Source organism: Miniopterus natalensis, chromosome 1 (assembly GCF_054644295.1).
Source record: "Miniopterus natalensis isolate mMinNat1 chromosome 1, mMinNat1.hap1, whole genome shotgun sequence".
Taxonomy (NCBI): Eukaryota; Metazoa; Chordata; class Mammalia; order Chiroptera; family Miniopteridae; genus Miniopterus; species Miniopterus natalensis.
Window position 1 is genome coordinate 102,907,105 of NC_142081.1, and position 72,089 is coordinate 102,979,193.

The following is a 72,089-nucleotide window of genomic DNA, read 5'->3' on the forward strand; positions in this document are numbered from 1 at the left end:
CCCTTCTGACTGCCCTTGGTGGGTGTGCAATGCAGCACCAATCCATGTCTGCTTGTGCTCACACACTGAGCTGACCTACCTGTGACTGCAGCTTGGGAATTTCCATCAGCTGGTCATAGGAAACCTCCCCATGAGGTAAGAGGAAGGCATCAGAGAGCAACAGTGGTGGGTGACATGGAGATCTGGGACGCTTGTTAATGCAGCTTATGTGTGACCTATGAATCAGCTGGATCTTAAATGAACACTCCTTTTTTCTAAAAAAAATTTTTTATTGATTTTTAGAGAGAAAAAGGGAGAGGGATAGAAATATTGATGAGAGACATAATCAATCGACTGCCTCATGCATGCCCCCTACTGGTGATCAAACCTGCAATGTGGGCATTTGCCCTGACCAAGAATTGAACTGTTGACCTCCTGGTTCATGGGTCAACGTTCAACCACTGAGCCACACCAGCCAGGCTGTACCACTTCCTTTTATTATAAATTGCTACTTGGTCCACTGGACCTTATGGTAAGTTGAATAAAGATTGGAAGAAAGTGATGAGTAAGCCATGTGGCTGTCTAGGAGAAAATCATTGCAGTTGTCAAAAAGCAATGAAGAAGCTATATTGCTATTGGAAAGGTCTGCAAGATGCTTAGTTAAGTGAAAAAAGCAAGGAGTAAATATAAACTGTTTAAAGCTGATAAATGAAGAAATAGGCATAATTTACCATTTAGCCATATGGCGGTAACCACCAAAGGAACTAAAAACAGAAACTGGTAGAAGTGAGTTTATCTGAGAGGAGGGATTTGTAGGTCAAAAATGTCCAGGAACGGCTGCCTTTCATTCAGTTTTCTTTTTCTTTTTCCTGTAGATACGGAGCCAGAGGAAAGTGTTATAGGGACTGAGGGAGAAAGGAGCAGGGGGTGAGATAATTTTGGAGAATGTTCCAGGTCAGTTCCTGGTGGGCTTCTCTGATGCTCATGCTCCCATTACTGGTCCTGACCTTTCATTTCAGGTTGGCTATTCTTCCAATGTCTCGTCATCACAGTTAGGATCTATGGTAGTCTCTGGCATCTCATTCTCGATCCATTACCCACACAGTAGCATGGATGTTAGCAGGTTAAAGTCTCAGTGCAAGCACTTCCTTTGATTTGCCCTGTTGGGAGAGTAAGCAATCATGCATTTACAAATCCTTTTATGCTACCTAGCGCAGTGTGGAAGCATCACACAGTAGGGCATACTGCCAGAATGTGGAAGTGGCACCTCCATTGACACAAATGTAAAGCATTGTCCACATCAGGGTATTTGAACCCTCTTCTGCCTGGGATGCTTTTCCTGCAGCCTTTGCTGGGCTAGCTCCACCTTATCCTTTAGGCCTCAGCCTTCATTGACACTGACAGAAGCTGGCTTGCCATTCCCCTCCTCTTGCCTGCTAAGCTCTATCTCAGCCCTTTATTGCCTTCAAAGTATCTTCATTTATACTTATTTATCTGTTTACTTATATTTTATCAATCTCTTCCAATAGAATCTAAGATTCACTTCAAGTTTATCGTTTACTTAATATTTATTGAATGTGAACTTGAACAAATTACTTAATTTTTTGGTGCCTTCCATTTCACTAATCAGTGAAATGCAATAATTTTAAAAGCATTAGAAACCTTTGTATAAATGATTAAATGCTGAACTCTTTTAGCATTACTTATATTTGATACAGCACACTCATAGCAGTTAATGCTTTAAACAAATCACAATAAATATGTTCTAAAAAGATTTTGAAAGTGAAACTGAAGTAATTTAAAGAGCTAGAAAGAACAAATTTTATGTGTGGTTGAAAATGTGCATATGTATGCTTTAGGATTAGACTTGGTTGAAAGTGACAGTAAACCCCAAATAATAGTTTCAACTTATAAAAATTTTTAAAAAATTTATCTTTATTGTTGAAAGTATTATAGGTATCCCCTTTTCCCCCATTGACCCCTTCTACCCTGCACCCGCTTCCCGCCCCAGGCCTTCACCACACTATTATCTGTGTCCATGGGTTATGCATATATGCATATAAGTTTTTAGGTGAACTTTTCCACCTCCACTGACACTCCCACCCCCACCTTCCCTCTGAGAGTCATCAGTCTGATCCATGTTTCTATGTCACTGAATCTATTTTGTTCATCAGTTTATTATGTTCTTTAGGTTCCACATATAAGCGAGATCAGGTGATGTTTGTCTTTCTCTGACTGGCTTATTTTGCTTAGCATAATTTTCTCCAGGCCCATCTATGCTATCCCGAAGGGTAAGAGGTCCTTCTTCTTTAGAGCTGCATAGTATTCCATGGTGTAAATGTGTCATAGTTTTTTTATCCACTCATTTACTGATGGGCACTTAAGCTGTTTCCAGATCTTAGCTATTGGAAACTGCACTGCTATGAACATAGAGGTGCATATATTCTTTCTGATTAGTGTTTCTGGATTCTTAGGATATATTCCTAGAAGTGGGATCACTGAGTCAAAAGGCTGTTCCATTATTAATTTTCTGAGGAACCTCCATACTGTTTTCTGTAGTGGCTGCACCAGTCTGCATTCCCACCAGCAGTGTACTAGGGTTCCCCTTTCTCCACATCCTCACCAGCACATGTTGTTGATTTGTTGATTGTAGTCATTCTGACAGGTATGAAGTGATACCTCATTGTGGTTTTAATTTGCATCTCTGATGATTAGTGATGAGCATTTTTTTGTATGTCTCTTGGCCATCTGTATTCCTTTTTGAAAAAGTGTCTATTCAGGTCCTTTGCCCATTTTTTAATTGGATTGTTTGTCTTCCTCTTGTTGAGTAGTATGAGTTTTTTGTACACTTTGGAAATTAGCCCCTTATCAGATGTATCCTTGGCAAATATGTTCTCCCATACTGTGGGGTTCCTTTGTGTTTTGAGGCTGATTTGTTTTGCTATGAAGAAGCTTTTTAGTTTGATATAGCCCCTTTTGTTTATTTTTCCATTGTTTCTCTTGCCCTAGGAGATGTGTCAGTAAAAATTCCACTATGCCAGATGTTTATTACTTTACTGCCTATGTTTTGTTCCAGGGTTTTTGTGGTTTCATGACTTATATTTAAGTCTTCTATCCACTTTGAATTTATTCTTGTGTATGGGATAAGTTGGTGATCTAGTTTCATTTTTTTGCATGTATCTGTCCAATTTTCTCAGCACCACTTATTAAAGAGACTATCTTTACTCCATTGTATGTGCTTGCCTCCTTTGCCAAATATTAATTGACCATAATGGCATGAGTCAATTTCTGGGGTCTCTGTTCTGTTTCAACTTATTTAATTTTTATGTTAAAATTTAAAGGCAAGTGGTTCAGGAACTTACTCCATGGTTTTAGACATCCAGGCCTTGTACATCTTGTTTCTTTGTTATGCATTTGGCCTCCCTTCTTAAGGCCATCTCGTACTCGAGGACAATGCTCTAGTCTCAACCATTGCTTTTGCCCTCTAGCCAGCAGGAAGGAGGAAGGGAAAGTGGAAGGTCTTGTTTCCTTCCTTTAAGGACATTTCCTGGAAGTTGCACCCAATATTCTCCCTTACACCTTATCATTCAGAATTTAAGTCATATTGGTGCATCTATCTTCAATAGAAATATAGTCCTTATTCTTGGCTGCTAGGTACTCAATTAAAAATAAGTGTTCTATTACTATAAAAGAAGTATAGAATGGTTTTTGAGGGACAGCTAGCAGTATGTGCCATATATGCTTTACAATCATCTTTTTAGCAGTATCTTTTATTTTTTATGCAACAAGTTTTGAGCTCATTGGAAATTCTTTTTTTTTTTTTTTAAATATATCTTTATTGATTTCAGAGAGAGGAAAGAAGAGGGAGAGAGAGAGATAGAAATATCAATGATGAGAGAGTCATTGATCAAGCCCATAACCCAGGCATGTGACCTGACAGGGAATCAAACCCTGATCGCGTGGATCCCAGGTCTAGGCTCAACTGCTGAGCCACGCCCAGCCAGGCTCATTGGAAATTCTTTATGGGTACTCTTCTACATAAAAGGTAAATACTGTAAGAACATTGAAATTTCCATATGTACTTTACCAGGTAGCTTTCCTATATTTCCTGCTTTGTGATTTTATTTTATATTGTGTTTGACAACACACACTGTAGATGTAATATCTGTCAAAGTATAGTTGAACAATTTTTAGTCTTGGCATTTCATATTGTATAAACGATTGTTTTTCAGCTTGTTTGTAAGCTTAAGAATGCTAATCAGGGTAAGCTTACATCCTGTCTATACCAATTGTTTTGTTTTTATTATAAAAATCATATTGCTACTTCACTTTCTATTACACACTATAGAGTTACTATAGTTACTACAGTTACAAACTCAGTCTTCTCATGTTATGAAAATAAGTATGAAGATAACCTAGTTTAATTGTATCTCTCTGTAATTTGTCTTTATTTGAGCATGTTAACTATGGTTTCTAACAGTACATTTCACTCTCACTGGGAAAATTGAAACAATCTGAAGTAATTACTAGTGTGCCAGCAAGGAATAATGAATAATGCCTTGTTATTGAGAGCAGCTTCTACTTTTTATAAGGTAGATAGCAATTCTCAGCTCATGATATATGACTCCCTGAGGGGTGTGTCCTAGGAAATCTGGGGTGGAGTTTGTAAAAGCATATTTATCAGAATAGAGTTCTTCAATTTTCTGTGTGGGGAACTCTATTTTAAAAATACTATGAAAGATGAAGTACCACAAAATATTTCTTTGGTGTGTGAGGATAGTTGGGAGATAGTGTCTTTTTCCCTGTTAGTGATTTCTACTAGTGATTTGAGATTTTATATTATGTAAAGAGGAATGACCTAAGAGTTTAAAAAGGGACTAAATTAGTTTTTGGTTATCTTGATGTTGATTCAAAAAATTACTCATCCCTGTAAAAGTGTTTTTGTACTATCCCCAAACCAAAAGCTTTTAAAAAACATTTTTAGTTTTATCTATGTCATCAAGAGTAATATTCTTTGCAGTTGCCTACTTATATGTTATTAGCTTTTGGAATTGACAGTGGTAAAGGTGTGAGTTATTTACTGTCTGTGGAAGAGGGGTCACCTCTGTCAGAACTTTTCCCTTGGGTAGTGTTTCCAAAACATGTCTTTCATGCCATCTTCATGGTTTTTCTGTCATCTGTACTATTCTTTTTCTTTAAATGCATTAAAAATTTTTTTAAATTTATTTAAAAGCAAACATTATATTATTACTTACAAGTTAAAGCTAGTTTAAATCATCACAAATAAAAGATAACTATAACAATAAAATGAAAGAACAAAACACTCCACACTGTCATTAAATACAAAGAAAACCAGTAATATCCAGTTATAAATATAATTTATTTACAAAATACATACCTAAAAGTAAGTTCCTTGAGAAGAATGGAGTTTTTTGAGCAGTCATTAATAAGGGGGATGGATAGTAGGTTTAATGTCACTTCATTTAAAACAAAGTTGAAGTTCTACTTCAATAGTATTGATACCATTGCAATTAACCTGCATGAAATAAGGAAGGTATTTGTCTGTCAGTCACACCTGGGAACAGGTCATTGGCCAGAATACATGTGGCCCCTGCAAGCAAGGGAAGTTTTAAGGTACTTAAATTCCTAAACAGAGTTCTTTCTCTTGCCTCTTGAGCTCCTGTCTACGGGACTCTCAAGCTTCTGCATTTGCCCACATGGCTCACAGCCATGTGGACCCCACACAATGGACTGATGGACTGGAACTAACGTGATGCTATACTGGACTCAGCTCCACCATGGAATGGAAACTCTGGACACTGGCTTTGCTTCTAGCTCTGCTGAATTCCCAGACACACCTATTCCAGAAAACAAATTCCATGCAAATAAAAATCACTCATCCTCCCAGTGTGAGTCTCAGAAAATTCTTTTTCTCAAGATATCATAAGGACCCTGCCCCCAGCACTCAGTAGGGACAGGGATACCTTATTTCCACTGGTGAACACCCTACTTCCACCAATAACAGTACTAGTTTTTGATTTTAGTGTCACTTAGCACTGAGAGTATCACAAGCATTTGTGGTCAGAAGGAGCCAAGGGTAATCATTTGCATTTTCTGATAAAATTATATGTGCTTATAGGTGCAAGAACTCAGTAATGTGTATGGAAATATGGTATGTGAGGATCTACATTAGACATCTAGGTCATCGTAATTAATAATGCTTTCATTCAGTTAAGAACATCAGTTACTAAAGATCTGGGTTTGTTTTTAAGTGCTGGTAGATCTGCTAGGACTCAGTTTTTTTGGAGGGTCTCTGGTACAGGCCAATGTCAGATGCAGTTTGTGACTGGCCCTGAGTACCCTCAGGTTGTTTGGGGCTATCAACAACCCCAGGCTTGAGATCTTCATTGCTGGGGCTGGGTGTGTTTGGACAGGGTCAAGATGCACACCAAAGTCTGTTTTCTTAGGCCCAGGTCCCAAAACAGATAAGGCAAAGACTCAAAGCACCCTGAGGTCTGCCTCTGCCTGCAGACTTATTAATCTGATTCTCTTAATGAGCCTCAGTCTGTAGAAGCTCCACAGGATGGGGTGACTGGTTGTTATCAGTCTCTTGATAACATTGATATTTGACAAGGCAGTGGAAGTTATTCCAGGAAGTAACTGAGAAACTCTGTTATTGGGTATTACATTTTATACAAATAAACCATTACTAACCCAGAATTAAGGATCTAGCTGATTTTCTAGATGGTATTAGTTTTCTGAGGGCACAAAAAAGACTTCAAAACTCTCTAATTTGCAATTAATAATAACTATTAGTAGAAAAACAGCTGCTTTGAAATTCTACTGTAAAGGCTGGAAATGACAAACCTTCTTTCAACTCTCTTAAGATATTATAAGAAATCACTTGGCTTTATCATTTCTAACAATAAATGACCTTCCAGTTGATACTGTTGTAATTAACCCAGTTATTAATTTATTAATAGGAAAGCAAAGGGAAGGCCAGGTATTATGGGCATGCCATTTGTGTCAGGAAGCTGCAGTTTAACACTCTCTAGGTCTGTTCCCCACAGATCCTGGGGAAGGGACTGGGCAAATAAAGAATAGATGCATACGCAGTAAGGTCTGAGTGACATAGGTGTGTCAGTCACACCTGGAAGCAGGTCACTGGCCAGAATAGGCCTGGCCACTGCAAAGGCACAAAATCTGAGATACATAAGCTCCTGAACAAAGGGAATTCTCTCTCTTGACCTTCTTGCTCTCTTGGAACTCTTGTTGCAGGGGGTGGGCTCTCATGCTCTGCACTCACCCACATGGCCCACAGCCATGTGGACCCCACAAAATGGACTGATAGACTGGGAACTAGCCTGATGCTGTACCATGGAATGGAAACTCTGGACACTGGCTTGGCTTTTAGCTCTGCTGAACCCCTTTTTCAGGACTGGTTTAAGGGAAATGGGACTTTGGAAACTGAGGGATATAATTTCACATGAATAAACCTTTCTACCACATCTCATTCTCCTGTGTGAATCTTAGAAAATTCTTTTTCTCAAGATAGCATAAAAATCCGACTTCCAATAGCAATAGAGAAATCCAACCCACACAATTCTCCAATAATACAGTAAGCATGGTTAAAATACAGAATTAAAATCTAAAAGCTATAAGGAACTGGCTTAATAGATTTCATGGTTGGAAATATTTTTACTTAGAAAGAATCACAATTTTTTTTCCCACCAGTAAAATATATTTTGGATGTACTCTCTAAAGATTTTTTTGAACTCTCTAATTCTTATAATTTTAAGATTTCAAGTTCTAAGCTATTTCCATTGCCAATTCTGCCAATGGATAAGGGAACAGAAATGAGTAAAGATATTTATCTTAAGTTATCAGTTAGGGATATAAAGATGCTTTTTCTAACGAATTCAACAATCATCTTTTGGAGGTGATACTAGTATCACCATCTGGCTTTTGCCTTAGAGATGTTTGCTTTCAAATGAAGGAGGCAGGCATTTACATAATGTAAACCAAATTGTGGTAAGTAACTGATAGGTATTTAAAGTGGGAAAGTGTGGGAAAGAAGAGGGAATGATTAAATCTTGGTGGGGGACAGTTTTAGAGAAGTAACATTTCAGCTGAACTTTTAAAAATAAAGAGTTTGCCTGATGGAAAGTGAGAGAAAAGCATTTCAGGTAGAATGAGCTGCTCAAACAAAAGCATGGTGATTTGATGGAAATTGGATGAGTCACCCTATGGTTTGGGGTGGGTGGTATTAGGAGTGAGGGGAAAAGAAACCTGGTGTGTGTTGGAATCACTTGGGAAGTTGTTTGAATTCCACACTGGGGAGTTTAGATATTTTGTAGAAGGTGATGAGCCATTGGGAACTCAAATAGTGGACTGATACCATTCATATTTTTAAAAAAATATTTTTATTGATTTTTACAGTGAGAGGAAGGGAGAAGGAGAAAGAGAAACATTGATGTGAAAGCAGAACATCAGCTTCCTCCTACATGCCACCTACCCGGGATCAAGCCTGAACCTCGGGCAAGTGCCCTGACCTGGAACTGAACCAGCAACCTTTTGGTGCGTGGGATGGTGCCCAACCAACTGAGCCACAGCAGCCAAGGCTCAAATGATTTTAAAAAGATAACTGGGAGCAGTCTGGACGGAGGCAGGATTGAAGCAGAAAATTATCAAGGAACTTATGTGGTCACCTGGTTGAGAAATGATAATGAGCTAGTATGGGGAAATGAGAAGGAGGGACGTCCGTGAGACAGATTTAATTTGGATCAATAGGACTTAGATATTGATGGATATGTAAATAAATATAATTCAGTGTTATTAGTCTTGTAATAAAGGCATGTATATGGTAACGTAAAAGGTCAAAAAAGCTTCATAGATGAGAGGGCATTTAAGAAAAGTGGAGATTTACCAAGTGCTAAGAACTTATAAGCAGAAAAAACAATTATATGATATGATTGATCTGGCAACCATATGACAGGGGTTCACAGTTGGGTTCCAGATTAGAATTACCTGGGAAGGTTTACAAAAATTTATCGCGTTTGAAAAACCTGATAGATTTTTAGTAACTCTTTCTCATATCTGTGTGACCAGAAGTAGTTTTACAACTTGGAGCAAAGTGTTAGATGTAGATAGGCTACTACCTTCCCATAGAGACTGAGAACAGGGGCACCAACTTCTTTGATGACAACCTTTCAAAGAGATGGTTCCCAGGCTCTGGAGGAACACTGTCTTGGGATGTAAAACTGTTAATAGTCTTTTTTTTTTTTTAAATTTATCTTTATTGGTGAAAGTATTACAGATATCCCACCTTTTTTCCCCCATTGATCTCCTCCACCCCACAGCGCCCCTCCCCATATCTTCACCACACTATTGTCTGTGTCCATGGGTTATGCATACATGCATATAAGTTCTTTGATTAATCTCTCCCACCCACTCCCCCACCCCCACCTTCCCTCTGAGATTCATTGGTCTAGTCTAATCCATGCTTCTATGTCTCTGGATCTATTTTGTTCCTCAGTCTATTTTGTTTATTAGATTCTACATATAAGTGAGATCATGTAAAACAAATTCAGGAAGAATCAGAAAACCTGAGTAGGCTAATAACAACTGATGAAATCAAAGCAGTAATAAAAAAACTCCAAGCAAACAAGAGTCCTGGTCCTGATGGCTTCATAGTGGAGCTTTCTAATTCTTTACGTTGTAGGGTTAGATAGTTAACTAACATTTTATTACTTTTTGAGGTAAGTTTGCAGTGCTATGAACTTCCCTCTTAGGACTGCTTTTGCCATGTCTCATAGATTTTGGGCTGTTGTGTGTTCATTTTCATTTGTTTCCAAGAAGTTTTTGATTTCTTTCTTGATCTGATTGATAACCCATTCATTGTTATTTAAAATGTTATTTAGCATCCATGTGTTTGAATGTTTTTGAGTGTTTTTAACTGTAGTTGATTTCTAATTTCATGTCACTGTGATCTGAGATGCTTGATATGATTTCAATCTTCTTGAACTTGTAGAGACTTGTTTTGTGTCCTAACATGTGGTCTATTTTTGAGAATGACCCATGTGCACTTGAGAGGAATGTGTGTTCTTCGGTTTTGGTGTGAAATGTTCTGTAATTATCAGTGAAATCCATCTGATCTGGTGTGGCATTTAGAATCACTGTCCAGTGAAGTCAGTGGGGTGTTAAAGTCCCTGACTATGACTGTGTTGCTGTTGGTCTCTCCCTTAAAGTCCTTAAGGTTATTATTGATAGGTCCATATTTATTGCCATTTTAATTCTTCATACCTATGTTCCTCTATCATTTTCTTATTATTACAGCAGTCCCTTTAACATTTCTTGCATTACTTCTATTTCTATTTCTAATTACAGCAATCCCTTTAATATTTCCTGCAATGCTGGCTTGGTGGTGATAAACTCCTTTAGCCTTTTTTTGTCTGGGGTGCTATTTATTTCACCATCTATTTTGAATGATAGCCTTGCTGGATAGAGGAGTCTTGATTTCAGATTCTTGCTTTTCATTACCTTGAATACTTCATGCCATTCCCTTCTGGCCTGTAGAGTTTCTGATGAGAAGTCAGCTGATAGCCTTATGGGAGCTCCTTTGTAGGTAACAAATTGCTTTTCTCTTTTTGTCTTGAATTTTTGGCATCTTAATTATGTGTCTGGGTGTGGGGCTCTTTGAATTCTCCTTGCTTGGGACTCTCTGTGCCTCCTGAACTTGTGTGACTTTCTCTTTCACCAGGTTAGGGAAGTTTTCTGGTATTATTTTTTTAAACAGGCTTTCTAACCCTTGCTTACTTTTGACCTCCTCTGGCCCTCCTATGATGAGAATATTGTTATGTTTCATGCTGTCCCAGAGCTTCCTTAGACTATCCTCCTGTTTTTTAATTTTGTTTTTGGATCTCTGATTGAGGATTTTTTTCTACCTTGTCTTCTAATTCACTGATGCTATCCTCAGCTTCCTGTAATCTGCTGTTTATCCCTTCCAATGTATTATTTATTTCTGCTATGTCATTCTTAATTTTTTTCATAGTTTCCATATCTTTTTTTCATGCTGTTGAGCATCCTTACAATCAGTATTCTGAACTTTATATCTGATAGATTGCTTATGTCCATTTCACTTCACTCTTTTTCTGGAGGCTTCTCTTGTTCTTTCATTTGGGGCTTGTTTTTTGTTTCCCCATTTTGGCTATCTATTTGGGTTTGTTTCTATGTATTAGGTAGGCCTACTAGGACTTTCAGTCTTTTTTGATGGTCTCTGGTGCAGGCCAGTGTCAGACGCTGCTGGTTACTGACCTTGAGTACCCTGTTTAGAGCTATCAACAACCCATGGCTTGAGGTCCCCTCTGTTGAAGCTGGGTGCATTTGGACAGGACCAAGATGCATACCAAAGTCTGCTTTTCCAAAGCCTGGGTCCAGAAACAGATCATGTAAAGCCTCAAAACACTCTAAAATCTGCCTCTGCTTGCAGGCTGATTAATCAGATTTCTCAGTGAGCCTCAGGCTGTAGAAACTCCACAGAGGAGGGTGAGAGGTTTTCCAGCAAGGTGGAGCAATTGCTTCCCCCTCAGGCAAAAGCTGATTTGGAGGTAAATGTCTGCCTGTGCAATCTGGGGAAGTGACTCAGCACAGGAATCCAGAGGAATGCCCTCTGAGCCCTATCTTCAGAGCCCACAATCCTAGATTCTCCTCACACAGCTGCAATCCACTCTCTCCTCCCTCTGCTGGAGCCCAAGGTGAGTGGCTACACATGAAACTTTGTTCGTTGGCTCTTTAAGAGGGTGCCTGCATTTCCAGGTGTCTCTCTCAGGCAAACAGAAACCCAGCTGCTTTTCACAGCAGATTAGTCTTGTGGGCCTTTCTTAGTACTGATGGTCTTTGTCTGGAAGCCCAGCCTGTGGTTTAGGCTCCAGAGTCCTCAGTGAGAACCCCGCACAGCTCAGATATCCCTCTGGACCTTCACGTGCTGCCTGTGGGAGCCCACCCAGCCCTCTCTTGCCTCTACACTTTCTACAAGTCTCTATGTGGTCTTCACTTTCCCCCATTGGTTATGAGGGTGCTCTCCAGCTCATTTTCAGTTGCAGTTGACTATTTAGGATGGCTTTACTATATTTTAGTTGTAATTCCAGTTTGGTCCCGGGAGATTGTCAGTGTAGCTTCAACTCAGTCCACCACCATCTTTAATTTTCACTTTTAATAGTCTTTAAAATAACTTACATACACTCAAGGGGGCTGAAATAGAATTTACAATGACAAGTTTTCTAAAGAAAATGTTCTAAGAAAAAGAGGTCAGCGTCTAGAGTCAGAAAGAACCTGCCTGAGTTTCAAAACAGCAGAAGGGAGAGCTAAGGACATATTGGTCCTTGGACCTGGATGTCAGGATTGAAGGAAGGAAAGAGTTGAGGATGACTCTTTGGTCCTGAGTGGATGTTGATGCTATTTACTGCCACAGAAAACAGGGAGAAGAATAGAAGTTTGGTCAAAGGATAAATTATGTGTTGGAGAAATTGAGTTTGCAGTGCTTGTAAGATATTCAGGTTGAGTTGGCTGTATGGGTTTGTGACCCAGAGGAGATGTGGGTTGGAAGTTAGGTTGAGAATGATGGACATAGAGAGCTAGTGTTAGCTCACTCATTGTACCATTTATGTTTAGGTGAAACTAGCATTATACTTCCCCAGGCCCAGCTGAGGGAGAGTTGATGTGGATTAAAAGAATTTTATGAAACAGTGAGATGCACCCAGCAAGTGCCCGATACTTTTGGTTAATCTTGTTGTTATGGTTAGAAAGACCCTAATGTAATTCAGAATAAGAACATCAAATGGTCATCTGGTGAGAATTACTATAAAACTTTAATTTTCATTGTATTCTAGTGGCTGTGTCCTCTCAGAGACAAGTGGTTATTTACCAGAAATGCATTTTCCTTAGAATTAGCAAACAAACAAACAAGCAGAAACAGAGTTCTCCAGAGTTCACTTTCTGAATTTTTGCCAGATAACTTTTCAGTCAGTGGGGCCGCTCAGAGATGAAACATGACTCCAGGAGTAAAGGCATCTGGGAAATGCTCGACTCTGTTTAATTATCTGTGACTGTTTAACTCTCTGTATCCTCAGACTTGGGTGACTACCCAGAAAGCTGAATGCCGCCCAAAGATAAACATCAGGCCCCAAGAAGGAGAATAATAAATGTATATAGTGTGAATAACTGCCTGATGCTATCTGTTAACTTAGAAATGCATTGTTCTTTCTGGTGGTCTGTGTGACTACCCACCATATGCTTCTACTATTCCCTATAAAAAAGAGGTCCTGACCTGGGAGGATGTGTATTTCTTCCCAGCTGGCCACCACTGGTAATGCAGCTGCTTTGCCCCTGTTTGTGTTTCTACTACTAAAGCTCTTATGAATTTGAATAAGTTTATGTATCTGTTCTTTGGAATTGATCCTTAATTTAGATTTTTGGGGCTTTCCCCCACACAGTCGATAGAGGATTTGGCCCTGGCTGGGTGACTCAGTTGGCTGGAGTATCATCCTGTACACCAAAATGTGGCAGCTTCAATTCCCAGTCAGGGCACATATCTAGGTTGCCAGTTAGATCCTCAGGGCATATAGGAGGCAACAGAATGATGTTTTTCTCTTTCTCTCTTGCTCTTCTCTCTAAAACCAATGAACATATTCTTGGGTGAAGATAAAAAATTTGAGGATTTAGAATTTCCTTGAAAAGGCAAGAGAAAAGAAAAACCTCCAATAAAACTCAAACTCAAACTCAAAGCTGTTTGTTTTGGACCAAATGGTGAAAAATTGAAAATCACACTGGGTCTTTGACCCAATTTCTACCTACTTTTTCTAGGGCTTTAAGGTCTGTTTTTTTGGTTAAAAAAAAAAATTAAAGTGGCAGATGGAAAAAAAAAAAGGATGCAAGCCTGATGGTGTCTTCCCCTGTGTGTTCACAGAGCTTCAGATGCATATGGGGAACCAGGAGCAGTGGCTTAACTGCATGAAGTTTTGAAAGATGGGGACCATGGATATTTTTGTGTTATGAATGGACAACAGCAGCTAAGAGCTGAGTTTAGCTGTGACAGCTGCCAGTATTTTTTGTTCAGTAGTAGCTATTTCTGAGATATCAATGGTGAGGCATGGAAGTGAGTGAACCCTCAAACTTTAAGTTGCCCTTGACTTCAGGGGCTGGCACAAGGGCATTTCTTATTACTTGGAATTTGGCATTGGAGTTTGTTTACAGCTAATGAAACATTCCTGTTACTAAGAGCCACATTTAAATTGGTGTTCCAAGACTCCTCCAAAGGTTTTCACATGCATTCTGAAGCGCCCTTTGAACATCAAATGGTGCTCACAAAAGGAGGCTTTTTATCAACTGGATGTTAAGGGGAACATGATTCAAAGGAAAAAAATCCCACCATTGGCTTTTTCTTAGGTAAACCATGAACAGAGAGCTCTGGGTAGAAAAATTGCTTTCATTTAAGTTTATTATTGGACAAAGACTGTAGGGTTCTTATCTTCTCCCCCAAATATACTGGGGTCCTTGAAAAAGGTAATTTTAGCTGGCCCTGAAAAATTCTTAATGTCTTTCAGAGTTTTGGTGTATTTTAGTGGCTGCACCCTTTCTGAAACAAGTGGGTATTGAAGTTTATTTTCTTCAAGGTTAGTGAACAAACCCTGAACAAGCAAAGAGGTTGACTTCTTCCCCAGACGCCGTTTTCTGAACTCTGCAAGCCAATGCTGAATCAGCCAGGAATAGCACATCTCCTAGAAAAGTAAAAACCAACAACTAAAAAACCCCAAAAATAAAATCCCAAAGAACCAAACAAAAATTCCGCTGTGTTGAGTATCATTTTCAGCAGGAGAGGAGTAGCAGCTGAGGATAGCTGAGAGGTAAAGCTGGCTAAATGGATCTTCGCTGCTGGGACTGTTGGAAGGAGCTGTCAGACATCAACATGATGTATTATCCTTTTCAGACAAAAAAAGATATTTAAAAATAAATAGCAATCAATGTCAAGATTCCACAATGCTAGTTGACACATGCAAGCACAAACCTCACAGATAGGTTAGTCTGCCATGCCCCCTGTATCAAGTGATGATGAGAACCAGCATGATACAGAGAGGAGGAGGGGCAGGAGGAGGAGGAGGGGGGTAAGAAGAGGAGGGGAAGGAGAGGGGAGAGAGGAAATGAAGATCAGGTGCTGTCTAATCACCCTAGATGCTCTTGATGCAGCTGTGGAGGGTGTAGAAACTCATGGTCAAATATCAGGCATTTTTGGAAGATGGAGTCTATTTTAAAACAATTGACTCAAGGAATATGGTTTTGAAGTTGAGCTAGAGTGCTTGGGACTGACTTGGAGCTTCAACAGTTGTTTTAAAACAGATGATGCAGCTATTTCTAACATTGCACTGAGTAGAAGTCCTGTCAACTGAGGTCTGAGTAAAATTATTCAAAAAGGGCAACCATTTTCAGGTGGTCTTTCAATTTTGCCCATGGCCAATCCCCACAGATTTTTAGTTCAGTATCATTTTGTTATTAGATCCCAAAATCTTCCCTCAAGGGACCTTTTAATGTGTGGATTTTCAAGATACACATTACTGTGAATGGCTGGGTTAATCTCTTGAGTGATGAGAACCAATTCTTTGTCTCTCGGGTTCCTAAATACAGAAATTCACCTTACCCTTTAAAAAAGGGTTGACTATGTAATTTAAAAACTCACTACAAATGATCAGAATGAGTTTCTAAAAAAATATTTTCTGTTCTCAAATCATTCCGTATTTTGTGATCTGTGTCCTAAAGAATATGAGGGTAGGCAAATTAATTTGAGACTCTCTGGCTAAACAAAGCCACCTGCTTTGTGTGTGTGTGTGTGTGTGTGTGTGTGTGTGTGTGTTTAAAATGCAGAATTGTTCAGAACCTTGTCTTCTCAGTATGCATTGGACTCTTCTGTTTAAAATATGTTTTTATTGATTTCAGAGAGAAGAAGGGAGAGAGAGAGATAGAAACATCAATGATGACAAAGTCATTGATCATCTGCCTCCTGTACACCCTCTAGTGGGGACTGAGCCCACAACCCAGGCATGTGCCCTTACTGGGAATTGAACTGTGACCTCCTGGTTCATAGATCGATGCTCAACCACTGAGCCACACAAGCTGGGTTGTGTTGGACTCTTGAAGGGAGTCAGAGATGCAGTGCTTTTCAAATTGATTTAACCATGGAATGTCCAAGGAACTTAGCTTGAGAAACAGTATTCTGGAAAAATGTATCTATTTTTTTAATGGAGCTTTTTTTTTTTTAATGGTTTTTACAGAAGAATCACTATAACATAATTCTTGTAACCTTAGGTTGTTTATACTTGTAATACTGTAAATGTTTTGAATAAAATTAAAGACTCTGTAAGAATGTAATAGATTATTCTTTTGCCCCAGACAGCACCTGGGCTACGAAGGAAGCACACTAATTTTCTAATACTCTATGTAAATGTTAAGCTTCATATTGCCACCAGGTAGATTGATTTGTATTTTGTCTTCATTTCTAGCCTAAATTCTTAAACTCCAACTTTCCTCTTATTCTATTTTCAGTTCAATAACAATTGAATTCTTAAAAATTCAAAAATATATTTTTTATTAAAAATGATTTATTTTTTTATTGTAGGAAATATAGAAAAAGCATAAAAAACAAAATGGAAGAAATAAAAATCACCTGAAATCCCGAGACCCAGAAATAACCACTATGGACATTCTGTATAAATTACAGCTGCTAACGGTAGTTTGTAGATGTGTTTTATTTGGCTGTGCAATATTTACTTTTATTTATTTATTTTATTATTTTTTATTTTCCCTCAGCCTTTAAAAAAAAAAAATTATCTTTATTGTTGAAAGTATTATAGATATCCCATGTTTTTATCCCCCAATGATGCCCTCCACACATCTGTCCCCCCCACCCCCCAGGCCTTCACCACACTATTGTCTGTGTCCATGGGTTATGCATATATGCATATAAATTCTTTGATTAACCTCTCCCACCCACTCCCCCACCCCCACCTTCCCTCTGAGATTCATCAGTCTTTTCCATGCTTCTATGTCTCTGGATCTATTTTGTTCCTCAGTCTACTTTGTTTATTATATTCTACATATGAGTGAGATCATGTAGAACAGATTCAGTAAGAATCAGAAAACCTGAGTAGGCTAATAACAACTGATGAAATTGAAAGAATAGTAAAAAAAACTCCCAGCAAATAAAAGCCCTGGTCCTGATGGCTTCATAGTAGAGCTTTCTAATTCTTTAAGTTGTAGGGTTAGATAATTTACTAAAAATTTTTCTTGCTTTTTGAGGTAAGTTTGCAGTGTTATGAACTTCCCTTTTAGGACTACTTTTGCTGTGTCCCATAGATTTTGGGTTGTTGTGGGTTCATTTTCATTTGTTTCCAGGAAGTTTTTGATTTCTCTCTTGAGCTTATTGGTAACCCATTCATTGTTTAATAGCGTGCTATTTGCCTCCATGTGCTTGAATGTTTTTGAGTGTTTTTACTGTAGTTGATTTCTAATTTCATGTCACTGTGATCTGAGATGCTTGATATGATTTCAGTCTTCTTGAACTTGTAGAGACTTGTTTTGTGTCTTAATATGTGGTTTATCTTTGAGAACGACCCATGTGTAGTTGAGAGGAATGTATATTCTTTGGTTTTGGTGTGAAATGATCCATAAATATCAATTAAATTCATCTGATCTAGTGTGCCATTTAGAGTCATTGTTTCTGTTTTGAGCTTTTTGTCTGAAAGATCTATCCAGTGAAGTCAGGGGGGTGTTAAAGTACAGGACTATGACTGTGTTACTGTTGGTCTCTCTCTTTAAGTCCTTAAGGTTATTATTGATAAGTCCTTATTTATTGCCATTTTAATTCTTTATGCCTATGTTTCTATTTCTTCTTATTATTATAGCAGTCCCTTTAACATTTCTTGCATTACTTCTATTTCTATTTCTAATTACAGCAGTTCCTTTAACATTTCTTGCAATGCTGGCTTGGTGGTGATAAACTCTTTTAGCCTTTTTTTGTCTGGGGTGCTATTTATTTCACCATCTATTCTGAATGATAGCCTTGCTGGATAGAGGAGTCTTGATTTCAGATCCTTGCTTTTCATTACTTTGAATACTTCATGCCATTCTCCTATGGCCTGTAGGGTTTCTGGTGAGAAGTCATCTGACAACATTTTGGGAGCTCCTTCATAGATAATAGATTACTTTTCTCTTGCTGCCTTTAATATTTTCTCTTTGTTTAAATTTTTAGCATTTTAATTATGATGTATCTGGGCATAAGCCTCTTTGGATTCTTCTTTCTTGGGACTCTCTGTGCCTCCTGACTTGTGTGACCTTTTCCTTGACCAGGTTAGGGAAGTTTTCTGCCATTTTTTCTTTTTTTCATTTTAAAAATATATCTTTATTGATTTCAGAGAGGAAGGGAGAGGGAGAGAGAGAGAGAAATATCAATGATGAGACATTCATTGATTGGCTGCTTCCTGCATGCCCCCGACTGAGGATCAAGTTGGCAACCTGGGCATGTGCCCTGACTGGGAATTCAACCAAGACCTCCTGGATCCTAGGTAGGTGTTCAACCACTGAGCCATGACTGGCTAGGCATGTGCCATTATATTTTCAAGTGGGTTCTCTAACCCTTGCTTACTTTCGAGCTCCTCTGGCCCTCCTATGATGAGAATATTGTTACATTTCATGCTGTCCCAGAGCTTCCTTAGACTGCCCTCCTGTTTTTTAATTCTTTTTTCTTTTTGGATCTTTGATTGAGTGATTTTTTTTCTACCTTGTCTTCTAATTTACTGATCTGATCCTTAGCACCCTCTAATCTGCTGTTATTCTTTCCTATGTATTCTATATTTCTGCTATGTCATTCTTCATTTCTGACTGGTCATTTTTCATAGTTTCCATATCTTTTTTCATGCTGTTGAGCATCTTTAAAATCAGTATTCTGAACTCCATATCTGAGAGATTGCTTATCTCCATTTCATTTAGCTCTTTTTCTAGACACTTCTCTTGTTCTTTCATTTGAGGCTTATTTTTTGTCTCCCCATTTTGGCTGCCTATTTGGGTTTGTTTCTATGTATTAGGTGGGCCTGCTAGGACTCAGTATTTTTGGAAGGTCTTTGGTGCAGGCCAATGTCAGAAACTGCCTGTCACTTGCCTTGAGTACCCTGTTTGGAGCTATCAACAACCCATGGCTTGAGGTCCCCTCTGTTGAGGCTGGGTACATTTGGACAGAACCAAGATGCATACCAAAGTCTGCTTTTCCAAGGCCTGGGTCCAGAAGCAGATCAGGAAAAGACTCAGAGCACTCTAAAATCTGCCTCTACTTACAAACTGATTAATCTGATTCTCTTAATGAGCTTCAGGCTGTAGAAACTCCACAGAGGAGGGTGAGAGGTTTTCCAGCAAGGTGGAGCAATTGCCTCCCCCTCAGGCAAAAACTGATTTGAAGGTAAATGTCTGCCTGTGCAGTCTGAAGGAATGACTCAGCACAGGAATCCAGAGGAATGCCCTCTGAGCTCTATCTTCAGAGCCCACAATCCTAGATTCTCCTCACACAGCTGCAGTCCACCCTGCTCTCCCTCTGCTGGAGCCCAAAGTGAGTGGCTGCACACAAAACCTTCTTCATGGTCTCTTTAAGAGGGTACCTGCATTTCTAGCCATTTCTCTCTGGCAAACAGAAACCTGGCTCCTTTTCACAGTGAGATGTTATATGGGCACTTTTCTCAGTTCTGGTGCTATTGGCTGGGAAGCCCAGCCTGGGGGTTAGGCCCCAGAGTCCTCACTGGGAACCACCCACAGCTCAGATATCCCTCTGGACCTTCAGCTGCTGCCTGTGGCAGCCTAACCAGCCCTCTCTTGCCTCTTCACTTTCTACCAGTCTCTACGTGGTCTTCACTTTTCTCCCTTGATTATGAAGGTGCTCTCCAGCTTGTCTTCAGTTGCAGTTGATTATTCAAGATTGTTTTTCTATATTTTAGTTGTATTTCCAATTTGGTCCTGGGAGAGTGTCAGTGTAGCTTTCACTCAGCCTATCACTATTTTTAATCTCCAATAGTAATTTTGTCTGTAATATTTACTTGAAAAAAAATTAGAGTGAAACATATAAAAGTTGTGTGATTTTTAAAATAAATACCCATATTTCTAGCTTCCTCTGAAATTCTGAAGATTGGCATTATGTCAGGACTTAGAGCTGAGTACCTTGAGGTTGAGGTATTTTCATCTGAAACCCAAGTTAGAAGTCCTCTAGGTCTTTTCACTCTTGGATAATATTTAATTTTAAAGTGTATTATCTTTTCATATTCAGGTATAGCTTTTTCCTTTTAATATTTTATTAACCTTGTACCATGTCATTAAATGCTCTCTATTACTGCTTTTGTCTGTATGATATTCTATTATATGGATGTGCTGCACTTTATATAACTGACTCCTTACTCTGTTGGGTTTTTATGTGATTCCTTGTTTAATCTATTATATATACAACACAGAGAGTAAACATTTTTGTAGCAAAATCTGGGTACCATTCCATGATTATTTAAAATAAACTTTTATACTTGAAATTGCTGAGTCAAAGAATATAAATATTTATAGACTTTTGAGACTCATTGCTAAATATACTCAACTATACTTTCACATACTTGATGGTAGTCTCTTCAGCACTGTTACTAGGTTAATGTGTCTTTCTAGGAATGTGGCCCTGGGCAGTATTTCCTACACTTTAACACAGAACCCTTTTCTCATGTACCTCTTAATAGCTCATGAAATGGTAATATTCTGTGAAGAGAGCCTTGAAACTTCAAGCTCAATCGATTGTTGTAAGTGCTAAATGACAGAGGGCATTCAAAAATGTTGCCTTTACTTCACAATTCTGCTTAGCTATCAACTAGGCCTAATGCTTATCTGTATTATAGTATGAATTCCTACTCAAAGAACAGTCTTGAAAAGCCTGCAAGCTTCTCAGGGCAGGGGCTCTTATTATCCATTCCCTTACTAGCATCCTCCATTCTCCCTTCTTTCTTCCTTCTTCCTCACCAGTGCTTCCCTCATCATACCTGATTGTTTTCCTGCTTATGTGTGAAGAAAAATGGAGCCACTTTAAATTCTTTTTAGAACACAAATGTAAACAAACTGACAAAGAAGTAGACTCACTGTAGAAATTTGGGAAAAACTACATGTTTTGTGGTCTGAAGCATAAGCAGTTTAATGTCTAGAGTATTGAGGGTGAAGGTGAAGGGGAAGACAGAGGGAGGTAATCTTAGAAGCCCTGTGGAGAACAGATTTGAGCAGGGCAAGAGTGAAGAAGAGAGAAGTGTAGAGGTCCTCTGAGTGGTTCCAGTGAAAGATTATGGAAGTCTTAATGGTGAGGGTCTTGACCTTCAGCTGTGGTGGTAAAAATGGAGAAGGACCTTAGTTACTGGTGTTAATCATTGACTAGGAAAAGGGGTAGATCACTAGGCAGAGAGCTCATGTTTTTCTGCAAGTCAGAGGCCTCTGTATTAATTGGAAGCAAGTTGGGGGGAGTTCTAGCCTTCAACACAGGGGAAGGGGACTGTTCTGTAAGGGGATATGAGGTTTTAAACTGCAGCAGTATAGATGTCTACCTCCCAATTCTTAGGAACCTACCCAGCCAGAACTCCGATCTTGGCACATAGACCTGTCATGGTTGAAAATTTGACCTTCGGTTGAGCTCTGTCCTTCTCGTAGTTAGGTCCTGAGACTAATTCTTAGCCTTTTCCTATCTTTTGGCTGTAGGAGATAAAAATGTTTTTATGTGTTATCAACTAGGACCTTTGATTTTCATAATTCACCTTGAATTAGTGATTACTCACCCTTAGTTTTCATTGTCTTTCTTTAAAGCACTGATGGCACTCATCAATAACCATCCAGTTTCATTGCTCTTATAATCACTACTCCTCAAATGCCTGAGATACATGCCTGTTAGCACATTTCATTCTGCTAGTATCCCATACTGCTTACTACCAGTGAAAAATTTAACAATTGCACTCCTTCCAAATGCCAGGGGCTACCATCAGTGATGGGGTCTTTATTGCCAGCCAACTAGCAAGTAGACAAGCTTCAAAATTCCATTTTATATTTTGCCTTCTCAGCTGATCCTGGCACCAAGCCTCTTAGGTCAGGTTTCTTGGGAAGCAGACTCTGAGACAGATTTGTATGCATTGAAGTTCACTGGGGTGTGGTCTTGGGAACGAAAAATACCTGTGAAGAAGTGAAAGAAGCAGGTTTGGGCAGAAGGAGAAGATGAGCTACAACAAAGTCACAGAAATAGCCGCAGCCAACCCCACAGGGAACTCTGGTGTGGGATGGCCCTTCAAAGTAGTTCCAGATCACAGCAATGGGGCCAGGCCATTGTACCCCTGCATCAACCAATCATTAGATGTGGGCCACCCTCAAGAAGAGGGTATAACCTTGGACAGGGCAGTTTCTTTGGGCCAAGTGCAGTTTCCAGGAAGGAAATCAGTTATGAGCCTTCAGTAGCCATCATTCCTGGTATGGTAGTTGAGGGAATTAGTACCTTGTTCTTGACCAGGAATTGGGTAGCACACCACAGCATCCACTATAGTGTGGTCTGAGATCGCTATTTGGGTGTCTAATAGACATCACAGGCTTAACATAGCTAAAGCACAGACCTTATGCTTTTCTTTTCCCTGAGCCTATTTTTCAGTCTTTTTTTTGGGTAAATACTATTATAATGAATCTATTAGGTTTAGACCACAGCTTTTGATTTATTTCTTTCTTGCCTTGACTCCCAACTGTATGTCAGCAAGTCCTCCCAGCAATAACTCCAAAAATATATTTTGAGTTCATTCACCTCTCTACCTTTTTACTGCTGCTATCCTAGTAAAACCACTCTCATCTCTTGCCTATTCTATTACCTCTCCTAATTAAAGTCCTGTCCTCTTGCCTTCTATGATTTAATTTTCACATGGCACAACAGAAATTTCTTAAAGATGTAAATAAGACCATAACACACTTTCACTTACACACTTCATGACTTTACACTGCATTCAGAAACAATCTAAACTCTATCTCTCTTTTTTTTTTGTCAATCCTCACTCGAGGATATTTTTTCCGTTGCTCTTTTAGAGAGAGTGGAAGGGAGGGAGGGAGAGAGGGAAAGTGAGAGGGAGGGAGGAAGGAGGAGGAAGAACAAGAGGGGGAAAGAATGAGAGAGAGAGAGAGATGTGAGAGAGACACATTGATGGGTTGCTTCCCACATGTGCCCCAACTGGGGCAGCGATCAAACCTGCAACCCAGGTACATGCCCTTGACTTGGAATTGAACCTGCAATGCTTCAATGCACATGCTAACACTCTAACCACTGAGACACACTTCCCAGGGCTAGAAACAATCTAAACTCTTTATCATGGTTTACAAGACCCAGTATTATCCATTCCTTCACAATTTCTCTGACTTCATATTTACTTCTCCCCCTCATCAAGACAGTCACTATTATGGTCTAACTGTCATTTTCTCCTCTTCTTACCAACAGCATTTTGATTTTTTCAGGTGTCAATTCCCATGGGCTGGAACAAGACTAACTCAAGCCAGTTATGACAAATCCCTATGCTCCCAGCCCACTTTGCTGCTCTATGGGTGAGTGGGTGGTATTTATGAACTACTTCAAGCCAATAATACCAAACTGAAATTAGCTAGAAGGTTTCTAAGGTCTTTTTTCTTTCTTGTTGAAAGGAGATGCTGCAGCTAGAACACTGGCCCACCCCCATTCTTTCTGCCACGAATATGGACAATGTTTGGAATCACAACAGCCATTTTGTGACCCTGAGGAAAAGACCTAGAGAATCACAGAGATGTTGACTGATATTATTGGGCCCCTGCATCAGTCTTTGCTCACTATCACTCAAGCACTAAGCTTTTCCCACCTCTTGGTTGCATTTTGCCAGGCCAATGCACTTGTTCTCCCCATGTCTGAGGCTCTCTTCTTCCATATATTTTCATGGCTGGCTCCTTCTCATCCAGATTTCAGCTTACTTCCTCATTGAGGTCCTCTTTGACCTACTCCAATCTCAAGTAGCATCACTCCTCCAACTCATGCTCAGGGACTTTATCATGGTAAATACATAGTATATGTATTTAAGAATAACACTTAGAATGTTGTGAAAATATCTTATTATTAAAAATATCTTTTTAATAATCTGTGTCTCTCCACTAGGATGCATATGTCACGAGAGTGGATGTTGTTTGTCTTGTTCACTGCTGTTATCTCCATCACTTAGACTAGGGCCTGGCAAATAATAGTTGCCAATAAATGTTTGTTGAATTAATGCCACCAAACACTAGCTGTGTTTGGCCATTCTCTTAACCTCTATGAGCTTCATGTTTTTTTCATTTAAATAGAGATCGTAAGTAATACCATTTAGGCATATCACAGAGTGCTTTGAAAATCAAAGGAGATAATGTGTGTGGAGGATCCTGGAAACAAAGAAAGCACTGGCCAGTGCGAGCTCTGAGATGGCTTAGTGAATCCTGCCCTTCTTTGTTTCTAAGTATCTGTGCTGTAAGTGTTGCCAAATTCCCTTTCATTGGACTCCTGAATATGCAAAAGAGAGTTTTGAGCTTAGGGACCTGGGAAAGTAAAATCAAATGACTTGATTGCAGTGTTTATTGCAGAGGCACCTGGGAGCGCTTGGTTGCTCTGTTTGAATGTGGCATTACTTGGTCTGAGGACTACAGAGTGAATGAATTTGAATTCAGTATACCAAGGGTAAAGTCAACATACAGGCAGTTGCTAGCAGAGTAGAATGATGAAGGCATGATTATCTGAGAAAAGTGAATGGGGACTTAAAAATCAGATGAATCATGGTAATAAAGTCATAAATTGGGATTTATTAAAAGAAGAGGAAAACACAGAAGGAGGCATTGGGGAAAGATGCCACTGAGTTGGTAGAAACAAGTATATAAAGATACCCCTGGGTGCTTTTACAGGGGTGATGACAGGGGAAAATTAAGAAAACTAGGGAGTTTATTTCTTTTTTGTTTTGTTTTTTGTTAAACCTCAGATAAGGATTTTTTCCCCATTGAGTTTTAGAGGGAGTGGAAGGGAGGGAGAGAGGAGAGAGGGAGAGAGGGAGAGAGAGAGGGAAAGAAGAAAGAAAGAAAAAGAAAGAAAGAAAGAAAGAAAGAAAGAAAGAAAGAAAGAAAGAAAGAAAGAAAGGAGGAAAGAAAGAAAGAAAGAAAGAAAGAAAGAAAGAAAGAAAGAAAGAAAGAAAGAAAGAAAGAAAGAAAGAAAGAAAGATCAATGTGAGAGACACACATTGATTGGTTGCCTCCCACAGGAGTCCCAACCAGGGCTGGGATCAAGCCTGCAGCCCAGGCATGTGCCCTGACTGGGAATTGAACCTTAATCTCCTGGATCCTAGGTTGATGTTCAACTGCTGATCCACACCCAGCCGGCCGGGAATTTATTTCTTGATAATTAAAAATGAAAGTAGACTGGGCAACATTCTTAGCTCCATTATTTCTAACAAAATATAAATGCTTAATTAGAGCAAAAATTAATTTTTAGTTAGATGTGAAGTGACAGAAATTCTAGGATGGAAGAAGTAAACATAAAAGGGTTCTACTCTGGTAATAGCCCTCACTTATTGGAGAGGTGAGACATTACAGTGGAAAGGGGATTAGACTTGAAATCAGAACTGCATTTGAGTAATGATCAGTTTACTTACTAAATAATATTGATTAGTTATTTTCTATGTCTAGACATTGCTGGCTGTTGAGAATACAACATGATCCCTACCATTAGAGAGTAACTCCAGAGGCAGATGTGGGCAAGTTGGCAAACAACTGTAATAGATAGGGGTGTGAATGCTGTAATGGGGGGGCAGGGTGCTTTACGAACACATAGAATCTGCCAGTGTGTGTGTGTGTGTGTGTGCGTGTGTGTGTGTTGGGAATATGCACTGGAGGAAGTAAAGTCTAAGCTGCAACAGCAAACATGCCATGCTTGTTTGTGTCACAAGCCTCTGTGCCACCTGTTTTCTCTCCGTGGAGTGCTGTCCCGTTGACCTCTGCAATGCTGACTCATCAGTATGCAGTTTAAAGGTCACTTCCTCAGAGAGGCCTTCCCTGACCAGCTGACCTACCGAGGTCTCATAAATAGTCTCTACTAAACCATTCTTTTATTTTTTCAGAGCATTATATGATGTTCTCTGGCATTTTTATTGTTTGTCTCCCAATTTGAATATTTGCTCCATGAAAGCCTGAACCTTGTGTGCTTTGTTTACCACTGTATCTTCAGTGCTTAGAACAGAGCCTGCTCAGAAGAGGTACTCAACAAATACTTGTTGAATAAGCAAATAAATAAATAAATAAATAAATAAATGATAATAGCAGTTGGAAGAGGGAAAGGGGGACCAAAAAGAGAGGAAGAGTGAGTTCTGCTAGTGGACACAGAGATGTGAGTTCTGTTTGCTTCCTAAGTCCCTACCAGGGTTGATTAGAGAGATGGACTCAGTTCTCCTCAGGGGGTCTTCCACACTCATGGACTTTTATTTCAGTCTGAGCCTACTCTGCTGCATAGTTTGGAAATTCCATTTTCCCTCCGTGTTGGCTCCCTTCCCTGTACTTCAGCTCTGGTGCAGAGGTCTTCATGTTTAGGTTTCCTTGGCCCTTTCAATAGGATTTAAGGAATGAGAGTCAATGGGTGAGCTCAAGTCACCATCTTGAATCTGAAAGTCTGAAGGGAAATTTTATTCTTGGGTAGATTTGAACCCAGTTTACTTTTCCCCATAGATCTCGTGGTATGTGTTCAGAAAAGTAAACATACTTTGAATTACCCTGAGAAATTTAGAATTAAGAAGAAAAATTGCTGTAAAAGTAGTTGTTGTGCATCTCATACAAAATCAAATGTCTGGGATTAAGTCCATTAGCATTCCCTCCTGTGACTGTGGGTATTGAGTCCAAAATGCATGTTCCAAGAAGGTCCATTAATATTGCTGGGACCATGGAGCTGGCCTGATGGTGACTTGGTATCAAGACCTCATGGTCCCTGAGGAGTTTATAGTTTAAAATACCGAGAGTGTCAGTAAAATAGGGTAAAGGAAAAGTTGCTGATAGAAGAATCTCATGGGGCAGCTGCACCTCAGTGGGCTCACCAAGCTTTAGAATTGGATTTTCAGGTTCAGAAAGTGATGTTATTGCTCTTTTCTTGGGTGACAGCCAAGCTCCCATGGTTTTGATTTATCCTCCTGAATGTGCTGGTTTACACTGTTCTGCCCACGGTAGTCCCTTCTGGAAGGAAGGTTCACTTAAGAGACCACAAGTTTAATAGACATGGGACTAAAACAGGATATAAGTTCAATTCCACAATACATTTGTATGGAAGAATAAATAAAAACCCAAGAAAAGCTAAGATAACTTTGAAAAGGGGAGCAAAGTTGGAGAGGAGTTCACCCAATTAGAAGTTAAAGCATATTGCAATGTCATGATAGTAAAAATAGGAAGGTTCTGGTGAAGGTGGCGGCACAAATAAATGAGGAAAGGAAGATGTGAAGAGGCTTGAAGTCCTCCCTCCCTCCCTCCCTTCCTCCCCCCTCCCCCATCTTCCTTCCTTCCTTCCTTCCTTCCTTCCTTCCTTCCTTCCTTCCTTCCTTCCTTCCTTCCTTCCTTCCTTCCTTCCTTCCTTCCTTCCTTCCCCTCTTTCTTCCTCTGTCCACTTTCTATTTGAATTGCTTTACTTTGATCTCCACTCCTCCCTCTCATGCCATGAGAAACATGGCTCCATGCTTGGGAGGAGGAGCCTCACCTTATATTCCTACCTTAGGAGACCAGTGGAAATGAAGCAAAAGAGACCATGTTTAGATGACTGGGATCTACTTCTCATCTAATTCAGACTTAGCAGAGACTAGAGAGAGATTTATGGGTAATTCTCTAATTAGTATAACCCAAATGTAACCAAGCCTCTTTGATCAGCCTATCTATGCCCTTGCTTCATACGCTTTTTGAGATATTTCAACCTAAAAACCCAAATCTGGTACTCAAAGCCTCAGGCAGTAGGTGTGTTTACTGGATACTTTAAGGGGAGACAGGGAAGAGGATTCACAAGGCCTTAAAGTTCCCCATTAGGCATCTCTGTTCTCAGTTCTGCCTTGTCTCACTGCTTTTTTTATTCCCACTCTGTCTCTAGAATCTTGCCATTACCCTCACTACTTTGGCTCCCCCTCTCAGCTTGCACACTTTTCTCAGAAAATCCAAAAAAAGCTTCCTCCTTGGAAGGCAGAAGGGAATCGTCTGTAGCTACTACTTTACTTTCCTTTGCCTAGAATTTACTCTGTGGTTATATCGTTCTTACTTGGTTTAAGGCAATTATAGGTGGTTCATCCCAGATTTATGGTCTTTAGGTCCTGGCTAGCAATTCCTGGGAAGCACAGCTACAATTAATTTTGGTTATAAAGAGTAGTGTAGGTCCCTGCCTAGCTTTGGGGGTATGACTCCTATTTTGGGCTTTTACCTTACCCTGCACATTCTTGATAGACTATTTATAGTGTTAATTATCCTCAGTAGTATGCCTTCTGTCACTTCTGCAGAGAATGGGCTTATTGTTTGAAACCTGGGTATAAGAATAGACTAGGATAATGACTTTTTTGCTTCATGAACTTTTGCATATTCATTTTGTATTTGTTGATGGAGATGGCAGGTACTCTCCCTTTTGGGTGCTCAAGATAGAAAATAAAGTTTCAGCAGAGAACAGAGAAAAACTTTATTTGGAAAGTAAAGGAATGAATGGTTTTTGATTCCAAGTCTAACTGGCAAAAAATGTCTTTTTCTTTTATGTACATCAAATGAATATTTTTCTACATAGGAAGTCCCCACTCTAGTCCTGTCCTTGTTTGTTTGACCGTCACTGACATGGAAGTCATTGTCAATACACCAGTGTTTGAAAATAATCTGTGGGTCCAGAACCAAGGCTGTGCTGAAGAAGCAGCTGTGAAAACCAGGAACAGCTTAGGGGAAGCGACCACTTCTTGCCCACCCCAGGCTAGCGCTCAGGTAGGACTGTGCTATTTACTGTCACTCCTCCAGCCCCACTATTTCACCTTATAATTCAGCCTAAAATTCTACAGTCTAAAAGTTATTTTGGTAAGTAAATACCTGTTAAAAACATGCAATTATCTGTGGAAAGCATAACTAATGTTTTCACGGGTTGAATTAATCTCTTCCTCTATGCTTCTGTATTAGTTACCTCTTGCTGTATAACAAACCACCCCACATTTAGTGGTTTAAAAACAAGAATCATTTTATTTTTTTTATGATTTTGTGTCAGCAATTTGAGCTGGTTCTTTTGCTAAGCTCTCTTGGGGCTGCCATTGTCTCGGCTGTTATCTGGGGGACTTCCGTTGGAATGGCTCATCTCTGCTGCAGGTGGCTTATCTTCGAGCAGGCTGGCCTAAGCTTCCTCTCCAAGTAGCACTGACTTATAAGAGAGCAGGAACAGATCTGCAAGGCCTCTTAACACAGTGGTTCAGGTATTACACACTGCCATTTCTGTTGCATTCTATTGGTCAGAATAAGTCACAGGTCAGCCGAAATTCAAGGAGTAGAATAATAGACTTCATTTCTTAATGAGAGGACCTACAAGGTCTCATCCCAAAGGAGTCATGCCTACAGGGATGGGAGGAACCGTTGTGGCCATCTCTGCAAATTGTCTACCGCAGCTTCTATGGCACATGCACAGTTTCTTCTCTTAGCTGCTGGACAGTGGATTCTCTTACTTTATCATCCTGTACCACAAGGACTAGGACTTTTCACAAATCAGGTGTTTAATAATCATTGATTGAATTGAATTTATATGTGGAAGCTAAAATCTGGTTTCTGAACAGTAGACCAAATCAGGGGACTTGTGGTAGGTTCAAAGGCTAGAAGTATAAATCTTATTGGGACATCTGCTGAGACAACAACCTCTGGATGTCTGTGGAGGGCAGGGAGGATGAGGCAGGACTAAGAGAGCTGAAGCTGGGGACCAGGAAATGGGTAGGAGTGGAATTCAGTGAAGAAGCCTGAGAAAGTATTTCAGAATCTGGGATAGGTGGTTCTTGCCCAGTAGTACCATCTGGGTGTGCCTATGGAACTTAGGGCCATGGGTCCCAGGGATCCCCAGCTGTAGCTTGAAGAAAGGTGGGCAGATAAAGCCTGGCTATTTTGACTCTTCCTTAGAATGGGGCATGGGGCTGGGTTCTGCTGACTACTGCAGTAGAAGCTAGGTCCTTTAGAGAGCCCTTACAGTTCTCCCACTCACCTGCTTTGTACATTCCTCCATTCTTGTCTCACTTTCACAGTTCACCATACGTCTTGGTTCAAACAGTTAAAATCCCACTTCCTCAGTAGTCTTCCTTCTGCCCACAATGATAACACCCTCCTTTATTTTCTTAAAGCATCCAATGCTTATTCAACTAAGACCATTCTATTTCTGCCATGTATTATTAGTTTTCTTTTAAATATTATTTCTAAATCTAAATGATTAGCTTTTTTAAAAAATATGTTTTTATTGATTTCAGAGAGAGGAAGGGAGAGGGAGAGAGAGATGGAAACATCAATGATGAGAGAGTCATTGATCGGCTGCCTCCTGCACACCCCTTACTGGGAATTGAGCGTGCAACCTGGGCATTTGCCCTGACTGGGAATTGAACCTCCTGGTTCATAGGTCGATGCTCAAGCACTGAGCCACACTGCTGGGCTAGCTTTTTGAGAACAAGGATTGTATCTTATATTTTTCTCTGTCCTTTCCTTAAAACAGTGATCTCTACATAGTAAAGGCTCAATAAGTATTTCTTGTTTGGAGTATAAATTAGTTTTTGTTGCATAATAACCCTTCAAAATTAGTGGTTTATAAAACTCACATTTCTTAGTTCACAGTGCAGTGGGTTGACATATGGCCTGAGCTCAGCCAAGCAGTTCTACAGTCAGTTGTTGGGGTGCCTGGAAGTTGGATGTTCTAAGATAGCTCCACTCATATGTCATGTGGATGGCACGTTATCAGCTGGCTATAGCTGACTGTAGTTCTCTGCACCATGGCCCCTAATCCTTCAGAAGGCTAGCTTGGATATTTTCACATGGTGAACACAGGACTCAAAGCACAGAAAGAAAGAAGGAAAACCCCAATGCACAAGTGCTTTTCATCTCTACTGTGTCACATTTTCTAATGTCTTATTTGCCAAAGTAAGTCATGTAGCAAAGTCTAGCTTTGAGGAGTAGAGAACAAGAGTCTACCTTTTATCAGAAGTATCTGTGCAGTCACATTGCCAAGGAACATACAGAGATGGAAAGAATTTGTGGCCATTATTACAATCAACTTGTCTTTTGGTGATCAATTATTCATGTTTCTCTCACATGAAAAATATTTCCAACACAAAACCCCAGAAGTTTCACCCTAATTATGGCACCAAGTTTGACATCCAGGATCTTGTGATCTGCATCATGTCCATATGAGCTACTTGAGTGGAGAGCTTCTTGATCTAAGGACCTATGAACTAAAAAAACAAGTGATATAGCTCCTTTGTGCAATGGAGCCAGGATAACTACAATAGAAGTGTCAGTTCAAAAGGAATCCCCCTACTCCCTCAAACAACAAAAAAGCCCACAAAAAATTCCCACCAAAAACCAGATCAGGAATTATATAGAATTTACTAGTCTATAGCAATTCTGAAAGTCAGCTAAACACACGGGGCCAGGGTACATTTACTTTGATGATCCTTGGTCAGGGCTGGGTTCTTCTTCCTGGGAGGGGCCCCAGAAGTTGTTCTTCTTGGCTCCTAGCTACAGCCTCTAAGATGTCTTCCATTTCCATAAAGAACACTGGCATTGGCAACTGAGTAACTTTCTCAGTCTGCTTCTTTCTCATAAAAAACTGGAGGTCTGAAGGCTTCTTCTCATTTTTAAATGTTTCAGTTCATTTTAGGCCAAGCTGGCAGTCCTTGCATCAGAAAAACTCTCTTAAAAATCTCTGGGTTTGTCTAAGAATCTGATTCAGTTCTTCTCCATTCAACTGAAGTTCTACCTATGATTCTGGGATAGGCCTCTCTCTCCTGTGGGGGCATCTCAGGCTGCAGTGGGACAATAACTTTAATGAAAGCACTTTGTAGAGATGAGCAGGTTTACTGGTGGTCACTGCCTAAAATCTTTCAGAGATACTAACAAATGGGCTTGCAGAGTCACCTTAATTTGATCTTTGTCCTGAGGTTTTTTCTTAGTTTGAGAATTTCTTACTGCCTTGAGAGACTGGAAATGAGTAAAAATTTTATTGTCCAAACCAGCAAATTCTGGATCCTCTCGATAGTCTCTGAATTCTGCTTGCAAACAGAATAATTCTTCCTCTAACTCACCTCTCTCTTTCCACATTTTACATAATCAGCTAAAATAAGCCAATTGACATTTCCACATTCTGCCTGGAAATGATCTTGCCAAGATCCACAATTTTATTTGGCTTATTTTCTATCTTCCAAGTTACCAGAGGTGATAGTTTCACCAATTTGTTCTTGAGTGCATAACATGGGGTGTCACTTTTCCAGCCCGCTACAGCAGGTTCTTCATTGCTTTGTCAGCCTCTGCTAACAGTTTGCTTGCCATTTTTCACAGTTGCCAAAAATATTTTTTTTACTGCTTTTCCAGGCTCTGCCTGTTACCTGATCTCAAAACCCATGCTACCTATTTTAGATTTTGATATATTAGCACTCTAGTCCTGAAACTAAATTCTGTCTCAGATTTCACTTTGTAACAAATCACCCCTAAACTTAATGTCTGAAAACAAGAAACTGATTATTTTTCACAGTCTCTGGGTAAGTTGGGTGGTTCTTCTGACTTGGGCTGGCAAGCAGAGCCTGGAAGGTCTGGATGCCTCTCATGTCTGGTAGTCTGTGGGCTGATGGAGCTGGCTTGGCTGAGTGTCTTCCATTATCCACAGGATGAAGTGGTGGTTATATTACGGTGGTTGCACTTTCCAAAAAGTGGCAAAAAAGGCTAGAACTTTTTGAAATTCTGTTTGTATCCTATTTGCTATTACCCTGTTGGTCAAAGCAAGTCAAATGGCTAAGCCTGGAGTCAGGGTGGGTTGAGAAGATTGAGGGCATCAATAGGAGGGGAACTATTGCCATAATTTTTTGCAAACAATCTGCTGCATTTGATATGGCCAGTTTCCCTGTTAGGATTTTAATGTGGGTTCAGTATTTGTTCTATTCCACACAAGGAAGATCCCAAAAAGTAGCATATGATGTTTTGTATTTATATTTTCTAATACTGCCCAAATTAATGTGTATATACAGGGTGTGGTAAAAGTAGGTTTACAGTGGTGAGTATGTGAAACACAGAGTTTACCCTTGTATTATTATTTATTTTTGTATTGATTTTTTATATGAACAACTGTAACCCAACTTTTCTCCCACCCTGTACAATATTTATGAACAATAAGGGAACATTTCCTATCTGTGCAGGTGACGAAGTAAACATTATAAGATTAAAAGAATACTTCTTTGCCCAGTATGTGTAAAGATCTTATTTGTGAGGAATTGCACACATTTTTATATCTTTCTTTTTTTCAAAAGAGTAAGCTTTCGATTCTTTGAAAGCACCCCCAATTATATTTATTAACATGAAGATTTTTTTTTGGCCCGGCTGGGCATGGCTCAGCACTTGAGCTTCGACCTGGGATCCAGGTGATCGGGGTTCAATTCCTGGTCAGGGCACATGCCCAGGTTGCGGGCTCGATCAATGACTCTCTCCTCATTGATGTTTCTATCTCTCTCTCCTTCCTTTCCTCTCTCTGAAATCAATAAAGATATATTTAAGAAAAAAAAAAAAGATTTTTTTGTGTCTAAGAAGCAAAAAAGTTTTAAAGATGTTTTCACATAACTGCCTGTGGTGTTAACAGTAATAGTTTAATTAATAAAACCTAACAACTTGAGATATTCCAAGGTTTATAAGGACAACACCCCATTAAAAATCTGCAGAGGAGAAACTAACAGTGGTGATATCTAAATGGAAAAAAAAAAAAAAGCAGCAGGGAAAGGTACTTGAAGAGAAATGAAAAGCAATAAGAAAACAGTTCTGTAAAAAATAATAGTCTGGTGACAAGGAATAAATAAAGAGAGTTATTTAAAAAAAAACAGTCAAGGGTTAATTTTATGTGTCATCTTGACTGGTCTACTCACGGGGTGCCCAGACGTTCAGTCAAGCATTATTTTGGATGTGTTTTTGAGAGTGCTTCCGGATGAGTTTAATATTTGAATCAGTAAACTGATTGCCCTTCTTATGTAGGTGGGCCTCATCCAATCAGTTGCAGGCCTGAACAGAACAAAAAGGCTGACCCTCCAATGAATAAGAGTGAGCTCCTCTCTGACTTGAGCTGAGACATCAATTCTTTCTTGTGTTCGGACTCACGTTGAAACATTGTCTTTTTCTGAATCTCAAGCCCATCTGGAAGACACCATTTGTTCTCCTGGACCTCCAGCTTACTGACTAGAACTTGAGACTTGTCAGCCTCCATAATCATGTGAGCCAATTTTTTATATGTCTTTAGACACACACACACACACACACACTTACATAATTGGTCCTGTTTCTCTGGAGAACCCTGACTAATCCTGGCTAGAAGTTTAACTGGAAAGAAAACAAAAAATAGAATTAGAAAGATATTTTATTTTATGATAAAGATACCTTTTAATGGAGAATTTAGCAAGTGCTATGTTAGAGAGAGGGCATCTGCACCACCTCTCTGAAGGCTCTTCTACTCCAGAATCATAGAGAGGAAGACGAGAATGAAGGTGCAGGTTCACTGTTTTCTATTCCAATAAATTATACAAGTTGGATATGGCAGAAGAAAGCAAATTACAGGCTGACTTGGAGATGTTTGGGGGTACCCCCAAACCACCAAAAGGCTGGCAGTCACAGCAGCAGGCACAGGGAAGCCCAACAGGGGGTGGCGGGAGGGAGCTGCAGGGCAGGAGCATACATTCTATGCAGGATCAGCTTCTGCATATATGGGAGTTAGCATAATGGTAAAATCCCTAAATATTTCAAACAAAATATTAACCACTGTGGAAGCCAGGCTAACTCTTGGGCTTGAAGAAAGTAGGAGGTAAAGGAAAAGGAGAATTAAATGTTCCTTTTTAATGGTGATTAAGGGATAGATATTATCTCAAAAAAAGTAGCTTCAATGTTTCAGTGTCACTAATGTACGAATTACAAAGTGCCTTGAAAAAGAAGAGAAAATAATTACAAAGCCCATTAGAGTTTTACAGTAGTTGTGGGAGAAATAGAAATAAACTTTCCAGTACATTTAAAGGCAAGTTTTGTTACAGTGAGCATGTGTTTATGATAAAGATATTTTATTTATTCTGTTCATGGAGAGTATTATGCCTGGTATATAAAATGAATAAAGGTAGATGTAATAGATTATTTCTTTTTATGGGATGTTTAAATAAAGAAAGTTGGAGGACAGTGATGATGAGAATTTTAATAGAATTTATAAAATAGAGTTGGAGTTTGGAATTTTTATAATTAAAAAGTGATATAAGAAATTAGAGTAAAAATCACCAATAGTCCCAATACTTCAGCTAAAATCATTATTATTTTGGTGTCTTTTTCTTTCTTGTATTAAAATGTATTTTTAAACAGAGTTTTAGTTGTAGTCAATGTGTAGTTTTCAGTTGGCTTTGTCATTCCAAGTCCTGTTATAAACACACAACAAGGATTATATTTTAAAATACTTAACATCATTTTTTCTTTATTGCTTTAATGGGTACCCAACTTTTGTGCCTAACTTTCTTAGGCCCATAAAAGTCTGAGGTTGTTACAGAATAAACACCCTAATAAAAGCTCTGAGCCAGCAGGCCGGACACTCACTTGCTCTTTGCTTCCTCCATATCTAGCTCACCAGTCTTTGTTAAGAGAACCCTGATTCTTGTCCAGGTATTTTTTTCTCCCCTATGTAAGCCAAGGGAGGGTAACCCAATCTGTGGCTTAAGAGTAAATCCTTCACTATGTTGTACACATGAAACTAATACAAAATAATATTGAATGTAAACTCTAATTGAAAAATAATATTTGAAAAAAGGAGTCAACCTTTGGTCTGGCCCATAAGATGTGAGAGTGGGGACGGAGGGAAGACACTGGAAGAAATGGTCCTTTTATGACATATCCAAGGTTGTGCCGGTGGATGGCAGAACCATGGTATGAAAGGAACCTAGGATGCACTGATGAGCCACTAAATCAGCTAACTGAAACCTTTGGGCTTCTATACTGTTTAAGCACATTTGAGTTGAGTTTTCTATATTCACAGATAAAGGATCCTAACTGAAAGACCAAGATCATATTTTGTTTTGACATTCAAAATAGGATTTTGCAGTAGGTCAAGAATGTCACAAGTAAAGCTTGAGAAATTTATTAAATTCCATAACCCCCCTCACTCTCTCTGTCCCCATTAGCATATTGACAACTGAATATGGAAGATTTAGTCAGCAAAGTTCTTCGATTGTGTAGTGAAGATACCCCTGCCAACCCCTAAGACTTAAGTGTGAAAAGAGAAAAGTAGTGCAAGATGGTCAGGCAAAGGGGCAGGGAGGGAGCTGAGATTGCTTTTTTGGGGAGTAGTTTCTGTGCAACACAGGTGTTAAAACAAAAGCCTGTGTTCTTGCAATAGCCTCACTTAAGGCATAAGCAAGGATGAATTCTGGGCCAATGGGCTAGGTGGGGACCTGGCTGAGCTATTCAGGGAGTCTTCATGCTCCCAAACAAGAGAGAATGGACCATATATCATAACAAGGGCAGATTTCATCTATGAGTGTGAGCTGGGCACTGCGGGGCTCAGAGGATGCCAGCCAGCCAGCAATTAAGGTCCAGTCAAGGTTAGGGCCCCATTCTCTCCCTTCAAGGCTGCCACATACCCCTGTGCATCCTCTTATAAAGAGAAACAGGCTAGCTGAGAGAACAAGCAATTTTATCCAAGAAAGACCGAATAAAACCTTCAGGCAGTGATTTTCAACTTTTTTCATCTCATGGCACACATAAGCTAATTACTAAAATTCTGCAGCACACCAAAAATATATTTTTTGCTGATCTGACCAAAAAATAGGTATAATTTAGATTCATTCACACCGGATGGCTACTGTTGTGTTAGCTATTGCCATTTTTTTTTTTTTTTTTTAATTGGACAATCTAAGGGAAAAGAATTCAGTGCCCCTGACTAAATAGTCAGGTATTGCATGTTTTAAAAGTTCTTGTGGCATTGACCTGGCTGCACATTGTTCGGTGCATTGAAGGGTTGCTGGTTCCATTCCTAGTCAGGACACATGCCCAGGTTGTGGGCTTGACACCAGAGATGGCCAATCAGAGGAAGCCGATTGATGTTTTGCTTTCACATGAATCTTTCTCTCTCTCTCTCTCCCTTTCTCTCTCTTTAAAAATCAATAAAAAATCTTAAAAAAATTTTCTTGTGACATACCAGTTGAAAATCCCTACCTTAAGGGAATATTATCATTATGAGATTGGACAAAATCTCAAACTAGACACACTGAAGAAAGTTATTTTTTCCCATTTAACCAACAAGTGGGGACTTAATAAGATGACCAAATTAATTATAGACAAAATAAGAATGTTGCTTTTTCTCTGTATTTCAAAACTGAAGTGTGAGTCACATTTTTTTTTTTTTTCTGTGCTTCAACATAGTCTTCATAACTACAGTTTTTAACAGTGGCACAATAGTCCAATGATGCTACATTTTATTATTTAGTTTAATGACTCCCAAGCATTGCACATTTAGGTTAAAATAAATAACACTCTGACAAACATCTTTGAACATACAGATTTTTCTGGTTATTTCTTAAATTTCAGGTTATTTCTTAAATTATATTTCTGTAATGTTACTAAATTCACCAAACTGATCATTTTATTTGTATGTTAAATTACTCTCAAAAAGGTAATTCTCACTTACATGGCCACCAGCACCAGAGTACCAGTTAGAGTTTCACTTCTTCTCTGGCATTTCATATTGTTAAATATTCTTTTCTAATATAGTAAGTGAAAAACATTCATATTGGTTAAACTTTTATTTCTTTGGTTATTAGGTCAATGGAACATTAAAAATAATTATTTCCTTACATACAGTATCAAAAATTTCTTACCTTTAGAAAGCCAAAATGAAAAGATTTGTTTACTACGAAGTAAATTAGTTTACTGGACCCAATGCTTAGAACTCTGCTCCTATTGGAGGATGTTAAGAAGAATGGCAAATGGATGGAACTGTTCAGAGGCCCAGGGCACACCTCTGCTTTGGGAGGGTCCCTTGGAGCTAAGACCCATCCATAGCCTTAGAAAACTTTACCCTGTGCTGTGCTGGTAGCTTGGCCCCATATTCTCATTTACAAGCTTCCTGGCCACACCTGCAAGAAGGAACTTCTATAAACAAACAGTGTAACCTCCCACTCTTGAAAATCATCCAACAGCCAATATTGTTAAGTTCCATGACTTTGATTTCTTTTCCTTTGCTTGCTCATCCTCAGTCTGCAGTGAAAGTGTCCCAGCAGGTGTGGGCTACTTATTTGACCTGCTCTGTAGGGGTGCAGCTTCCTTTTCTTCTCATCACATTGCACCACACTATGTGCGAGGTAGCTGTGTCATCTTACAGAGTGTCACCATCCTGACTTGAAAGTCAGCATCTGAGGAGACTACTGAAGTCAGAAGGGTGACTGACCTCTCCCTAACCTAGCCATTCTCCTCGACTTTCCACGGATAGTGCAACGTGACCTGTCCCCACTTATCTCAGCGACCCTCAGCTCACTCTCATTGGGCATTATCTAGAAAAGTAAAATTGCTGTCGGTGCTTGCTCATTCAGGGATCCTGCCTTCCCCTGCCCCTGGAGCAGACCTGCCATGGCATCTTTTCCCCCAGGTAGTCAGTCCTGAGGGGGGATCAGAGGTCAAAGTCTGTCTAGTTGAGCTGGAGTGCATATGGGACTATTAAAGCTCATCTGATTAAAAAAAAAAAATCTAAAACAATCTTAGGATGTTAAGTAAGAAAGTGACAACAGAAGAAAAAAGAAACTTTATCCCACCAAACAAAGTTATTTTAATTAGTGTATATTCCAAGTCTTTTTTTTGTGTGTGTGTGTGCTAATTTTTACAAAGCTGAGTTGTAATGTACATATAATCTGCAATTTGCATTTTTGTTTACATATCTATAGGAATAAGCTTCCAGGTTGTTACACAGAGTTACATACAGGTGGGTGACTTTACAAAATCAGACATGCTCTTTGCCAGTGATTGTCCCAGAGATGCTCAGGTGACCCAGCTGTGGCCAATGTAGTATGACAGGAGTCTGCTGGGTGTGATTCTGGAAAAGATGAAATACAGAGGAAGAATCAGCCCTCTTTCTGCCAAACACGATTGTGTTTGTAAGTGGTGCTAGTTACTCAGCAGCCATCTTGTTACCATGAGGCCCACTACAAAGCCAGCAAATGCACTGAGGATGGCAACTATTTATTAAGCACGGCTGCTGGGAATCAATGAACATACTATTGTTTCTGCTCTCCTGAATATTACAATCTACTGTGGAAGACAAAGAGTCCCAAATAATTATTATACAAAGTCAGTGTGATGCTTCCTTTAGTGCTGTTATTATTGATCTATGCATGTAAATAAAAATTCCAGTGCTTTACCAGCGAGCAGTTCTAGGTTAGAGTCATCTCTCCATGATATGACCTGATTACCACATATCACTGGGCTTAGTAGTCTCATTTGTAGAATGAGAAGATTGGGCTATTTGAGCTCTAAATCTCTTTTAATTACTTATAAAATAATATTTTATATTTCTCCCAGACTGAGCAATAATAACCTGGCATGTGAATGATTGAATGAATGGTTCCCTAGAGGGGTTTTTTTTGGTTGTTTTTTGAGAGTGTCAGGAAATTATATAAATGTGAAACAATATAATGAGAGAAAAAATTGTAAATTGCACAGATGTTTGGTAGGCAGGAGAAAGGGGAAAGTGAACAGCAGTGAATTAAATATATTTTGCAGATTGATAAAACACAAAGCAGCCAATTCTATTTTGGATTGTAAAAATAAAATAAACAATGTGTTCTGGAATGGAAAGATTATGTATCCAGGAATGAATATGAATTGGAGGGTGGCTTTACTGACAACTTTAAGACCATGAAGAGCACAGAGCTAATTGATCACCTTCTTCGTGTTTGTTCCCTCCCATCAATTCAGTAGGTCACTGGTGCTGATTAGATGGTGAATCAGAACAAATGAAAGGAAATCACTTTACACTCTGGATTCTCAGCACATGGATATATTACCCTTGTATTTTAGCAACAAATACAGAACTCAGGCTCAAAATGACAAGTTTTCAAGCAAATAGGATCTGTAATTTCCTACTTGGAAACCAGCTGTTACCCTGGAGATCAAGAAAGAAAACTTGCCCTCTGAAGCATTGTTCAATTGGCTAGATCCAGATCTTAGATGTATAAACACGGCTTATACTGACTTTGACATGCTATGCTTTCTAGTCTTTTGACGTATCAGTTGCTGTAGGACCCCTCCACTTGCCTGATTTTGCTTTGAAAACATTGCATTCCTTTAATTACCAATTGGTAATTTATTAGAAAAAAGAAAGTAAACTAATCAAACACTCATCATAAAAGCAGACAGAAGGAAGATAATTTAAATTTATGTTTGAAGACAATCTCTCATCCTTGGCACTCCTCAAGTCAGATACTACTCAGCACTGAAGCATCTGTCTTTAGTGGAAAGTTCGGAAGTTGACTGACTTTTGAAAGACTTCCCTTACAGGACATCTTATGATGAGCTCTGACCCAAACCTTGCTGCTCTCTGGGAAAATGGAATGTCTTTCCCTCTGCAGAGCTGTTAGAAAGTTTAAGTCACACTGTATTGACCAATTAAACTTGAGCTTCTGTCATGATTGGGTTAAAAGCAAGCTTGAGGGCTCATCTGGATAGGAAACATTAAGACAGACTGAAATTGTGTCAGTGGATGTTATTAGAGATGAACAAAATGACAACATTAGAAAGTTCCCATGGGGAAAATATCTCAATGTATTACAACTTACCATACATTTTCAAACTGCCCTGACAAAATAATTTCTTTTTTTTATTTAAAGAAGGAAAATATAAAGGCATATTAAACAAAATGAAAAAGTTAAAGTAATTGCTAATCAGAAAAATAATGCTTCAAGACCAAACCAAACCCTCTAAATTTTGGCCACTTTTTTTGACTCAGTGCTTTGTTTGGTCTTGGTAGTCACTAAGAAAACAAAACATAACAGAATAAAACTTACTTTTTTCTAGTTATAAAAATAATTTATGTCTGTACAAAATTTATATTTCACAAATACACAATGGAAGAATAAAAATGCTTTACAATTCCACCCTGAGAAATAATTGCTATTATCAATTATTTTGTATTCCTTTAACATATTGTTTTACAACATATGTTTATTTTATTTGTTTTATCAGTTTTCAAGTCTGAGCTCTTTTTCATTTGATTATTCTTTTTAATAGCTGAAACTACTATAAAACAGGTGAGAGAATTTATGAAAATAATGGAAGTAAACTTATATTTCCTTAAAGAGTAGCCTATAAGAAATCTTCACTTTCTCTCTGCCCTTTGTGTTCCAACCTGGTTTATGCTAGAATTGCTTGTCAAAGTCAATGAAGACTAGTGGCAAAGCTGTGAAAATTTTTCTCTTTTTCTTGCTTGCCGTCCATCTAGCCGTTAGCTCCTTCCTTCTTGTAACATTCTCCTCTCTTGGTTTCTGTGACAACACGATGTTCTCTGGACTTTCTTGCTTCCTCACTGGCCTCTCTTCTCTAGTCAACACCTACTGTAGTTCCTCAGGGCTGGATCCAGAACCCTCTTCATCTCTATATTCTCTCCCTTGATGATCTCATCCTTTCCATGATTTTAAGCAAAATCTCTATGCTGATGATTCTAAACTTTTTGTCTTTAATTGAACATTTCTTCTGGGCTCAGGATTCATGTCTAACTGCCTTCTTGACATCTCCCTTAGGATGTCTCACATGCATCTTAAACTTATCAAAACCCAACTCTTGATTTTTTTCTCCTAAATTGGTCCCATCCAGTCTTCTCCATCCTGGCAAATTGTTTCTCTATCCACTTAGTCATGAGAGCAGAAACCTGGTAGTCATCCTGACTCTTCCCTCTAAAATGTCTTGGATCCATCTACTTCTCTCTTCTTTTCCCTGGTCCAAACCACCATCATCTTTCTCCTTGACTATTGCTATCACACTCTACTTGACATTTATATTTCGCTTTAACTCTAGTTTATTTTAATTATAGTCATCAGTGAAGTCATTGTGCTGCTGAAAGTTCATCAGAAACTTCTCAGTTACCAAGAATAGTCTAACACCTTACCATGGCGTATAGGGTGCTGGTTTACCTGGCCCTGTTTTCATCTACACTCGTGTCTCCCAGTACATGTATTTTCTCCTTTGCTCACTCTATTAAAAAAGAGCCTCACAATCTCTTTTCATTCAGAAGGCCTATTAAATTATTCATTTACTTAATCATTCACTGAAATCATCCATTCATTCAAAAAGTATTTACAAATTTTCTCCTAAGAGTGCCAACCACTGTTCTAGGTGTGATAACATATGCTTATTGTGGTGTGATCTGGCTTTTGTGTTCACTGAGATGAGTTTGCCTGTAAAGATTGTTCAAATGTCTTTTTAGCACTCCAAGTTTAAATAAATTCATTTTCACACAAGAAAGAATAAGTATATTCTTTCACATTTGAATTTTGCTATTAGAGTGAAAAAAAAAAGAAAAAAAGAACCTGTGGAAAGAACTACTTTAGCCCAAACTTGATGTCAAGAGGAAGTGTAGTTCCATTTCAGTTTTCTGTGTTTCACATTTCATACATGTATCATAATGGCTCATGTTTTTTGTTTTTACATTTTAAGAAGTTTGCACTGGGAGGGAGGTGCATCTTTTTTTTTTGTTTGTTTTGAAAATAATTGTTTTTACCAAAACAATATATAGTTACTGAAAAAATTGCAATAAAAATACAGAAAATTCTGAAACGAATGCCAAAATTACCTGAAATTACACCATCTAAAGATAGTTGGAGGTGCATCTTCTATTTATCATCAAGGGAACATCTTGACACTGTGCTTCACAATCACTGACTTAAAGTCATTATGACACTAGAGTAGCAAATGAACCAGGGCCTAAAGAGCAGTTCAAAAATCATGGAAAATGACAATATTTTACAATGTAGGATGTCGGCAGAATATAAATACAAGAATTATACATTCAAACCTCATCAACTGCTAAGGTATCATCTAATAATGTCCAACAATTAGCTTTCCAGCAGATGCCCCACTCCAAATGTGATGATGTTCTTGAAGCTTTTCTTCACAGAGTCACTTCTCAAATGTGTATAAATTGCCTTGTGCCAGCAAGGAGAGCACTTTTAATTTTCAACTCAGATTTTGGGGGAAGACTCATTAATTAGGACTTTTTCAGACAAATTCCCTCAATGACAGAAAACTGCTGACACATTACTAAGATGGTACTAAAGTTCAAACTTCATGTGTGAACAGGTGTGCATGTGTGTGTGTGTGTGTGAGAGAGAGATCCCTTTGAAACCAAAATTTTCATTCATTTCCAAGTTTAGTGTTTCACTTTTGTTGATTTTGTGTCTTGTGCCTCCAACTAGATTGAACAAATCTTGAGGACAGGAAAATATGGTGATATTCCTTCCTTCCTTCCTTCCTTCCTTCCTTCCTTCCTTCCTTCCTTCCTTCCTTCCTTCCTTCCTTCCTTCCTCCCTCCCTTCCTCCCTCCCTCCTTCCCTCCCTCCTTCCCTCCCTCCCTTCCTGTACCTCTCTAACTAACACACCCACATATTTTAGCATATATCATCAAATAACAAACACTCATGTTATTTTTCATGTTAGACCATAATCTGGTTGTCTATTTTGTTCATCATTATAATCCCAGTGTCCAGTTTCTGGGTATAGCATGTGCTCATTAAATTTTCAGAATAAATCAGTGAATAAGTGAATTTTTGGGCTAGGTGATTGATTCACTGATTTTCATAAGTACTATTTAAAAGACACTTACTTTAGCTTTTTCTTATCTGTGAAGCTCTTTATTCATCACCACCAAACCAGCACTACAGGAAATGTTGAAGGGTCTTATTTAAGAAGAAGCTAATGAACAAAAGAATCTGATGAACTAAATAGATCCAGAGACATTGATGCATGCAATAGACGACCATATTTCAGAGGAAAGAGGGAAGGGGGGTGGAGGGTGGAAAGAGGTTAACCAAAGAAGTTATATGCAGATATGTATAACCCAAGGACACAGTCAATAACGGGGTGAAGGCCTGGGGAGGGGGTGGGAGAGAGGTGGAGGGGGTCAATTGGAGGGGAAAAAGGGGACACCTGTAATTCTTTCAACAATAAAGATAAATTAAAAAAATAAAATAAAATAAAAGACACTTACTAAAACCTCTAGAAACCCCAGAGAAGCCCCCAAACAGTGGATACTAAATACACAAATGGCTGGCTCTATTTTGAGTGAAGACAAATTTCTGGCTTAGTTGTACAATTAAATTAAGAAATTTGGGTTGACTCTATCTTTTGGCTCACCCAATAGTACAGAACTTTCCTTGAGAGAATCGTAATCACCACCATGTAGGAGACTGGAAAATTGTTTTTATCTCGAATTCCTTTTAGGCCCTAGCACGAGACTATCTCTTTTATGTCCCTTACTTTGGCAAAGAGCTCAAAGTGCTGGTCCCCATGTGTTCTTGGGCATGTAGATATGGCATAAAATGGCATGTTCTTAACTTGGGTGGAACCTACTGTCAAAGTGAGCTGCCCTATTAGAACCAAATGGGTCGTCTTCTGAAAGCATCACTTACTAGTCAAGTTGATAAGTTCTGGTTATTTTCCTGAGGTCAACAAGTTTCTAACAAAGTTAGCTGAGCTAATAAGTTAAACTATTTAAAAATATATTCCTGTATTCTGTGGTGAACTCAATGAGACTCTGGTACTATAATTGTTTCCTATGGGGATTTTAAAGGCCATTCAGCATGTGTTTATGTTTAGCTCATCAGTTTCATAAAGGTCTTTGGAGATTCTTTTCTTCAATCATCAAAGCCTTTTTATATAGAGTAACATTTATGTATTTACCTTAAAAACAGTTTTTCCTAAGAATTAAAAAAACAAAACAGAAAAACCTGTAAAAAATCTTCTAAGGATCTCACAGGAGTAAATCACAGGTCATTCATGTAAATTTGGCTAAAGTTTATTCTCTGTATTAGGCCCATTATTTTAATTTTTATTAACATGTACAGGATGTGTTTAGGGATATAGAAGGTTAATTTCCCCTTGTTATTACATTGAATTCCTTAGCTATGGCCTATCCAAATTCCTTACTTTTAAAATCTGTCTCTTTAAGATTGAGTCCAAACCTATGTTTGGAAATTTATTTCTCCTGTCATTCATGTACTTTTCATTTTAACCCAAACATTTACTATTCAGAAATGTGCCTTTGATTAAGCTATTTCCCCTGTCTGGGGCTTTGTTCTCTTCTTTCTTTTTTCTTGTTCCTGGATCTGAAAACAGTCTTACCTTTTCCAGCTTTTTTTTTTGCTGTATGAGCCTTTTTCCCTTTATTCAGCCCCTTGTATATATCTTTTCATCCCTGCTAGACTGTCATGAGCCTCTTTGGTGGAAGATACATGTCTGGTTTTTATCTAGGTATCCCAGAACCCAGCCTAGCATCATATACTTAGTAGGTTCTCAATTAATGTTTTGAACAGTTAGAATTATGTTATATGTAGGAATCATCCAGGGAACTGCCTAAGCCTGAGGAGTCTGAGCTGAAAACAGTAGCAGAAATTTATATACTCCCAATGTCCCAAACCCAAACTATAGTTAGCTCTGACCAAATTCACCTTTTGGAGGAGGTATTTCATGTAGAGTTTGGTGGTAGAAAGATCTGAGTTAGCTTTATGGCCTTGTGAAAATGACTGAAACCTCAGTCTTCTCATCTGTAAAATGGGGAAATAGAGTTCCCACCTGATGGAGGTGTTGTAAAGGCTAATAAATATGTAAAGGCCTGTTCACAGTGTCTGGCTTTGTAAACACTCAATAAATGTCAAATTTCAAGATTTACCAGTTAAATCTGGTCCGTGGGGACAGATACCAGTGTCTCTGGAGTTTCCACATCAGAATGTGAGCATTAACTAGAGTTTTCATGGATAAAATCTAGAGCTTCATGGTTACTTTTACCTTGCTTTGGGTTGGAGAACAGTCTAATGACCATCTCTGCTATTCACTTTAATGTAACCTTTTATCCTTTCTGTAGGATCAGGGAGCCAAGAAATGACTGTAGTCTTCCTTAACTAGAACACAAACCTCTCGAGTCTGGTGCTTTGTCTGATGGGCTCATGGGACTCTGACCTTCCTTAGTCTCCGCTCCACCCCACTTACTCTCCCAACCCTGCTCAGAGAACTCAACGGACATGGGGAACTCTTCCTGACAAAGGACCACATGCTTCTAAGGAAGCTGAAATGTTCAAATGTTGTTCATTTTCATGAGGTGCTGTTATGTAATAATCACACATACACAAGAAACAATCATAAGGTCTGAGGTATGATTTATATAGGCAAATATGGCTTATTTGATATGTTATTTCCTATTCTGTAATGTTATTTGTTATGTACTTTGTTATGGCTTATATATATTCTAGGTAAATAATGTATTTTATCATTATTATTTATCTTTGTATTTGTGAGAGATAGGTCAGTATACCACTTATTTTCAAAAGTTAACACAGATTCATAGTAGCAAGATAGCTTTTTGTGTGAGAAAAACTTCTTATGAAAGGATTACAACTATGCATATTCTCAGTTCAAGGATTATATAGTGACCCAAATTCTCAAGTCAGCTTTTTTGTTTTTTGATAAACTAGATCTGAAGCATGGACAAGAGACTGTTACTACTGTGGTGTAGCAACAAGAGAGAATTCTAACTTTAAGTGACATTCACTTCTTATGCACTTCACATTTTCATATTTTCCCAAACTCTACAGAAAGAAAGTGCTGAAATGTGAATGATCTGATTGAGTCATGCTCGGGGAATTTAGTTATTCTTAATTTCTGTGGGTTATTGTGCCCTAGCATCTGATTTATTTCCTGTCATCTGTTTGTAGCTTGTATATTGGCACGAATAAGGGGGTGAGTGAATTTTTATAACACCCTAAAGTTGGAAACAATGTTAGAAATCGCCCCCGATAGAAGTAGCTCCACTATACTATCCCTGACAGATGAACCTGAGCTGCATTTTGCATATTTTCCATGATGAACTAACTGGTCAGTTTGGCCTATTCAAGTTTTCAAAGAGTTTGAATTATTAGAAAGTTCTTTTCCTTCTTTTCCTCCTTCTCTCTCTCTATCTTTTCCTCATTTTTCTTCTCTTGTAAGTGAAAATTGACTTATTTATTCTTCCACCCACTGGTCATCCAAAACTATGTAAATGGTCCAGATTTTTCTTCCAGACATGAATCCTTTTTGTGATTGACACCAACCTCATGCTAGCCCCAGAGTCTGGTGTCAGGGTATACACCCCGGTTTCATCAGTCATCCCTCAAGGACAGGTTTCTAAGCTTTTCACTCTCCTGGGGACACTTCTCTTTTAGGTTATCAGTGTCATTCTCAACACTTGGAATTCAGGCTGGAAGTTGTGTTGTGGACCATGAACTGTGCCTTCCAAGTCCTAAGCACTCTACCAACTAGTAACAGAACTGTTCAATACCAGACTTCTCCCAAATTTACATTTCTGTCACTACTATCACATTGGTTCATATTGTGATGGTGATTGAAATCCATGGATCTTTCTTTAAAAAATAACTTTATTTTATAACAGATATAGACTATTGTTATTATAGAAACTTTAGGAAATATAGATAAGAAAATAAAAAAAATCAATTAAATCCTTCATGCTTTAAACAGGTATATATTTCCACATATACACATATTTGTTTGTATATTTTACAAAAGTGGATAATACTAGACATATCTTAGACTACAAGGAAAAAGAGCTTTCCCCTATGCAGTTCTTTGTGCAGTTTCCTTGGCTCTGGCACCACAGCTACTGGAGATCCCACTGCCACTCCTCACTGGGACATTCCCTGGCCTGCCTAGGTGGACTTCCTGCTGATGCCTGGGCTTCTATCTTCAGTACCATGTTCTGGTGACCTGGATCTCTGCAGATGACCTTAACTTAGTATTATTATTTTTTAAAGAATCCTTTTTCTTCTTCTTCTTTTTTAAAAATGTATCTTTATTGATTTCAGAGAGAGGAAAGACGAGGGAGAGAGAGAGAGATAGCAACATCAATGATGAGAGAGTCATTGATCGAGCCCACAACCTGGGCATGTGCCCTGACCAGGAATCAAACCCCTATAGGCTGGATCCTAGGTCGACACTTAACCACTGAGCCATGCCCTGCCGGGCGACCTTAACTTAATGATGTAAAGTTTTACTCTCATGTCCCTTTTAAAATTAGATTTATGTTTCTGGGAATAAGAACTATCTTTCTATTGTCATACCAGAAATTAATATGATGTCTGTATTATGTATTTTCTAAAATATCCCTAATAATTTGAGAAACAAATGATTAAATGTGACTTATTTTTAAAAATCTTTGTAAATATTTTTGATTAAAACAATAGAGAGCTAGGCTTTCGAACAGGCAATCTTTTGTCAGGCTAAGTAAAGTACAAACCAGAGCCTGTCACCCCTCAGTAGCACATAACTCTCAGGGTAAAGTGCACACTGCTCAGGGCCCTCTTCAGTCCTGTGTCTCAGCAAGCCCTGTCTTGTTCTTTATGGCCAGTCACTTCACACTCCCTTTATCTCAGATGTACCTGTTGCCTCTCTGCTCATTTCCTTTGCTCTCTCCTTTCTCTACCTGTGAACTATTACTTAACCTTTAAGATTTGGTTTAGGCATCACCTCCTCCAGGAAGTCTTTCCTGTTTTTTTCCCTTACTCTGGGCCAAATGGACCAAATGATGAGGATAGCGAGACTGAACTGAGCACACACTCCTCTGGGTTGTATTGGCTGTGTCATCTCCCTCTTCCCACCATGATAATGAAATCCTGGTAAGAAAAGCCACAAATAAATAAGTGAATGTTAATTAGAGGAAGAGCAGCCCACCGTTTAGCTGGTTCCATCCGCAGGTGAGGTCTAGGAAGGAATTTTGGAGAGTTGTGAGCAGCAGAAAATGAAATCAAGAGGGAAAGAGTATTGATTGCATGTGTATGTGGGGTAAAACAATCCTGCCAGATTTAGTTGTGGTCAGTATAGCCAATAAGCTGAACATGTGTGTGTCTGCATTGCCTCACGTGCCCTGTCTGATGTCACTGCCAGATTCTGGTGGAGATCTGGAGGGATGGGAAGGCAGAGCAGCAGCACTAAGGCCTGGCTGTGAGCTATAGCAGACTCTCCTAGAAGATGGGGGATGCTGGACAGCCAACTCAGAACAGGGAAACCGGCTCATACTGTTTTCAAATGTCTGTTTCTAAATATGTCACTGTAATTCCCCACAGCAGGCATTCTTTCTCATAAGTCCCTCCTTGGGCTGTGCTGTGTTCCTGGGCCCTTTGTCCCCACATCCCAGCCCACTTCTGCCGTTATCCTGTAAGTCAGCACTTAACACCTTCACTCCCCTCTCACCCTTTTGAACTTGCCAGTGAAAATCTCAAAATATCTCTCAGTCTGTGCCCCAGACAAGGGTCCTACCTTTGCATCACCAGAAAAGATCGTTAATGAGCTTTTCCAAAGAAAAAAGTTGGTTTTGTTAACTTCCAAAGTGACTTCAGAGGCAATTGTAATCATTTGTTTCTAAGAGCAAACTTTCTTTCCTGGGCCCACTCGCATGTTTCTGGTGATGTGGTGATGAGAGAAATAGGAGAGAAGTCTGGTGGAGGAGACAGAAGACATTGGTTTAAATGTCCATTTAGCTGCCTGCAGCTGTGTTACCTTAGGTGTGCCCCATAATCACTCTAGGCTTTAATTTCCTTATACTGGTATAAAATAGGAATAATAACTTTTGTTACAAGAATTAGAGAAGACACCGCATATTAAGGTGAACAGAACAGGGACTGCATCAGAGTCAGGGCTCAAAAATGCATTTAAAAATATTTCTAATTTCTTTGGCATTATTAGTCTTTCTTGTGGCAATGGTTTTTATTCATTCATTTTCTGTTTTGGGTATCATAGTCTCACACCCCAGCCAACACTGAGCATTATCTAGCTTTTTAAATGTTGGCAGTCTAATTGTTGTAAAGTTACATATTGCTGCTGTTGTTTTTTAAAACCTTTTAAAATTTATTTTTCAGTTAAAGTTGACATACAATATTATATTAATGTCAGGTGTACAACATTGTGATATGACAATTATATACCTTACAAAGTCATCCCCCCAGTAAGTCTAGTATCCACCTGACACCATACATAGTTATTACAATATTATTGACTATATTTCCTATGCTGTGCTTTTCATCCCCATGACTATTTTGTAACTGCTAATTTGTACTTCTTAATCCCTTCATCTTTTTCACCCAAACCCCCAGACCCCCTCCCATCTGGCAACCATAGTCTGTCCTCATTATCTAAGAGTTTATTTCTGTTTTGTTTGTTTATTTTGTTTATTAGATTCCACATACAAATGAAATCATATGGAATTTGTGTTTCTTTGACTTATTTCACTGAGCATAATACCCTCTAGGTCCATCCATGTTGTCACAAATAGTACGATTTCATTATTTTTTATGGCTGAATAATATCCCATTGTATATATGTTTCACATATTCTACCATTCGCCTCTCAATGGGCACTTCCATATCTTGGCTCTTATAAATAATGCTGCAATGAACATAGGGGTACGTATTCTTTCAAATCAATGTTTCGGGTTTCTTTGGATATATTTCCAGAAGTGGAATCATTGGGTCATAAGGGAGTTCCATTTTTTTTTTTTTTTTTTTAATATATTTTATTGATTTCAACGAGAGGAAAGGAAGAGAGAGAGAAACATCAATAATGAGAGAGTCATTGATTGGCTACCTCCTGCACGCCCCCCACTGGGGATCAAGCCTGCAACCCAGGCATGTGCCTTGACTGGGAATCAAACCCCGATCGCCTAGGAGCCTAGGTCAATGCTCAACCGCTGAGCCACGCTGGCCAGGTGGCAGTTCCATTTTTAATTTTTTGAGGATCCTCCACACTGTTCCACAGTGGCTGCACCAGTCTACATTCCCACCAGCAGTTGCACGATGGTTCCCTTTTCTCCACATCCTTGCCAACACTTTTGCTTGTGGATTTATTGATGATAGACATTCTGACAGGTGTGAGATAATAATCTCATTGTAGTTTCAATTTTCATCTCTTTGATAATTAGTGACATTGAGCATCTTTTCACTTCTATTGACCATTTGTATATCCTCTTTGGAGAAATGTCTATTTAGGTCCTTTGCCCATTTTTTAATTGGATTGTGTGTGTTTTTGGTGTTGAGTTGTATAAGTTCTTTATAAATTTTGGATATTAACCCCTTATCAGATGTATCATTGGCAAATTGGTTAAGTTTATTTCTAGATATTTCATTTTTTTGATGCAATTGTAAATGGGATTGTTTTCTTAATTTCTCTTTCTGATAGTTTGTTATTGGTGTATAAATATGCAACTGATTTCTGAATATTAATTTTGTATTCTGCTACTTTACTGAATTTATTAGTTCTGATAGTTTTTGTGTGGAATCTTTCAGGTTCTCTCTATACAGTATCATGCCATTACAAATAATGATAGTTTTACTTCTTTTTCAGTTTGTGTGCCCTTTCTTTCTTTCTTTTTTAAAAAATTTATCTTTATTGTTGAAAGTATTATAGATATCCGTTCCCTCCTCATTGATCCCCTCCACCAGGCATCCACCCCCGCCCTCCCAGGCTTTCTCCACACTGTTGTTTGTGTCCATAGGTCTTGCATATATGCATCTAAGTTCTTTGATTAATCCCCACCCTTCCACTTCCTCACCCCCGCCTTCCCTCTGAAAGTTGTCTGACTGCTCCATGGTTCTATATCTCTGTATCTATTTTGTTCATCAGTTTATTTTGTTCATTAAATTCCATATATGAGTGAGATCATGTAGCACTTGTTTTTCTCTGACTGACTTATTTCACTTAGCATAATACTCTCTAGGTCTATCCATGCTGGTCCAAAGGGTAAGAGATCTTTCATTTTTACAACTGCATAGTATTCCATGGTGTAGATGCAAATTAAAACCAATGAGATAGCACCTCACACCTGTCAAAATGGCTTCCATCAAGAAATCATCAAATGGCAAATGCTGGCAAGGATGTGGGGAAAGGGGAACCCTAGTACACTGCTGGTGGGAATGCAGACTGGTGCAACCACTGTGGAAAACAGAATGGAGTTTCCTGAAAATATTAAAAATGGAACTTCTATTTGACCCAGTGATCCCACTTCTATGAATATATCCTAAGAAACTCAAAACACCAATTAGAAAAAATCTATGCACCTCTATGTTCATAACAGTGCAACTTACAATAGCTAAGGTCTGGAAACTGCCCTTTCTTTCTTTCTTTCTTTCTTTCTTTCTTTCTTTCTTTCTTTCTTTCTTTCTTTCTTTCTTTCTTTCTTTCTTTCTCTCTCTCTCTCTCTCTCTCTCTCTCTCTCTCTCTCTCTCTTTCTCTCTTTCTTTCTTTCTTTCTTTCTTTCTTTCTTTCTCTCTCTCTCTCTCTCTCTCTCTCTCTCTCTTCCTTTCTTTCTTTCTTTCTTTCTTTCTTTCTTTCTTTCTTTCTTTCTTTCTTTCTTTCTTTCTTTCTTTCTTTCTTTCTTTCTTTCTTTCTTCTTTCTCTTTCTTTCTTTCTTTCTTTCTTTCTTTCTTTCTTTCTTTCTTTCTTTCTTTCTTTCTTTCTTTCTTCTTTCTCTTTCTTTCTTTCTTTCTTTCTTTCTTTCTTTCTTTTTTCTCTTTCTTTCTTTCTTTCTTTCTTTCTTTCTTTCTTTCTCTCTCTCTCTCTCTTCTTTCTCTTTTCTTTCTTTCTTTCTTTCTTTCTTTCTTTCTTTCTCTCTCTCTCTTCTTTCTTTTTTCTTTCTTTCTTTCTTTCTTTCTTTCTTTCTTTCTTTCTTTCTTTCTTTCTCTCTCTCTCTCTTCTTTCTTTCTTTCTTTCTTTCTTTCTTTCTTTCTTTCTTTCTTTCTTTCTTTCTTTCTTTCTTTCTTTCTTTCTTTCTTTCTTTCTTTCTTTCTTTCTCTTTCTTTCTTTCTTCTCTCTTCTTTCTTTCTTTCTTTCTTTCTTTCTTTCTTTCTTTCTTTCTTTCTTTCTTTCTTTCTTTCTTTCTTTCTTTCTTTCTTCTTTCTTTCTTTTTCTTCTTTCTTTTTTTTTTGATTGCTGTAGCTACAACTTCCAATACTATATTGAATAAAAGTGGTGAAGGTGAACATGCTTGCCTTGTTTCTGATCTTAAAGAAAAGGCTTTCATTTCACTGTTGTTTTAATGCTTATTTCTCTGCTTATTCATAGATTTAAGTGTCTAATCATATGCTTGTTCTTCTAGGTTTCCTTTACCATAAATTGTATTTTGTAATCTCTTACCTATTTTCCCCTTGAGATTGCTACATTTTTATTTTGGACTTAGGAGTTTCTTAGACATTATCTATATTAATAAAGAACTGGTAAAGCAAATGAGACTACATCAAACTAAAAAGTTTTTGTGCACCAAAGGAAACCATCAACAAAATGAAAAGACAACTACTGAACATGGGAGAAGATAGTTGCCAATGATACATCTATAAGGGTTTAATACTCAAAAATATATAAAGAACTCATACAACTTAACACCAAAAAAAACCCACCATATGTTTTCTCCCACTCTGTCAGTGCTATATTAGTTTTACCCACTGTATTTGTTGTTGAACTTAAAAGCTTAATTTTGATGAAGGCTAATTAGTCAATGTTTTGCTTTTTTGTTTGTGCTTTTGCAATTTGTTTAAGTCCTTTCAAATCCTTAAGTCACAAAGTTATTCTACATTTTCTATTGGCTCTTATAGCATTTAGATAACTGTTATGGAATGACTGTGTCCCCTCAAAATTCATATGTTGAAATCTTATTCCCACTGTGATGCTATTTGAGAAGCAATAGGTCCTGAGGCTAGAACTCTGGCGAATGGGATCAGTGCCCTTATAAGAAGAGACACAGGAGAGTTTGTGTCCTCTCTCTCTCTCTGCTACATGAGGATACAGTGGGAAGATGCCATGTGCAAACCAGGATGTGGGGTCTCACCAGATACCAGATCTGCTGGCATGTTGATTTTGGACTTCCTAGCCTCTAGAACAGTGAGAAATAATGTTTGTTGTTTAAGCCACCCAGTCTGTGGCATTCTGTTATAGCAGCTTGAAGTGACTAAGAAAATAATTGACCCAGTTAGAGTTTGTGTGGACTTGAATGTGGTATTGGGCAGGGATCCAGTTTTATTTTCTTCCTTATTATTTTTTTGTATTTCTAGAACTTAATTGGTACACAGCAGTGATCAGTAAAGTGTTGAATGAAGGAATTGAGGTTTCCTCAGAGTTATGGAAGAGTATTGTGAGTGTGTTAAGTATGTGTGTGGTATGTGAGTGTCTGAGGTGTGTTGGCATGAACGGGATGGTGTGTGAGTGAATGTGGTGTGTGTGTATGTGTGAAATGTGAGTGTGTGATGTGTGTGAGCTAGTGTATGAGGTGTGTGTGTGTAAATACTGTGAAGGATATTTCCCTTCACCTGAAGAGCAGCATTGTTAGAACTGGTGGGCAGACTTTCTTCTCCCTGCCCCAGCTCATATGTTTACTTGAACGTGTGTGTGGGAGGCTGGAGAGAAATGGGAGGATAGATTTAAGAAAATACTGACCTACTAATCAAAATTTACTCAAATTTTTTATTTTAAATTTAGTTTTATTTGAATTAGGATGTGATAGAGTCAAGAGTAATATTAAAAAATGTCTAACTGCTGGTACCACACAGGCACTCACCAATCAGAATGAGTGCTTTTGATATGTCATACTGGTGTATCCTGGCTGGATGTTAACCACGGAAACAGTAGTTGCTAGATATCATTAAATGATAATTTATATAAAAGGGCTTTGTGAATTAAACATTTACAAATGCTAGGCAATACTATTATTAGCTCTGCTTGGACGCTTAGAAATGCAATTAAAAATCCTTGTTTTTTTAATCTTCCAGCCCAGGCAAGCCTTCAGATGACTACAGTTCAGCTGACGTCTCGACAATAAGAGACCCTGAGAGAGACCTTGAGCCCGAACCACTCATCTCAGCTTCTCCTGGGCTCCTGGCCTACAAAAATAGTGAAACAAAAATGTTTGTTGTTGCCTTCAGCTGCTAAATTTTGAGATTTTTTCAAAACATAAGGCACTAAAGAAAAAGATATTTAAAGGGTCCTTGATGGGGTGTGAATAAAGAACCTAGATCTTGTCCAAGACCCTGGTTTAACACACAAGGAAGCTAAGACCTGGAGAGGCTGAGTAACATGACCACAGTCACACAGCAGGTTAAGGAAGAACCAGGGTCATCTTCTAGCCTCTTGTCCCTTTTCCAATATCCTTCACCAGACCCCCTCCCTATGTGTATATGAAGTTTATGGAGAGATTTTTTTATATGCTGAGATTTTGATAGGTAAGTAATCACTCTACCTGCACTCTAGTAAGGGGTAAACTTTCTGTTCCAGGCCTTATCCTTCAAGCCTGGCATAATTCCTGAAACATATCTTAAAAAATGCATGCTTAATTGAATTATATAGTACCCATTAAATCTGTAGATCATATTTCTTAATCTTAGATATATAGATGTTAATTAACCCAACAGCAAAGTTAGAAAAAACCTAGTTGAGTTTAAGAAGCTAGGTTAAAAGCTTATTTAAGAGAAACTAAGTTAGAAAAACTTAGTTTACAGAAGGAAGGAATCAATGCTGGTTAATGTATCAAGGCATTAAAAATGGAGTCTGGCTCGTCCTGCTTGGCTCAGTGGTCATTGACCTAAGAACCAGGAGGTCACAGTTTGATTCCCGATCAGGGCACCAGCTAGGGTTGCAAGCTTGGTCCCCAGTAGGTGGCGTGCAAGAGGCAGCTGATCAACGACTCTCATCATTGATGTTTCTATCTCTCTCTCCCTCTCCCTTCCTCTCTCTGAAATCAATAAAACATACTTTTAAAAAATCCCTGTTTTTCTCTATAATATTGATTTTGGTTGCTACAATACAACTCTATGAGCCAGTGGTTGAAAGAAGTCAATTAATTAAAAAAATTTCCTATGACTTTCCTAAAAAATTTCATGCTGCTCAGAATGACCTGACATTAAGCTCAACCAGCTCCAAAGAATGTTACCTACTGTTTGACTTATGACCCTGTTGAAGTTTTGGTTCAGCAAAGTTTAAGGGCCCCCTTGGGTACTCTGGTCCAATTTCTGAGTATTTTCCTCTTTGTAGCTAGATTTAGGGAAACTGATTCCAGTAGGTGGAGCTCTTTCTCAATGTTTGTTCAGTTTTCACCAAGGTGGGGACCTGCTTCTTTTTCACCTTTCTTTTCTAAACGGCTTAGTCATAATTTAGTACAGATACTTACAACAGCATCTGAAATTAGCATCAAATGTAGGTTATGTGTTTCTCTAAAATGAGTTTTTCCCCAGGATGTTTAATGGAACAGCCATGGTTAATTTCCTTCTGAGATTTGATCAAACACCAAAGGTTTTGTTTTTTTCCCCTTTGATGATCTGTATCAAAGACCCAAAACACCTACCTTTTATTATGAAGCTATGTCCAGGTCCAAGATCAAATACTGCATCTTTTGATCCTAATTCTAGTTATGCATATCAACGACCTGGCTCTTTCTGGTATGGTCTGTGCTGCCACACACATCCTGCATAGCAACAATTTTGAGTGTGGAGTTTAGAAGCTGCAAATTTATTTGATGATAAATATTCAGTTAGCAAGAGATTTGATTCTTGTGTGGATAATCCATTTAGTGCCATGTCTACAGGCCTCTCCATCACCTTGGAAATATGCGTAGGAAACAAGATGTGTCTAGAGACTGTCACTTTAGAGGCAATAAACTGAGTTATAAAATGGACATTCATGAAATAATAAATCAATTTCAGGGATTAGCAGGATTTAAAATTTTTGAAAATGTTACTAATTCTAAGAAATGTTATTCCATCTCTGTATATGGAGTATAGCTTGGATTAATTTATAGTAATCTTAAAAAAATAAAAACCTACGTATGGAAATCTATATAAAAGTTATAATATTGTCCCTTCAGTGAACCTTCAGGAGTTCAGTGCAGGAAAAAAAGAAAATTATAGCTGAAGTGTCCAGCAGCTGTGCCCCCAGATGTGAAGGCAGAAAATACAACACATCTTTTTTTCATTTTTTCTATTTTCCTTTCCCCCCTTTTCTGTTCTTTGACTTGTGAGCAATAGGGAAAGTACATCTAAGTATGTGGTATTTTTCTACTATTAATCTTGAAGCAGGATGAGTAGACAGTAGCAATGCAATAGTAGGATATAGTGGACCAGGGACATTAGGTTGTCTGTTTAAATGCCAAAAAGATGTTTCAGAAAATTGAAAATAAGAGGAGTAGCTGCTGTTAAAATCCACTGAATTTTCTAGGTATTAAGCAGGGAGACTGAAGACCACCCCAATAATTTCACTGCTACTATCCAGTCTTCATGCTTCAATGCTCATAGTAAGAAACAAAATAAACTTAATTGAACAGATAGTTACTGAGCACACAATAAACAATGTTATTTGGACACAGGGCACAAGGATCTGAAATAAACATGAATTTTTCCTTTATGAAGGATGAACACAAGTGAATAATTATAATTGTGTCATATTGTGATGTGTTACAATAAAGATATATTTATATAAAGTGAAAATCTTTCATTCTTTTGACTCTTGATTTCCTCATACACTCTCTTATATACTTAATAAGAACCTACTATGTTCCAACCAACACATTAGAGACTTTTCACATATTTTTCACATAGTTTAATTTAATTTTTACAGCAAACTCTCAGGAGGATGTTATTAACTATAGTTTACAGATGAGGTTTGAAGCAGTTAGAAAAGCCATGTCCCATTAACCGTATTTTATGATCTCTAAATGTTCTTTTCCAGTGTCACATATTGGGACCTAGAAAGTCAGAGGCTTGAGTTAATATATTCAAGATACAGTAAGAACTGCCCTCATTTTTGGGCCTCTAATCCCCATGAAATTATTTAATGTGAAAGTGTCCTTTACCTTCAGTGAATTCATCAGAAGACCTTCAATTAATATATCAGATTAGTGACCTATCATTTCTTTTTGGATAGTTCAGGGATGTCATTGCATTGGGGTGGTAAGGAGTTCTGCAAAAATTCTTCAGGAAAAAGTTTCCCTCATTTCCTGTTTAACCTGACACTGCTGCAGCCAGGAACAATCCTGTCTGTGGGAGTTCCAGCTGAGAGTCCTGCCTGATAGTTCATTGACACTTGCTCTCAGTGATAGAAGCTCAGTGGTGAGTGGTGGTGGCACTTTTGATCATTCCTTCTTCTGGAAACCTCTGTGGATTACAACAGCCGCTACTCCTCATTATCTCCCATCTCTTTCAACTTCACTTTTGTATCTTGGCAGGCAGCCTTCAGCACCACAGTGGAACACAGCTCCCAGAACCTTCTCTATTTAGTTCTTCAGGGGGCAGGAGGTGGGCAAAGGGGTGGTGGTAATAGGGGACATCTGTAATAGTGTCAACAGTAAAAAAGATGGGTTTGCCAGATAAGTGAGCCTCGGTAACAAATCTACTTTCTTGTTTCTGTTTAGCAATTCCGAACCTCTGAGGCAAGGTATAGGTCTTCAGATTTCCTTGGTTCAGAGTGAACTCATTGCTCCTTATGGACTTCAGTGAAGTACCTTCAGTTTTCTATAGGCAGTGTCTGAACTACAATTCCTCTTCCTATGCCTTCAGAGTAGATCGTGAAACCTGGGAGCAGCTTTAGGGGCTCTCATATTTCTCCCAACTGGGTGCATAGAACTAAGTTTCAGTAGGTTCCCTGCATTAGGTGGGCTGAAGTGGTCACTTTTCAATTCTTCTGTGTAACCCTCTGAGGTGTCTGCTCTCACTGACTTAGAGAACACTAATAGAAACTAGCTTTCTTCTGGCAGAACTCCATTATTTCTGCCTCTCTCCTCTCTGGCACCCACCAGCTCAAAGGTTAGAAAAAGGTGGCTTTTTCTTAGGGATTTATCTCTAGTGTCCTTGTTTAGTCCCCATTCTCTTAATTCCGGAGGAGGGCCTTCCTTTTCTATTAGTTTAATGGAGACAATTAATTTTCATATTATTGTTTTCTTGCATAGTATTACTAGAACTAACTTACATATAGTAGGTAACTATTTAACCATTTTATATTAAGAACAATTTAACATATAACTATTTCATCTTAAGAAATCCCACAAAGGAGAGATTAAAGATGGCAGAGGACTGAGTGGAAGCTACACTGACACTGTCCCGGGACCAAACTGGAATTACAACTAAAATATAGAAAAACCATCCTGAATAATCAACTGCAGCTGCAGACAAGCTGAAGAGCACCCTCATACCCAAGGAGAAAAGTGGAGACCACATAGAGACTGGTAGGGAGTGCGGAGGAGCAAGAGGGCTGGCTGGGCTCCCACAGGTAGCAGCTGAAGGTCTGGAGGGATATCTCAGCTGTTGGGAGTTCTCACTGAGGACTCTGGGACTAAACCCCAGACTTGGCTTCCCAGCCAAGAGCACCAGAACTGAGAAAGGTACCCACATAACATCTGGCTGCAAAAAGCATCAGGGTTTCTGTCTGCCAGGGAGAGACAGCTGGAAATGAAGGCACCCTCTTAAAGAGCCAATGCACAAAGTTTTGTGTGCAGCCACTCACCTTGGGCTCCAGGAGAGGGAGGGCAGAGTGGACTGGAGTTGAATGAGGAGAATTTAGGATTGTGGGCTCTGGAGATAGAGCTCGGGGGCATTCCTCTGGATTCCTGTGCTGAGTCATTCCCTCAGACTGCGCAGGCAGACATTTACCTTCCAAGCAGCTTTTGTCTGAGGGTGAAACAATTGCCCCAGCTTGCTGGAAAAACCTCTCATTCTACCTTGTGGAGTTTCTACAGCCTGAGAGTCACTGAGAGAATTAAATTAATCAGCCTGCAGGCAGAGGCAGATTTTAGAGTGTTTTGAGTCTTTACATGATCTGCTTCTGGACCCAGGCCTTGGAAAAACAGACTTTGGTATGCATCTTGGTCCTTTCGAAACACACCCAGCCCCAACAGTGGGGACCTCTATGTGGATTGTTGATAGCTCCAAACAGGGTACTGAAGTCCAGCCACAAGCAGTGTCTGACATAGGTCTGCACCAGATACCCTCCAAAAATTCTAAGAGTCCTAGCAGGCCTACCTAAGACATAGAAACAAAACCCAAATAGGCAGACAAAATGGGGAGACAAAAAAACAAGCCCCAAATGAAAGAACAAAAGAAGTGTCCAGAAAAAGAACTAAATGAAATGGAGATAAACAATCTATCAGATAGAGAATTCAGAACACTGGTTGTAAGGATGCTCAACAGCATGAAAAAGGATATGGAAACTATGAAGGAAATTAAAAATGAAATAGCAGAAATAAAGAATACATTGGAAGGAATAAGCAGCAGATTAGAGGAAGTTGAGGATCGGATTAGTGAATTAAAAGACAGGGTAGAAAAAATAACTCAATCAGAGATCCAAAAAGAAAAAAAACACACTAAAAAACAGGAGGACAGTCTAAGGGAGCTCTGGGACACCATGAATGTAACAATATTCGCATCATAGGAGTTCAAGAATAGGTCTAAAGTAAGCAAGGGGTAGAGAACCTGTTTGAAGAAATAATGGAAGAAAATTTCCCTAACCTGGTGAAGGAAAATGTCCCACAAGTTCAGGAGGCACAGAAAGTCCCAAGCAAAAGAACCCAAAGAGGCCCACACCCAGACATAGCATAATTAAAATGCGAAAAATTCAAGACAGAGAGGGAATCTTAAAGGCAGCAAGAGAAAAGCAAACTGTTACCTACAAAGGAGCTCCCATAGGCTGTCAGCTGATTTCTCATCAGAAACTCTACAGGCCAGAAAGGAATAGCATGAAGTATTCAAGGTAATACAAAAGAAGGATCTGAAATCAAGACTACTTTATCCAGCAAGGCTATCATTCAAAATAGATGGTGAAATACAGAGCTTCCCAGACAAAAAAAAAAACTAAAGGAGTTTATCACCACCAAACCAGCATTGCAGGAAATGTTAAAGGGACTGCTGTAATAATAAGAAATAGAGAAACACAGGCATAAAGAAATAAAAGACCAATAAATAAGGACCTTTCAGTAATAACCTTAAGTACTTTAAGGGAGAGATCAACAGCAACACAGTCATAGTCATGGACTTTAACACCTCACTGACTTCACTGCATAGACCTTCTAGACAAAAAGTCAACACGGAAACAATGACTCTAAATGGCACACTAGATCAAATGGGTTTAACTGTTATTTACAGAACATTGCACCCCAAAGCTCCAGAATATACTTTCCTCTCAAGTGCACATTGGTCATTCTCAAAGATAGACCACAGGGTAGGACACAAAATCAGTCTCTACCAGTTCAAGAAGACTGAAATCATATCAAGCATCTCAGATCACAAGGGCATGAAATTAGAAATCAACTACAGTAAAAACACTGAAAAACATTTCAACTCATGGAGGCTAAATAATGTTATTAAACAATGAATGGGTTACCAATAAGATCAAGAAAGAAACAAAAATTTCCTGGAAACAAATGAAAATGAACACACAACAACCCAAAATCTATGGGACACAGCAAATGCAGTCCTAAGAGGGAAGTTCATGGCACTGCAGGCCTACCTCAAAAAGCAAGAAAAATGTTTAGTAAACTATCTAACCTTACAACTTAAAGAATTAGAAAACTCCTCTGTGAAGCCGTCTGGATCAGGGCTTTTGTTTGCTGGGACTTTCTTTTATTACTGCTTCAATTTCATCAACTGTTATTAGCCTATTCAGGTTTTCTGATTCTTCCTGATTCGGTTTTACATGATCTCACTCATATGTGGAGTCTAATAAACAATATAGAGTGAGGAACAAAATAGATCCAGAGACATAGAAGCACGGAATAGACTGATGAATGTCAGTGGGAAGGCAAGGATGGAGGAGTGGGTGGGGAGAGGTTAATCAAAGAACTTATATGCATATATGCATAACCCATGAACACAGACAATAGTGTGGTGAAAGGCTGGTGTGGGAGGGAGGCAGATGTAGGGTGTAGGGGATCAATGGGGAAAAAAAGGAGTATATCTGTAATACTTTGAACAATAAAGATAAATTTTTTAAAAAGTTCACTGCAACTTGCAGTAGGTGAAAAAAAAAAAAAAGAAAAAGAAATGTCATCTTAGTCTTTCCTCTTCAACTCAGGTTAATCCTCTTTTCTCTCTGTCGAAATATCTTGGTTCAATACTCACCTTCTGTGAATTTTGATTTCTGTGAGTACTTAATAAATATGCGTTAATCTATAGCTTGTTCCAGCCCACATGTTTATTTTATTTTTAAAAGGTTTAAAAAATTATTTTTTAAAGATGTACAATGGGTTGGTTTAATATATGTATACATTATGAAATGATTACCACAATCAAGGTAATTAACACATACATCACTTCACATAGTTACCATTTATTTGTGTAGTAAAAACACTTAAGATCTCTTTTAGTAAATTTAGTATATAGTAGAGTATTATTAATTATACTAATCACGCTGTATGTTAGATTTATTCATCTCATAACTGGAAGTTTGTACCCTTTGACCAACATCTCATTTCCGTCAACCCCCAGCCCTTAGTAACCACCATTCTGCTCTGTTTCTATGAGTTTGACATTTTTAGATTTAATATTTAAGATCATGCAGTATTTGTCTTCCTATGCCTGGCTTTTTCCACTTAGTGCAATGCCCTCCAATTTCATTCATGCCAGTATAGCCTTTATGGGAAACAGTATGGAGGTTCCTCAAAAAATTAATAATAGAACTTTCATGTGATCCAGCATTCTTACTTCTGGGTATGAAATGAAATAAAAGGAAATGAAATCAGTATGTCAGAGATGTTGAGCTATCTGCAGTCCCATGCTCACCACAGCATTATTCACAATAGCCAAGATATGGAAACCACCTCAATGTTTGTCAGCAGATGAATGTTTAATGAAAATGTGATATACATAACGAATATTACTGATCCCTAAAAGGAAATCCTGTCATTTGCCACATGTTTATCTGTAAAACCTTTGGAAACAAGGGGTTAATGCCCAGGGGTGATCCGGACCCTGGGAGTGGTAGTGGATATTTCAGCCCCACAGTAGTTCAATGCAGGGGACCCTTTCCTGTGCCTTCCCAACCCTTTGAGAAGCCTTTTATTATTCACTGTTGATCTCAGATAAAGCTTGCAGGGTCCACTGATGTTTCTCCTGTTTATTGAAGGACAAATCTCAGAGCACATTTGTTTGTAAGAAATGTATAATAGGGCAGGTGTGCATTGTTTTCCTAACTTGTTTCAAAGTCAATTTGAGAAAGATCACGTCTGATTAAATAATACAGAAATGATGTTTTTGGAGGAAAGATCTCAGTTTATTAATTTTTAAAATCTTTGTTGCTTCCCCCATCTTTTAAGATGCAATGCTTTTTTTTGTTCTGTTATTTATTTATTTTTCCAAAAAGCTATTTTGAAGTCTCTGCATTTTCCTCTTGGGTACATTTCACTCCTATTTTTGTCCTTCAACACTATTACTCCAATGTTCAGCATTTAGAAGAGTTAAATGTTTTTCTTGGGATTATAACTTTTACTCCTGCTTATTGCAAATCAAATATTTGTCATATGATTGTGATTAAAATATATAACTTCCCAAAGATGTTTATATTAAAGCAACTCTTTCTGAAAAACATTCTTGTGTTTTTTAACTGTTACCAGACAATTGCAAAGTGCTTTATCTTTATTTATATATATTTATATAAAATTCCATATATAACTGTTTTAGTAATTTCTCATTAAATCTCAGGAAACTATTTGTGTATATCAAGATTTCCTCATTTTAGCGTTAAAGAAATTTTTAAGTGACTTGAGGCAAAGTAACCTGCCTGAGGCCTGCTGTGAGTTCGGAAGAATGCTGTTAGAACACACAGATGACACTTCTCACTCTGTGCCTCATGCAGAAACTACAGCCAGTTCTTGAAATGAGCTCATGTGGGCACCAGCAGTGGCGAAAGTGAAGCGAAATGTTTGTATTATTCAAGCTAAGAGACATTCTATCAATGGAAATAATTTTAGGGATTATTTGTCCAAATTAGTTGCAGCACATTTTTTTCTGGTGTTTGAGAAACTGCTCTGGGAGCTTGGGAGGACCCAGCGGTTTTGATGTTTACAGTGATGCTTTATGCGGGAGAGGGAGGCTTCTAGAGGTTCGTTGAGGAAGCAAAGGTAAGCACATTGGAGTTCAGAAAACCAAGGACAAGACTGAGTGTTGAAAGGAAGGGAATAACGGAAAGTGGGGAGTACATTTACGTGAAAGAGGGGAGGAGAATGAGCTGTGAGAGTGAAGGAGGAGGCTGAGGCTTTGAGGCACAGGGAGGCCCCTATTTCTGGGCACTGTGCTAAACATTCCACACCAGGCCACCATTTAATCTCACAGCATCCCAATGAGCCAGATGTTATCATCCCAGTTTACATGTGGGAGAACTAGGGCACGAGGACATGTTAAAAGCTGCTTGAGGTCGCACAGCTAGCATATCTCAGAGCTGGAATTCTGACCCAGGTTTTAGGGGCTCTACTCTGCAGCCCACAATTTTAAATCCATGATTCTGCTGATTCATAATGTAAAGGTGCTGGAGCAGTTTCCTTTCTTTAACTTGATTGCTGCTCTGAAGAATGTTTATTATTTAGCCCTCAAGATATTCACACATGTATTTATCCCTTGAGACGTTCACATATAGTGACCAGATTTCTGTGTCTATGGGCTGTTTATGGGACACTTTCCTGATTTCTTTTCCTCATGATGCAGGTTTTAGCACACCTGGCCCTGTGGCTCCTCATTTAGAGTCCAGGGAAAGAAGTCACCTGGTTGGCAGCCCCAGCTTGGCTCCAGAAAGAGAGGGCCTGAGAAAGATCAGCCATTCTCCCAGAGGTGCAGGGAAGGTGGAGTGAAGAGGTCCAGCATGTGTCATCCTTTAACTAGCTGCCACCTCTCCTGTAGCTGCATTCTTGCTGCTTCCAGCATCCGGTAGAAGCCATGGAAAGCCAGTGTGCACCTGTAGCTCTTGAAAGGATGAGGCTCTCCATGAGGTAGGGGCAGCCAGGGCAGGCTCAGCCAATCTGGCTCCAGATACACGAGGCTGCAGGCAGCTGTGGGCTCTTCACTGCCACTGGCTCGCTGCTGTCAGAGCTCCCCAGAGATGGAAGGATGGGGAGAGAGCAGCTGATCTCCTAAGCAGTTATGGTCTTGTGATTTCTTTGTTTCAGATACCGTTTGGTACTATCACCACCTGGGAGTGAGTTTAAGATGCAGAGCTTCTAGACTCACTCTGGAGTTATGAAATCATAAGATACAATATAAAAAGTGCTCTGGTAAAGGGATCCAAGATTGGGAGGAGTGCTGACATTATCTGTTACACTCCAGGCTTAGCATTTCTCCAAACTTTGAGAAATTCTCTACCAACTTCTTCCTAAGGGGAGAAAATGTGTTCAACACATGCCTCCTACCGTGGGTGCTAGCAGTAGAGGAAGGGTTGATGGCTCAAAAGCAGTAGAGCAAGCAAACAAACAAACAACAACAACAATTTTTTATCCTTGAATTCCAATCACCAGGAAAACAGTGTTTGGGTTTGTAGTAAACAAAATACTAATACAGCAATTTTTTTTTTTATAACATTGGTTTTTAATAACATTGGTTTTTAATATGGCTCAAGACTATTATTTCCATAGCTGGCTTAGAGAAGTTATTAGGTTTCTCAGTAGATGGATACTGATTTTTATAACTTGATTTACATTTAGAATTTAAGGTTCTTAAAACAATTTTTTTCTTTATTTAATTTTATTTTTCCCCATCACCATTTATCTCCCCTCTACCCTCTTCCACCTCCACCCATCCCTCCCCCCCATCAATTACCACACTGTTGTCTGTGTCCATGAGTTTTTTCTCTTCTTTTTCTTTTTTGCTCAATCCCTCCACCCCATCTCCCCAGCTGTCAGCCTGTTCTCTATCTATGAGTCTGTCTCTATTTTGTTAGTTCAGTTTGTTCATTAGATTCCACATATGAGTGAAATCTGTCTTTTTCTGACTGGCTTATTTCAGTTGGCATAATGCTCTCCAGGTCCATCCATGCTGTCACAAAGGGTAAAATTTTCTTCCTTTTTACAGCCATTGTGTAAATGTACCACAGATTTTTTTCCACTTATCTACTGATGGACACTTGAGCTGTTTCCAAATCTTGGCTATTGTAAATAATGCTGCAATGAATATATAGGGGTGCATATATTCTTTCAAATTAGTGTTTCAGGTTTCTTCAGATAAGTTCCCAGAAGTGGAATTGCTGGGTCATAAGGCAGTTCCATTTTTAATTTTTTGAGATAACTCCACACTGCTTTTCACAGTGGCTGCACCAATCTGCATTTCCACCAACAGTAAACAAAAGTTCCTTTTTCTCCACATCTTTGCCAACATTTTTGTTTGTTGATTTACTGATGATAACCATTCTGACAGGTGTGAAGTTATAACTCATTGTGGTTTCAATTTGCATTTCTCTGATGATTAGTGACACTGGGCATCTTTTCATATGCCTTTTGGCCATCTGTCTGTCATTTTAAAAAAAGTGTCTATTCAGGTATTTTGCCCATTTTTAAATTGGGTTGTTTGTTTTTTTGGTGTTGAGTTAAATAAATTCTTTATACATTTTAGATATTAACCTCTTATCAGATGTATCATTGGAGAATATGTTTTTTCACTGGGTTGGGTTGTCTTTTCATTTTGTCAAATGGTTTCCTTTGCTGTACAAACCCTTTTTAGTTTGATGTGGTCCCATTTGTTTATTTTTAATTTTGCTTCCCTTGCCCAAGGAGATATATCAGGAAAAATATTGCTACGAGAAATGTTTGAAATTTTACTGCTTATGTTTTCTTCTAGGACTTTTATAATTTTGAGTCTAACATTCAAGTCTTTAATTCATTTGGAGTTTATTCTTGTGTGCAGTGTAAGAAGGTGGGCTAGTATTATTTTTTTACATCTATCTGTCCAATTTTCCCAAAGCCAGTTATTGAAGAGACTGTATTTTGTCCATTGTATATTTTTGCCTCCTTTGTCAAATATTAATTGACTATAAATGTGTAGGTTTACTTCTGGGCTCTCTGTCCTGTTCCATTGATCTATATGTCTGTTTTCATGCCAGTACCATGTTATTTTGATTACTATAGCCTTGTAGTATAGTTTGATATCAGGTAGCATGAAACCTCCAACTTTTGTTCTTTCTCAGCATTGCTGTTGCTATTTTGGGTCTTTTGTAGTTCCATATAAATTTTGGAATATTTGTTCTAGTTTTGTGAAATATGCCATTGGTATCTTAACTAGAATTGTGTTGAATCTGTAGAGTGTATTGGGTGGTGTGGGCATTTTAATGATATTAATTCTTCCTATCCATGAACATGAGATATGCTTTCATTTATTTGTATCTTCTTTGATTGCTTTCTTTAGTGTCTTATAAATTTTTGAGTACAGGTCTTTTACATCCTTGGTTAAATTTATTCCTAGGTATTTTATTCTTTCTAAAGCAATTGTGAATGGATATTTTTTAGTTTCCCTTTCTCATAGTTCATTATTGGTGTAAAAAGTGCAACTGATTTCTGGATATTTACTTTGTATCCTGCAACATGTATAACTAATCCACAGCCAACATCATACTCAGTGGGCAAAAACTACAAAAGTTCCCCTTAAGATCAGGGAAAAGACAGGGATGCCCACTTTTACCACTCTTATTCAACATAGACCTGGAAGTCCTAGCCTGGAAGTCCTAGCCACAGCAATCAGACAAGAAGAAATAAAAGGCATCCAAATTGGAAAAGAAGAAGTAAAACCGTCATTATTTGCAAATGATATGATACTGTATATAGAAGATTCTAAAGATCCCACCAAAAAAACTACTATAACTGATAAAATTTCTCTTTTTTTTTGACATTTTATTTGTGTAAAAACCACAAACTTTGCAAAGCCTAACCCATTCAATCCTTACCATAACCCTGAGGTGGGGACCTTTAAAATGACCACTTCCATTTGAAATATTGGTGGTAACACTTTTTAAAGTATATGATTGTCTAACCATTATGATGTACACATAAAATTAATATAAAATAATACTGAATATAAATTGTAATTGAAAATTAAATTTAAAAAAGGAAAGTAATATAGAGAAGTAACTTGCTTTATTTACCAAGCATGTGGTGGAACTTGGGATCAAATTTAGGTCCTCTGGCCCTAAAGTCTGGTTCTTAGCTACTATTCTGTACTACCTCTCAGAGGAGAGTGGGGGCTGACAGGGACCTCTCCTAAAATCTTTGAAGTCACGTACACTGGTTACCTTGACTGCCTATGCACAAAATCAGTCTCCACTTTTACTATATATTCCTTGTAAGTGACTTAATTTGAGGAGGGACTGCTCCACCTTAAATAGTCTCAAAAGTTCCTGGGATGGAAAATTATTTAAGGGGAAGGTGACACTAGTGCAGTTGCTGCTGGAGCATCTTTGTGCTCAACCTGGAGGTAAGGTCCACATATCTGTTCAGATGCTTGTGGTGGGTGGTGTGGGCATAATTGACCTGTCTTCAAGCCTTGGAGGCTCCCAGGGAAGCTGTCAGTGGAGATGTGCAAGTATTTGCAGAAGAGTGGGCTCCTTCATCTTCACCCCTCAAACACAGAGCTCAAACACAACTCTCCACCTTGTCCCGTGGACACATATCAGGTTCTTCAAAACCCCACAGAAAGTCCACCTGAGCATGTTGGCATGAGTGATTTCCACTTGGGCCAACCTGGCTTGCAGCTGGCCTGTGTGGCTGTGAGCCTATTATGGTGAAATAAAGGTAAGGGGGGCAGCATGGGGTCTCCCTCGTCACTTTGGTTTAATTAAGGGTGGCTTGGACAAGTACTTTCTTCAAAAAATGTTGAGAATGTCTAAGTGATTTTTGAAGTAGGTAGAACATTTGCAGCATAAGGAAGAAAGCTTTCATTCCAATGAACAAATAGGCAGGCTATGAAGAACAGTGGTGACTTTTAATTTCACTTTAAGGAGATTATGGAAAGCAAGATGATAATGATTCCTGAAAGACAGCAGGACCTAGCAGACTCATTGTTAAGGTCGGGGACTTTTGTTTATATTTAAATCTTATTATTTGTCTCTGCTCTTCCACTGATGGTCTGTGTGGTCTTGATCTCATTCCATTCCCTTCAGTTCCTCCATGAGGATGACGGGATTATTTCAGTCTTTCATGTTCTGGTGATTCATGCGGGTCATCTGGGGAAGAACCTGGAGAGCTTTTCCTGAGCCCTCGAAAAGTGGAACACGGCTGTTGGTCTTGAGGCACTCTGAATCCAAGCTCACCCACTGGTTTGAAGACAGAGCAAGCTAACTTTAATTAACAATTTTTTTAAATTACATTTTTACTGCTTGGCTGGTGTCCACACTGTTGCTGGAAATCTCTGCTTTCTTTTTTCACTGTGCTGCACTATACACCTCTCCTTTAGATTCCATGAAAATCCCAGGGATGTTTCTCACTCTTCTCTTTGAATGGGGAGGAGAGGTTCTACTACTGCCCACTTATCTGGCTCTCTCAATAATTCCCCCAGGTCTCCTCTGGAGGGGAGGAAAAGAGTAAGGGCTTTGATTTTACAGCTATTTTCTTCCCCCAAGGACCTGCCTGGAAAGGGTATTGCTCTTAGTTTTCCTCAATTTCTAGGCTGCTTAACGGAGAATAATGCTGTGAATTTATATAAACCTGGGTGTTTGGTATTTATAATAAATTACCACCCCCACTCCAGTTGGTTGGTAAGAGTGAATGGGCCTGTCATACAGATTCCTGAGGCCTTTGGTTGTGGCCTCTATCAAAGTCCAACCAGGAAAACAGAAACCACTCTAAGTATTTAAAATAAAGTGAATTTAGTATAAGGAATTGGTTATTATGTGTTAGAGAAGAGATGGACAGTAAAGCAGAGGACAGTAGGTATTTTAGAGATTGGAAAGAACAAGAAGCTGAACTATCCCTATCTGGAGGGACAAAGGGAGTAGGTGGTGTGATTGAAGCCCATGATTAGGGTCATCTGTAGCTGTCTGTCCAGCTATGAGCTGGGGCCAGTGAGGAAGCACAGCCTCTGCTGAGACCCTGCCTAAGACAGACAGAGAGTGGGAGAGATGCTCTGGCTTCTCCCTTCCTCCTACCTTTCAGTCTCTTATTAATGTTCTCATTGGTCAAATCCAGTTTGAAGCCAGCTGATGAGGAAGCATGGGAAACAGCCTGCAGGGCCTGGTCCCTCTGTACTAATGGAAAGCAGGGGAAGGCTGGGAATGATTTAGGAGTAAAGGGGGCCAGGGCTGGCCCACTTTGGGAACAGCCCTCTGGATTATGTGCCCTATTATGTGCTTGGATTATGGGAACCTAACATAATTATCTGTGTGAGATCTTCCTGGTTGCTTCCTGGTTGCAGGATCTGTCACCTTCCCTGGTCACCTTTCATGACCTCCATGTTATAATTCCTATTTTATCTTGTTTTCCATGCTGCCTCCACATCTTCCTGCTAACTCTGGCCATATATTTTCTACTAACTAGCTCAGATCTGACCTGCCAATCTGTAGAGCATTCAATTTCATCCCAACTAATTTGGCCCTGATTTTTCTCCATACTCCCTTACCCCCTCCTTGGTCATTAAGAATCATTTTCTGGGCATAATTTATCAGCTAACCTGGCTATCTAAGGATTTTATATTAATGAAGACACAGTGGTAAGGCTATGGTTCCAGTTTCTGTTAAATACAAACTCATCCACTGCATTGACATTGACTGGCAGTAAACTGCCATTCATTAAACTCACCAAGCTTATATTATTCTCTGTAAAGACAGCTGAAAAATTATCCTTGGGTGCCACAACACTAATTTTAATTTTAAAGAAATGAGCCATGAACTGTTGAAAATAATAATTCTCAATGATGACACCTGAGAGGCTGTTGTGGATATAAACCAAGATATTAATTTTACCTCTGGTTTCCAAGCTGCTAGTTATGCAAGAAATGTGTTAAGGCATGGCCGATACAGCTATAAACACAATTTTTTTTAAAAATGGCTCTCCAGTTTGCTGAACATCCTTTACAAGGTCTTCTCATTTATAATGGTATTGAATTGTTGTCTTCATAAGTGTGTCACAATAACGTGGTGCTAATATTCTGGTTTGGGGAGAGCCAAATTTTAAAAAGATGCCATTTTTACTTAGAAAACTGTTTCTATTTTTGGTTGATTTGAGCAGTTATGCTCTTTGAGACTGAAAAAATCTGTTTTGCAGCCAAAGCGAATATTCTATAATACACTGCTACTAAGTAATATCTACTGCTAGCCTCTGAAATAGTTTGAGTTACAAAAGCTAAAAAGAAAATCACTTTTTGAATTTCAAAGGAAAATGAGTCAGCATTGCATTCTAATTTCAAGTCAACATCATCACCACCACTATCAAAACCCGTTTGCCTCTCTGTTTATAAATTTTATCTGACTTTGCCTTTTTTCAGCCTCACTTAACATGTTGGAGTGGTTTCTTTAAGTATTCTCATAGTGATAAACCCTGCTTCCATATCCTATAGCTCCCTGTTCAGCTGTACCACAAA